We start from the raw sequence: 72,089 nt of genomic DNA on the forward strand, positions 1-72,089 counted from the left end.
TTTATTGTGATGTTTATAAATTATATCGCAAACTTTTTTCAGTTTAACTTATTTTTCATTTTATAAATTTAATGGAAGTAGAAGTTAAATTAAAGTGGATAGGTTGTTATTTTTAATCTCCGGAATGCTAGCAAAATTAAACTACATCTCATATAGAAAAGCATATATGTTAAAACAGAAATAGACTAAAAACACAAGCACAAGCACCTCATTTTGCGTTTGGTAAATTAAAAAGCTCAAGTGCTTGTGTTTGCAGCTTTTAAAAGTTAGAGGTGCTTTTGAAAGCACCTAACAAGGAGCTTTTCAAAGTTGACTTGTGCTTTTTAAAATTTAAAAGTCTAATATAACCTCATATGTTAACTAATTTTCAATTTTAATGCTTGCATTTATGTCTATTATAGTATTTTTAAATTTTAAAAGCTATTTTACCAAATGCAATTGTTGTTGCTTGTGTTTATTGAAAGCTATTTTTTAATTTAATTTACCAAACATAAATGCTACAATTTTTATAAAGCCATCTTTTAAAAGTTAGCTTTTATAAGATATTTTTGAAAAGTAAAAACTTTACCAAACTAAGCCTAAATTAGTTCGTTGTTCTTCATGCTAAGAAGAAAATGATGAGATTGAAACAAGGATAAACACTAGAGAATTCGATTACAATAAGCATGGATAACAGTATTCTAAATGTAACAAAATGTAATTTTTGTTAATTAGCATTGAAAGCGACATCTTTTCTGGCGTCTGATTCAACCACGGAGTACCTTCCCTTAGTGAACATAGTACCAGTCGTTTGTCCGCAAACACCGTCGGGTCTCAACATTACGCAGACCAAACCCACTCACTTGCCGGCTGTAGGAAATCACACAGATCTAGAATCGCCGCCAACCACAGGTGGTTACTACAGAGCTTCCTCAAAAAACTAGTAACTCCCACCCATTTATTTTTTATTTGCCCGATCAGTTCATATTGCATGCAAACTTTTGAGACTCACGGTGTGTCGATCAGCTCCCCGTCTTTTCTCTCAAAGTTACAAGCTGTCTAACATAGTCTTTTTCATTTTAAATGTGGAGTGAGTTGGTAATTTAACAAACTGCTAAAAGACAAAAATTTACAAGTAACTTGATCGTATATGGAGTTCTAAAACTCCAATACCGTACCATGGCACACGTGAAACGTTTCCTATATCATAATATTATTGGTAAATATTAATATTGGTGTCTTCTATTTATACTTTGTTATTTTATCTTCCTCGTTTATTTATTTTACAACAAAAAATCCTAATTTTACCCTCTCATATTTTCATCCCACACCCACAGCCACACCCACAGCCACACCCAGTCACCCACACCCTTCCTTTTCCCTCAGCAGCCACCGAAATCCCCCTCCCCTCACAACACCCTGATGCACAAACACACACACACGACGCCATACATACGCGCAGAAAGAAGAGAAGGAAAGGAAGAAGAGGACAACGCCGGCAGAGGGGCATCGTCGTCGCCGTCGTCGTCGTTGAGGGAAACTGAGGAAGAAGACGCGACCCAGTGACACGCGAGGAAGAGGGAAGAGCTGTCGCTGCCATCACGCCTTGCTGCTGCCAGCTCTGTCGCGTCTGTCGTCGCCATTGGTTGAGTTCGTCGCCGTCCTTGTCGCTGCTCTGGAAGGAAGAGAGCGCGCGAGAGATCAGAGAAGGAAGAGAGGATGACGGCGCTTTTCAGTGGGGGAGGAAGAACTGCGGCGAGGAAGGGGAGCAGGAGTCCGTCGCCGTCATTGCCGAGCTGCCGTCGACGTTCCACACCGCCGTTGAAGTCAGCCTCATCGCCGTGGAACCCGTCGGAAGCTGCTGCCGTCGTTGTTTGGGTCTGACCGAAGGAGAGGTGGTGACTGTGGTAGATGTTGGCGCTGCTGCTTGCGGCAACAAGCGTCGCCGCTGAAGCTCTCTGCCTTCGTTATGCTCTTTAGAAGTCATCATTGGAGCTGCAGTTGCACCATTCCTTGGTTCTTCTCTAAGTACAGTAAGTTGTTTTGTTCCAAAAATTCTTTTAGTCACTGTTCTGTTATATGTTGTTGAGGTTTTTCGGCGTAATTGCTATTGAGTTGAGTTTCTGTTCTTGCATGTCACGATTAGAGTTGCTATTATTGCTGCGAAAGCAGAATGGAGTTGTGGTTGCAGCTGTAGCTGTTGCAGGCCTGGAGAAAAAGGGGGTTTTGACGGGTTGTTTTTGTGAGTTTCGACGACTTGAGGTAGGGATTTTTTTCTTAAAACTCATTTTATTTTTAATTGTTACAAGTCAATATTAATGCAAAAAATGTATTTTTATGATTTCGTAAGTCTTATGGATTAAAATGAGCTATTTTGGATGAATGGAGTTGTTTGCTTGATGGATATATTAATTGTTTGAGAAGGTTGTATAATCTGGTTAATTGATTGATTTTGTTGAGCAGGTGATTCTTGAGTTGGTCTCTTGATTTACTGGAATTGATTGGCTGTTGAAATTTGTTATGTTGATTCCTTGATTTAGTGTTGGATTGAAATTGGTTTGATTTTGAAATGGTTTGACATCAAAAATGTTTGATATTTGGAAATTTGGATTGTGTTTTATTGGGAAATGATTTGGTTTTGAATCCATTGAAAATGGTTGAAAAATGGTTTGTGTAATACCCGGTCTAACCGAAATTAATTAAATAATAAGTTAAATAGGAGCGAATATGGTTGGAAGATTTGGCAATTGGAATTTGATAATTTAAATATGATATTTGGATTCAGTGAATTTTTCCGAGTCGGAAAACATAGTTTTCTGCGTAAAAGCGCGCAGTGGAATTTTGACCGGCAGTACCGGCTCAGATCTGTCTGGTACTACAGCTGAAAAAATTGATTATGAGTAAATGAGATTAAGAAATGAGGAATTATAATTAGGGAAGGTAGAAATATTTAAAGTACGATTTAGAGCGCTAATCTTAAAGGTTTTGGCCCAAAATTGGGACAACGGACAAAAATAAGTGAACCGAGCCTAAGTGGGCCCAAGACCCAACATATATAAACATTAGTTATGAGCATTTCAGCTCATTTTACCCTACAAAGAAGGGTTGGGGCGCTGAAATTGAGAAGAGAGAAGAGAAGAGAGAAAACCTAACTCTCTTTGATCTTCAAACCACCATAACTTGAGCTACGGAGCTCCGATTGACGAGCCGTTTGCGGCCACGCGTCGCTCTTCTCATCCTCTACAATTCTATCTAAGTTTTGTGGTGAGTATTCCATTCATCTCTGCCCAGTTTTCGAAATTCCCCACTGTTACACGTTTTTGGGTAGTTAGTGTTGAAATCTTGTGATTTTGGGTGTTTAGGGATACTCCAACATGGATTCTAAGTGGGTTCTATCCCTACTTCATATGGGCTGAGGTAAGAAGTGCTCAAACCCTTATGATTTGTCATTTTTATGAGCCCTAGGTTGATGTATGTATGTGATATTGGTTATGTTAGTGTATTTGGTGATGTTGGTGCACAATTGAGAGATTGGTATTGCTTGAGGAGCTTTGGTAAGGCTTGGAGCTAAGGTTGGTGAAGACTTTCAAAGAAGAGGCTCAATTGATTTGGCTACAAGAGGTACGGTTTAAGTTTCATTTAAGTACCATGTGTTGTGATGAGAATTCCTAGGCTAGATGCCCCTAGGATTAAGTTTGGATTGTGTAAATGGTTGGTGCTAATATGCATAGTTGGTATGTAATGTGAATTAATGATTGGGTTGAGAATTGTGTGGCCTTGTATGCTTGGTGTATTGAGAATTTGATGTATTGGGTAATGAGTATTGATTTGTGGTTTATGCATTTAAATTGTAAAAATTGGGCCGGAGGTCGTGAATTTTGGGCCGGAGGCCGGAAAGAGGTAAGAAAGGTAAGTGATGTGTGCATTGTATGATGACATAAGTGATTGGATGAATTTCCGGTAATGAATATATGAATGATTGGGTTGGTTATTGAATAATAAGGTTTGAGGAGTTGAAGTGTGGAATTTGGTAAATTTAGGTGAAATTATATAGATGAGGTATGTTTGGTTTTGGTTGAGACATATTATGTGGTCATATATGTGATTATGACTATTGATGCCTTGATGGTATGATGATGCATTAGAGATATGTATGTTGTGATATATGCTTGAGGAATGATTAAGGTTGATTTGTGGGTGAAACCACGTGATAGTGAGTATGATATTGATTATGTATAATGATGGTTGATTGGAAATAGTGTTGTTGAAATTTGGCATAAGGAAGAGTGTATGATATGTAAATGTGTTTGAGTTTGAGAAAGTGTCAATGTGTGAGTTGAGGAGGGTTGATGTTGATTTTAGTATATTTTGATTGATTTCAAAGAAAGGGATGAAATTGGCATGTTTTGGTTGATTTTGAAAAGAGTTGAAAATGGCTTGTTTTGAAAATGGCACCTTGTGGTTTTGTATGAAAACATGGTTTTTGGGCATATTTTGATGGGACATAACCTGGACTACAGACCTCCGTTTTCTACCAAATCTGTTTAGAAATGAAATTGGATCTGGGATGTCCATGCCGTTCGAAGAACGGGTGAAAAATGATTTAAAATGAGGAAGTTATGACCGTCGGAAGATTGGGGGTTGAATCTGTAAATTCTGCAGCTTTTAACTTAGAAAATTTTTAGCAGAACGACCCTACGCGCGTAGGCGCACTTGACGCGTGCGCGCCATTCTTCCAGAAAGCACCATCCACGCGTGCGCGTGGTATGCGCGGGCGCGTCGATGCGCTGCACCATATGCCCAGCTATTTTCCAGAGAGTTGTGCCAGAGTTGTGCCAGTTTTGTGCCTGGGCGCAAGAGCACCCACGCGTACGTGTGGTTGACGCTTGCGCGCTGTTTGGATATTTTTCAACCCGCGCGTTCGCGCGTATGACGCTTGCGCGTCGATGAGTTTTTGGCCATCTGCGCGTGCGCGTGGAGTGCGCGTACGCGTGGCCCTGTTTTCATGCCAAAGTTCATTTTTGAGTTTTTAAAGGCAAATCTCATACTTCTAAGCCTCCGATTTCACCCCTTATGTATTAAATCATTATGATATGCCTAGAAATGAGAAAGGAGCTAGGGGATGTGGTAACTTGCGAGTGAAGCAAGGGGAAAAGTTATGATCAATGATGATCAAAGATGATTATATGAGATATGGAGGGTGACGGTGGGAGTACCGTGTATGCCATGAGCCGAAGGGCTATATTTGTTGATAAATGGCCGGTTCTTGATTGAACCATGGGCCGGATGGCTGAGTTATTGCCGGGTTACAGCAAAGCCATTATTGTTTATGGCTGAGTATAAATGCATATATGATTAATGAATGAATGTGTTACACGGATAACAATGAAAAGGGTTGAAATGTGATGTGTGACCCCGGGTAGTAGGCAGTGGCGTTGTCCACTTGCTCCGGGTATGAGACGGGAAAGGATGTTTATGATAAATGAGTTTAATTATGGAGTTTTGAATACATGTATGTTTTGAGATCCTGGGTAGTAGCAAGGGTTGTGGTTCGTCCCGCTTGCTCCAGGTTAATGTTTGAGATTTGATAACAGTGATGATTGCTTCTAAACTGAACGAATGTATGTTTTGAGATCTTGGGTAGTAGCAAGGGTTGTGGTTCGTCCCACTTGCTCCAGGAGAGAGATTGAGACCCTGGGTAGTAGCAAGGGTTGTGGTTTGTCCCCCTTGCTCCAGGTCAGAGATTGTGACGCCTGGGTAGTAGCGGTAGTAGTGGTGATTCTACTCGCTCCAGGTTGAGCTTTTAGACACCCGCCTGGGTAGTAGCCGCAGTAGTGATTATTTCACTGGCTCTGGGTTGAGCGGGCAGTAGCAAGGGGGTTATAGCTCAAACCTACTTGCTCTGCAAGGGTGTTTCTGTCCAATGGTTAGCTACCAGGACATGTCGGGTTGGCTATATAACCGACAGATGATATCATCAGCCATAGGACATGCATTCATCATTTGCATATGTTTGAATTTTTTGGGTTTTCCATTTGTTTTGGATTTCTACATCATATATGCCATGTTACCTGACTATATGCTACTTGTTCTACTTGTACCATATTTGTGTAGTACTTGCCTGTATTGCTTGTGTTTGTACAACTGAGAGGCCCCTCATGCTGGTGTCGGTGGGTGTTGAGGGCTGTTCTTGATGAGATGAATTGATGATGTGATTGCATAATGATGATGATTATTGAATGAGATAACTGGAGCTCCCTGGGTAGACGCAGTGATGTGGTTTCACTAGCTCCAGGCGAGTGTATGATGTATTGATATAGAATTGCTGAGGCAGAACAACTGGTGATGGTTTTGTTTATAATTCTGAGTCTGATTCGTGGAAGAGTCAGCGAGTTGGGAAACATGTGAAACATGAATTAGATTTAGCACTCCCTTGTGACAGTTGCCTATTCATGGATTAGCGAGAACCTAGGATGAATAATTGGCGAAGAAGTTTAGGATGCTTAGTGAGTTTTCATTGCAGTACATTGAATTTATTTGGCACTTTTACCGTACTGGGAACCCATGGGCCCAGGGTTCTCATTCCGTATATATCTCTTATTTTTCAGATACAGGTCCAGGTGCTCAGAAGTGAGTTGTGGGTCGTCTGAGAGACGGCGAAGATCTTTATTTTTTCTACTTTGGGTTTTGCTTAGAATCTCTCCACCTTTGTTTCGAAAAGATTATATTATGTATTGAACTCTTTTGAATTGCCTATAGAGGCTCTCATGTTTCCTTCGGGAGAGATTAGGATATACTGTTATCAACTACTTTCATAATGTATCCTAGCCGGCCTAAACTTCGCGGGTCGCGACTAGTGGCTATTTACTTATGTTATATATATCTATCTATTATCTATCTCTTAATCTCCTCTACGCCTTGTCCGTATAACATTTTCGGCTCCGCGGTTTATCTTTTGTTGTCGAAACGTGAGTGATACGTCTTCGCAATTTTATTTCTACTCTTTTCAGGCTTCTCGATTAATACTCCTTTCGAAAGTACCTATATTTATTTATTAAAAATCCTCCTGAGAGTCGTACCACCGTAATATCATTGACTTATGACTCGAGCATAAGGATTTGCATATTAGGGTGTTACAGTTTGGATGGGACCCGAGAATGGTAAAGTCCGAGTTTAGAGTTGCTGCCAAAATTTTTATAAGCATTTAGTGAAATTTAATAATTGAGAATTTAATTATTTTGGGTTTTGATTAGTTATGAAAGGAAGTTGAAGTTGATTTAGAGTTGGCCTTTAGTGGCTTTAACCTAACCTGAATATATCAGAATTTATTGCAAATATGCTTTCGTAGGTGATTTTATATTTCAAGATCTTAAGTGCAATCTCAATACAAACTGTTTTTCATTGGATCTTGGTGGATCTGTCCATTTTCATACATATTAGGAAATTGTGTTGTACACATAGATCGAGTTTACCGACAAAAAAAATATTGAGATTATTCACCTTAATGCATCCATCAAATGTAATCACACTACAGAAAAAGGGTTAAAATGGCATGGAAATTAAGGCGGTTTTAAAGAACCGCCATATTATCGAGCCATTATGGCAATTTTTTCTGCTGCCATAATTGGCTTTAGATATTTTGGCGGTTCTGGTGATTATGGCGGTTTTGAACCGCTGTTTTCACACGCATATAAAAAGAGAAAAATTGCAATCCCTGGCTTATTCAACGCCGTTCTTCCTTCTAGCTAGGGCTTCTATCCTCTCTGAACATACAACACTCTCATTTCCTCAGTGTAAAGAAGCTCTCCGACAACGCCTTCTTCCTTCTAGGGCTTCTCCTCTCTCCGCCGGTTACGATCTCTCCAGGTACCTCTCCTTCTCAAGTTAAACTGAAACCGAAACCGAAATGCTGTTTTCGTACATAGAGAAGCCGAAATCGAAACTGATGCTATTTTATTTTGTTTTTTCTTTTGTGCTGTGGAGACGAAGATTCCGGCGAGAGGCAAGGCTCTGGTGGCTACTGACCTCAGCATTTCGATTCCAGAAGGCACCGATTCCTTTGTTTTTGTTTGGGTTAGGATTTCAAAATTGCTTTTGGTGCTGATTTTTGGGGTTTCTGTTTCTCTGCAGCTCTGTTAGGGATTTTTGGGTCTTCCGTTGAAGCATTGGATTGACGTTGGTGCGGGGGTGATTGACGACGATCTCAGGTCCTCTTTCGCTTACTTCTATTAAGGTGTTTCTCTCTCTCTCTCTCTGAACTCAGATCTTCTATTGCTTACTTCTATTAAGGTGTTTCTTTGATCTCCGATCTCAGATCTCAGATCTCAGAAAAACCTTGGAATAGAAGAAAAACCTTGCCATCGATGTGTTGTTAACTGGGATTAGACTCTTGCTTGCCGGTTGCGGCCTTGCCTTCAGTTACAGGGCAAGCAAGCAACTTGTGTGGATCACGCTCATGCAACACATGAAATTTAGCTAGTTTATTGAGTTTGAATTTTAAAAATGTTTGGCTAGTCGCTAGTGTGGAATTAACCGTGACTTTTACAAGTTGGACTGTGAGAGTTGTTTCTACCAGATTCCAAAAAATAGGACAGCTTTTTATTTTGCAAGTATACGTATTTTGATAAGCCATGGTTTTGTCTCTGCATTTGCTGCCTTCTACTCATACAAAACTTTATTTCCTCATAAGGTTTTTTTAAAATTAGTTCTTATGTTTTAGGTTAGATTTCTAAAGAATAAAATTCTTTCTTTTATCTAGAATTTTTAATTTTTTTAAATTTGAATTTATGTTTATTTGAGTTATTCTTATCTTCTTTGTTAATTTGATAATTTTGAATTTTGGTTTTATTTACTTGCATTGAGTTTTGTTTATATACCAAATATTTGATGAAATGCGTTTAGTTTATATAGAGTAATTTTTTTTGTCTTGATTTGAGGATAGGATATATCTAGGGAAGTCTTGAATCACATAATTGATCTTAACTAATTGTAATTGAGGTGGTTGAATCAATTGAATTGATATAGCTCTATCTGATTTTTTATAATACCAGTGGACGATGGGTTAGAACCTTGTTAATTGTGTTGAAAAACTTTAATAAACTTACTGTTGATTATTTTCAGTGACTTATTAGGACAACTTCATCTCAATTGTACGTTTATTGATAAGATTGAGTTTAATTGAATTTGCTAGATTAACATAACTCTATCCAACTTTCTATAATACTAATAGACGGTGGGGTAAGACCTTTTTAATCCAGTTGATGAAAAACTCCAATAGACTTATCATTGATTTTTTCGATTGACTTATTAAAATGATTTATTCTCTCGTTGATATAGTTAATTATACAGAGAGCTCACTGAACTTTTATTCATTATTATTGATTGATGTTTGTGTGCCTTGTAAGGCTGACATCTCATTATTCAAACTATTAGTTTATCCGCCTCTTTTGCCTAGTTAAATAGTTACTTTATTTAGCATATAATAATTATCTATAGTAGTAGAACTACAATTACAACCAAGTTGCTTGCATGTTCAATGGCTCAAATTGATTAATCATTTCAAAAAATGTTAGGAGATAATAGTTTTAGTGTAAAATAGAAGATAATTAGCTAATATTAATTCAAATGTAAAGTAAAAACAAAGAAAAAGTATTAGTCTAGTCATCCAAAATTTTTTTATGTGACTTACTCTTTTGTCCTTTTGCTATTACTTCTATTAATACGTGGACTGTGGTTCTGGAAAATGAAAACTTGGTAAGAGTTAGAGCAAAATTGATTATGGATGGTCGTGGTTTATATGTAAAAGAAGATTTTTTCTTTGAGAAAAAATTCACCACTTTTTTGTTATTTTGATGTGTGTATTGGACACTGGTTGAGCTGTTTCTTTGATTTTGGACTTGCTTCTTAGGCACTTAGAACCATTTTGTTTTGCAGTTTGGGAACTAGTTTATGAGGCAATAACTAAACTATGTTTGCTTTGTTTTGCTTACTTCTATTTAGTTCTCTTTATTTCTCAAGCAAAAGGAAGCAACTCAAATAGTGTAGAGGTGTTATTCAAGTTGTGTGTGTTTTTTCTTCTGAAGTTGATATGTTTTGCTACTCAATTTTGTCATGAGTTATTGAAATATGAGTGATTATGTTGCAGTTTGTGTAGTATGTTGCAGTTTATGTTATCCAACTATATTTAACTCAATTTTGTAGAATTCTGCACTCAAGATTCATATCTTCTTCATTATTAGATAACTTTCTTCTTCATATATTATTCAAAATTTGCACGAAAAGTTGCACCATTTGGAACACAACATGACATGTTACAGATGAGTGATGACTTCACAAATTTAAGAAAAAAAATTATTTTCTTTCCTATTATGAATTCATGATTGATGTAATTAATGTGTCCATGGAGTCTCGTTCTGAAGTTTGTAAAATATTTATGTTCTTTGAAAAAGCATTATTGTTTATTATTCTGCATATATAAGAGGAAGAGCTTAACAAAAGTGTTATGTTTCTATAGTGTTAGACTGTTAGTGTTATTTTTGTAAATGGCAAAAAAGAAAATAGACTGAACTAAACATGAAAATTATGATTTAAATTGTAGACCATATTTTATGAAGTTTTTCCTTGGCATATGAGTTATATAACTGATTAATTATTTGACACAATGTGTCTAATACTGAATGTTTGTACATAAAGTGATTCAATATTAATGCTGCTATATTAATTAAATATTACTTAGTATGTGATAGATTTAATTTATTCACAAATAAAACTTATAGCTAATTAAATAATTAAAGGCAACCATTTTGTTAGAATAATAACCTCTAACCAAGGGAATCTAATTCATAATTAAACAATGATTAAATGCATATGCTAATTTGACTTTATGAACATCTAGTAATGTTAAGAAGTCAAAAGCTGTTGTATGTGGTCCATATATCTAACCATAATCTATGAAATGGCATGTGCAATTGCAACTTCAGTTTGAAGAAACTGTGTCGCGGCACAAGCCGCAAAACAAATGAAAAAAAAGGATAAATAGTACCTGTGAGTTGTGATAAATAGTTCATATCTTCTTCATTATTAGGTAACTTTGTCATCACTCGACTTTTTCCTCTGCACTCAACTTTTCTGTTTGTTCTATTTTTCATTTTTTTGCAGGAGGACTTTGATGAATTCAGCGATGTTGATGAACTATACAGCTCATTGCCTTTAGATAAGGTGGAGACTCTTGAAGATCTTGTTACAATCCCCCCTGGCCTATCTAAGGTCACTTCCCTACCCCTCCTGCTCTCACTTCCCAGTTTTGGTAATTACTTACTCCCTTCCTTTTCCCTTTCACTTTCTATCCATTCATTCTTCTAATTATATGTGTGTTCAGAATAAAATTCAAGCAATGTTATATCTAATACTGATTAAACACCCTTAGTCATAAAAAGGTTATTAGTCTTTATATAAATTATTCTAAATATTTTTTTCTGTTATTTTTAAAACTTAGAAAAAGAAAATTTTAGTTAGTTAGTTAATATAATACGAGTTTTATACAAATTTTTTTTATAAATTATAATTTTTTTGTCTCTTGCTATCTTGTAGAAAAAAATTAATTTGCATATATACCACTACTTGAGAAGGAAAAGTTCACAAAGCCATTGTTACAGCCACAAAATTATCATTTGGAAGAGGTAATTACAATTTTTTTATAATTTCTTTTAAAATACTATTTAAGTATTTGTTTGATATCTAATTTGTACATACAAGAATTTCTTTTTATAGAGTGCCTGCTGATATATACTAGTTAGTTGCCTAGTTAATATGAGAGAGAGAGAGAAATTTTTAATGAATAGATTTTTTAAAATTTCTATTTGTAGTCCCTCTTAGTAATGTCAATCGATAAGTCATGGATTGAAAAACCACGAAACACGCATGAGTATAAAGATGGTCTAAACAAGTTTTTGGATTTCGCTTTTGAGCATCGATCTCTCGGGGGTCATCAGATTAAATGCCCTTGTCCGGTGTGTGGTTTTGGCAAGTGACAAACAAGAGAGAAAGTTTTTGAACATTTAATAGTCAAGCCATTTCCAGAAAACTACAAAGTTTGGTATTGGCATGGTGAAGAAGCAGTTGGAGTTGGGTCACAAGCTCATCAAACTAGTCATATTGTACAAGATGATTTGACATCTCAATATCCAATGGTAACAATGCTCAATGACGCGTTTGGAGTTACTGGACCTGACTTGAATGAAGATGGATATGGAGATGAAGACAACATAGAAGATGGAGATGAAGATGAAGACAATATAGAAGATGGAGATGGAGACAATGCAGAAAATGTAAAATTTTACAAGTTGTTGGAAGATGGTAGTGAACAATTGTATGAAGGGTGCACAAAGTATTCAAAACTGTCTTTCTTGATTAGTCTATATCACATAAAGTGCTTATACAGAATAAGCGACAAAGCATGACCGAAATTCTCAAGTTAATAAAAGATGCTTTTGGAAATGCGAAGATTTCAAATACATTCTATGAGGCGAAGAAAACCATAAACAAACTAGGGCTTAATTATACCAAGATACCTGCTTGCCCTAATGACTGCATGTTATATTGGGGGAGGATGAAGATTTGCAAGAATGCAAAAGATGCAAGACATCTAAATGGAGCGATGCTAAAAAGAAGAAACCGGCAAAGATCTTGCGATACTTTCCACTAAAACCGAGACTTCAACGATTATTCATGTGTTCTAAGACTGCTCAATCAATGCGATGGCATGCTTCGGCAGAAAAGAAAGATTCGAAGATGAGGCATCCGTGGGATTCTGAAGCTTGGAAGACATTTGATTTACTTCATGATAGGTTTGACGAAGATCCTCGAAATGTACGTCTTGGTCTTGCAGCGGATGGATTCAACCCCTTTGGAGCTATGCGCACAAACTATAGCGTTTGGCCAGTGGTGCTTATTCCATACAATCGACCTCCATGGGAGTGCATGAAGCCAGCATCACTAATCTTGTCAATGATTATTCCCGGAGAGAAAATGCCGGGGAACAACATAGACATATACTTACAACCTCTTATCAAAGAGTTAAAAGAGTTGTGGCATGATGGTGTTCAAACATTAGATAGGTTCAAGAATGAAATGTTTACATTGCGAGCAGCATTAATGTGGACAATTAGTGATTTTCTAGGCCTTGGTAACTTATCTGGGTGGAACGTACACAGTAAATATGCTTGTCCCACATGTAACTTCAACACTGATTCATATAGATTAAAGCATGGTGGAAAATGGTGTTTTTTGGGGCATCGCCGTTTCTTAGAAAGGGGTCATAAGTTTAAGCTAAGTCGTTGGTATGTGAAATTGTTACTCAGGTTGTGAATTGTTGTTCGAAATTGATTCCCTGGCAATGGCACCAAAAATGGATGCACAGAACCATAGTCTAAACATATCTTCACAACTTCGCATAACTAACCAGCAAGTGCACTGGGTCGTCCAAGTAATACCTTACGTGAGTAAGGGTCGAATCCCACGGAGATTGTTGGTATGAAGCAAGCTATGGTCACCTTGTAAATCTCAGTCAGGCGGATATAAAATAGTAATGGGGTTTTCGAAATTTAATAATAAAAGAAGGATAGAAATACTTATGTAAATCATTGGTGAGAATTTCAGATAAGCGTATGGAGATGCATTCGTTCCTCTGAACCTCTGCTTTCCTGCTGTCTTCATCCAATCAGTCTTACTCCTTTCCATGGCTGGCTTTATGCAAGGGCATCACCGTTGTCAGTGGCTACATCCCCTCCTCTTGTGAAAATGGTCCAAGATGCCCTGTCACGGCACGGCTAATCATCTGAGGTTCCCGATCATGCTGGAATAGGATTCACCCTCCTTTTGCGTCTGTCACTACGCCCAGCAATCGCGAGTTTGAAGCTCATCACAGTCATTCAATCATTGAATCCTACTCGGAATACCACAGACAAGGTTTAGACTTTCCGGATTCTCTTGAATGCCGCCATCATTCTAGCTTACACCACGAAGATTCCGATTAAGAGATCTAAGAGACACTCATTCAATCTAAGGTAGAACGGAGGTGGTTGTCAGGCATGCGTTCATAGGGAATGATGATGATTGTCACGTTCATCACATTCAGGTTGAAGTGCGAATGAATATCTTAGAAGCGAACTAAGATGAATTGAATAGAAAACAATAGTACTTTGCATTAATCTTTGAGGAACAGCAGAGCTTCACACCTTAATCTATGGAGTGTAGAAACTCTACCGTTAAAAATACATAAGTGAAAGGTCCAGGCATGGCTGAATGGCCAGCTCCCATGATCTAAGAACTAAGCGTCCAAAGATGTCTAATACAATAGTAAAAAGTCCTATTTATAAGAAACTAGCTACTAGGGTTTATAGAAGTAAGTAATTGATGCATAAATCCACTCCCGGGGCCCACTTGGTATGTGCTTGGGCTGAGCTTGAATGTTACACGTGCAGAGGCTCTTTCTGGAGTTGAACGCTAGGTTGTAACGTATTTCTGGCGTTCAACTCTGGTTTGTGACTTGTTTCTGGTGTTTAACTCCAGACAACAGCATAGAACTGGCGTTCAACACCCTTTTACGTCATATAAACTCGGCCAAAGTATAGACTATTATACATTTCTGGAAAGCCCTGGATGTCTTCTTTCCAACGCAATTCGAAGCGCGCCATTTTAAGTTTTGTAGCTCCAGAAAATCCACTTTGAGTACAGGGAGGTCAGAATCCAACAGCATTAGCAGTCCTTCTTCAACCTCTGAATCTGATTTTTGCTCAAGTCCCTCAATTTCAGCCAGAAAATACCTGAAATCACAGAAAAACACACAAACTCATAGTAAAGTCCAGAAATGTGAATTTAACATAAAAACTAATGAAAACATCCCTAAAAGTAACTAGATTCTACTAAAAACATACTAAAAATAATGCCAAAAAGTGTATAAATTATCCGCTCATCACAACACCAAACTTAAATTGTTGCTTATCCCCAAGTAACTGAAAATCAAATAGGATAAAAAGAAGAGAATATACTATAAATTCCAAACTATCAATGAAACATAGCTCCAATTAAATGAGCGGGACTTATAGCTTTTTACCTCTTGAATAGTTTTGGCATCTCACTTTATCCATTGAGGTTCAGAATGATTGGCATCTATAGGAACTCAGAGTTCAGATAGTGTTATTGATTCTCCTAGTTCAGTATGATGATTCTTGAACACAGCTATTTTATGAGTCTTGGCCGTGGCCCTAAGCACTTTGTTTTCTAGTATTACCACCGGATACATAAATGCCACAGACACATAATTGGGTGAACCTTTTCAGATTGTGACTCAGCTTTGCTAAAGTCCCCAATTAGAGGTGTCCAGGGTTCTTAAGCACACTCTTTTTTTGCTTTGGACCTTGACTTTAACCGCTCAGTCTCAAGTTTTCACTTGACACCTTCACGCCACAAGCACATGGTTAGGGACAGCTTGGTTTAGCCGCTTAGGCCAGGATTTTATTCCTTTAGGCCCTCCTATTCACTGATGCTCAAAGCCTTGGGATCCTTTTTATTTACCCTTGCCTTTTGGTTTTAAGGGTTATTGGCTTTTTGCTCTTGCCTTTTGGTTTTAAGAGCTTTTGGCTTTTGTGCTTGCTTTTTCTTTCTATTTTTTTTCGCCTATTTTTTTTCTTTTTTTTTTCTGCAAGCTTTGTTCTCTGCTGCTTTTTCTTGCTTCAGGAATCATTTTTATGATTTTTCAGATTATCAAATAAAATGTTTCCTAGTCATCATTCTTTCAAGAGCCAACATATTTAACATTCTTAAACAACAACTTCAAAAGACATATGCACTGTTCAAGCATACATTCAGAAAACAAGAAGCATTGTCACCACATCAATATAATTAAACTAAGTTCAAGGATAAATTCGAAACTCATGTACTTCTTGTTCTTTTGAATTAAAACATTTTTCATTTAAGAGAGGTGATGGATTCATAGGACATTCATAACTTTAAGACATAGTTACTAACTACTAATGATCATGTAATGAAGACACAAACATAGATAAGCACATAACATAGAAAACAAAAAACAGAAGAAATAAGAACAAGGAATGAATCCACCTTAGTGATGGTGGCGTTTCCTTCTTGAGGAACCAATGATGTCCTTGAGCTCTTCTATGTCTCTTCCTTGTCTTTGTTGCTCCTCCCTCATTGCTTTTTGATCTTCTCTTATTTCATGAAGGATGATGGAGTGCTCTTGATGTTCCACCCTTAATTGTCCCATGTTGGAACTTAATTCTCCTAGGGAGGTGTTGATTTGCTCCCAAAAATTCTGTGGAGGCAAGTGCATTTGAGGCATCTCCGGGATCTCATGGAGATGAGCTTCATGCACCTCTTGAGCTCCATGAATGGGCTCTCTTGCTTGCTCCATCTTTTTCTTAGTGATGGGCTTGTCCTCTTTAATGAGGATATCTCCCTCTATGTCAATCCCAGCCGAATTGCATAGGTGGCAAATGAGGTGAGGAAAGGCTAACCTTGCCATAGTGGAGGACTTGTCAGCCACCTTGTAGAGTTCTTGAGGTATAATCTCATGAGCTTCCACCTCTTCTCCAATCATGATGCTATGGATCATGATGGCCCGATCTATAGTAACTTCAGACCGGTTGCTAGTGGGAATGATTGAGCATTGAATGAACTCCAACCATCCTCTAGCTACAGGCTTAAGGTCCAGTCTTCTTAGTTGAACCGGTTTGCCTTTTGAGTCAATCTTCCATTGAGCTCCTTCTACACATATGTCCATGAGGACTTGGTCCAGCCTTTGATCAAAGTTGACTCTCCTTGTGTAGGGGCGTGCGTTCTCTTCCATGTTTGGCAAGTTGAACGCCAACCTCACATTTTCCGGACTAAAATCTAAGTATTTTCCCCGAACCATGGTGAGATAATTCTTTGGGTTCGGGTTCTTACTTTGATCATGGTTCCTAGTGATCCATGCATTAGCATAGAACTCTTGAACCATTAGGATGCCGACTTGTTGGATGGGGTTTGTTAGAACTTCCCAACCTCTTCTTTGAATTTCATGTCGGATCTCTGGATACTCATTTCTTTTGAGTTTGAAAGGGACCTCAGAAATCACCTTCTTCTTGGCCACAACATCATAGAAGTGGTCTTGATGGGCTTTGGAGATGAACCTTTCCATCTTCCATGACTCGGAGGTGGAAGCTTTTGTCTTCCCTTTCCCTTTTCTAGAGGATTCTTCGGTCTTAGGTGCCATCAATGGTAATGGAAAAACAAAAAGCTTATGCTTTTACCACACCAAACTTAGAATTTTGCTCGCCCTCGAGCAAGAGAAGAAAGAAAAGATGAAGAAGAAGAAGAAGAAAAGATGGAGAAGAGGGGGGATGTGTGTTTCGGCCAAGAAGAGAAGAGAGGGTTGTGTTGTGTGAAAATGAGGAAGAATGGAAGGCTTTATATAGGGAAGGGAGGGGAGGTGAAGGTTCGGCCATTTAGGGTGGGTTTGGGTGGGAAATTGATTTTGAATTTTGAAGGTAGGTGGAGTTTATGAGGTAGGTTTATGGGGAAGAGTGGATGGATGTGAGTGGTGGTGAGGTGATGGGGAAGAGAGATTGAGGTGATTGGTGAAGGATTTTGGGGAAGAGTGTTTATGGGATTGTGTGAAAGAGGGGTGAGAAGAAGTGAGTGGAGGTAGGTGGGGATCCTGTGGGGTCCACAGATCCTGAGGTGATCCTGTGGGGTCCACAGATCCTGAGGTGTTCAAGGATTTACAACCTTGCACCAAATTAGGCATGTAAAATGCCCTTGCACACAACTCTGGGTGTTCAGCGCCAGGTTGGTGCTTGTTCTGGGCGTTGAACGCCCATTTGTAGCCTATTTCTGGCGTTGAACGCCAGAACCATGCTTGTTCTGGGCGTTCAGCGCCAGCTCTCCTCCAGGGTGCATTTCTGGCGTTCAAACGCCCAGATGCTGCCCATTTCTGGCATTCAGCACCAGAACCATGCTCTGTTCTGGCGTTGAATGCCCAAAACATGCTTCTTACTGGCGTTTAAACGCCAGTAATGTCTTCCTCCAGGGTGTGATTTTTCTTCTGCTGTTTTTGATTCCATTTTCAATTTTTATATTTATTTTGTGACTCCACATGATCATGAACCTATAAAGACATATAACTAAGAAAAATATAGTTAGATAAATAAACATTGGGTTGCCTCCCAACAAGCGCTTCTTTAATGTCAATAGCTTGACAATGGGCTCTCATGGAGCCTCACAGATGTGCAGAGCTTTGTTGAGACCTCCCAACACCAAACTTAGAGTTTGGTTGTGGCCTCCCAACACCAAACTTAGAGTTTGACTGTGGGGGCTTTGTTTGACTCTGCTTTGAGAGAAGCTTTTTATGCTTCCTCTCCATGGATGCAGAGAGAGATCCTTGAGTTGTAAACACAAGGTTGTCCTCATTTAATTGAAGGATTAATTCTCCTCTGTCCACATCAATCACAGCTCTTGCTGTGGCTAGGAAAGGTCTTCCTAGGATGATGGATTCATCCTCTTCCTTTCCAGTATCCAGGACTATGAAATCAGCAGGGATGTAAAGGCATTCAACCTTTACTAACACGTCCTCTACTTGTCCATAAGCCTGTTTTCTTGAATTGTCTGCCATCTCTAATGAGATTTTAGCAGCTTGTACCCCATAGATTCCCAGTTTCTCTATTACAGAGAGGGGCATGAGGTTTATCCCTGAACCAAGGTCACACAGAGCCTTAAAGATCATGGTGCCTATAGTACAAGGTATTATGAACTTTCCAGGATCCTGTCTCTTCTGAGGCAATGTCAGTTGATCCAGATCACTTAGTTCATTGGTGAACAAGGGAGGTTCATCTTCCCAAGTCTCAATACCAAATAATTTGGCATTTAGCTTCATGATTGCACCAAGGAACTTGGCAGCTTGCTCTTCAGTAACATCCTTATTCTCTTCAGAAGAGGAATACTCATCAGAGCTCATGAATGGCATAAGGAGGTTCAATGGAATCTCTATGGTCTCTAGATGAGCCTCAGAGTCCTTTGGTTCCTCAGAGGGAAGCTCCTTATTGATCACTGGGCGTCCCAGGAGGTCTTCCTCCTTGGGATTCATGTCCTCTCCTTCCCTTACAGGTTCGGCCATGGTGCTTATGTCAATGGCCTTGCACTCTCCTTTTGGATTCTCTTCTGTATTGCTTGGGAGAGTACTAGGAGGGATTTTAGTGATCCTTTTACTCAGCTGGCCCACTTGTGCTTCCAAATTTCTAATGGAAGACCTTGTTTCATTCATGAAACTTAGAGTGGCCTTGGATAGATCAGAGACTAAGTTTGCTAAATTAGAGGTATTTTGTTCAGAGTTCTCTGTCTGTTGCTGAGTGGATGATGGAAAAGGTTTATTATTGTTAAACCTGTTTCTTCCACCATTATTAAAGCCTTGTTGAGGCCTTTGATCCTTCCATGAGAGATTTGGATGATTTCTCCATGATGGATTATAGGTGTTTCCATATGGTTCACCCATGTAATTTACCTCTGCTATTGCAGGGTTCTCAGGATCATAAGCTTCTTCTTCATAAGAAGCCTCTTGAGTACTGTTGGATGCAGCTTGCATTCCATTCAGACTCTGAGAAATCATATTGACTTGCTGAGTCAATATTTTGTTCTGAGCTAATATGGCATTCAGAGTATCAATTTCAAGAACTCCCTTCTTCATAGGCCTCCCATTACTCACAGGATTCCTCTCAGAAGTGTACATGAACTGGTTATTAGCAACCATGTCAATGAGTTCTTGAGCTTCTGCAGGTGTTTTCTTTAGGTGAATGGATCCACCTGCAGAAGTATCCAATGACATCTTTGATAGCTCAGATAAACCATCATAGAATATATCCAGGATGGTCCATTCTGAAAGCATGTCAGAAGGACACTTTTTGGTCAACTGTTTGTATCTTTCCCAAGCTTCATAGAGGGATTCACCTTCTTTCTGTCTGAAGGTTTGAACATCCACTCTAAGCTTGCTCAGCTTTTGAGGAGGAAAGAACTTGGCTAAGAAAGCCGTGACCAGCTTATCCCAAGAATTCAGGCTATCTCTGGGTTGAGAGTCCAACCACACTCTAGCTCTGTCTCTTACAGCAAAAGGGAAAAGCATGAGCCTGTAGACTTCAGGATCTACTCCATTGGTCTTAACAGTATCACATATCTGCAAGAATTCAGTTAAGAACTGAAAAGGATCTTCAGATGGAAGTCCATGAAATTTGCAGTTCTGCTGCATCAGAGAAACTAGCTGAGGTTTCAGCTCAAAGTTGTTTGCTCCAATGGCAGGAATGGAGATGCTTCTTCCATGTAAATTGGAATTAGGTGCAGTAAAGTCACCAAGCATCCTCCTTGCATTATTATTATTTTCGGCTGCCATCTCCTCTTCTTGTTCGAAATTTCCTGACAGGTGCTTGCTGGATAGTTGTAATTTAGCTTCTCTTAATTTTCTCTTCAGAGTCCTTTCAGGTTCTGGATCTGCTTCAATAAGAATGTTCTTGTCCTTGCTCCTGCTCATATGACAAAGAAGAGGGCACAGAAAAATAATAATAATAGGGATCCTTTTTACCACAGTATAGAGGTCCCTGTGTGAGTAGAAGAATAAATAAATAGAAGGAGATGAGAGAGAAGGGGAATTTTCGAAAACAATTTTTGAAAAAGGGTTAGTGATTTTCGAAAATGGTTTTTGAAAAAGGTTAGTAATTTTTTGAAAATTAAAAATTAAAAATTAAAATAATTGGTTAAATAAAAAAAAAGAAATTTTTGAAAAAGAGAGAAGATATTTTCGAAAATTAGAGAGAGAGTTAGTTAGTTAGGTAGTTTTGAAAAAGATAAGAAACAAACATAAAGTTAGTTAGTTAGTTGAAACAAATTTTGAAAAGATAAGAAGTTAAGAAGTTAGAAAATATATTTTAAAATCAAATTTTGAAAAAGATATGATTTTGAAAAATATATTTTGAAAAGATATGATTGGAATTAGTTTTGGAAAAGATTTGATTTTTAAAATCACAATTAATGACTTGATTCACAAGAAATCACAAGATATGATTCTAGAACTTAAAGTTTGAATCTTTCTTAACAAGCAAGTAACAAACTTGAATTTTTTGAATCAAAACATTAATTGTTATTGTTATTTTCAAAAATTTGATATAAAAATAAGAAAAAGATTTTTGAAAAATATTTTTGGAATTTTCGAAAATAACTAAGGAATTTGAAAAAAAAGATTTGATTTTTGAAAAAGATTGTGAAAAAGATAAGGTTTTTAAATTGAAAATTTGATTTGACTCATAAGAAACAACTTGATTTTTAAAAATTTTTGAAAAAGTCAACTCAATTTTCGAATTTGATGAGAGAAAAAGGGGAAGATATTTTTTTTTATTTTTGAATTTTTAATGATGAGAGAGAAAAATTAAAACATCATTTTCATGTTTTTCTCTTTTATTTTATTTTTTTGAATCAAAACAAGGAATGCATGCAAGAACACTATGAATATCAAGATGAACACCAAGAACACTATGAAGATCATGATGAACATCAAGAACATATTTTTGAAAATTTTTATATGCAAAGAAAACATGCAAGACACCAAACTTGGAAATCTTTAATGCTTAGGCACTAAGAATTCAAGAATGCATATGAGAAACACCATACAACACAAAACAAAAAATCATCAAGATCAAACAAGAAGACTTACCAAGAACAACTTGAAGATCATGAAGAACACTATGAATGCATGAATTTTTTTCGAAAAATGCAAGATGAACATGCAATTGACACCAAACTTATAACATGACTCAAGACTCAAACAAGAAACACACAAAAAAGATTTTATTTTTATTTTTATGATTTCCAAATGTGTTTGTATTTTTTCGAAAATTATTTGAAAAACAAAAATAAGGATTCCAAAATTTTTTTATATGAATTCCAGGAATCTTATGCTCTAAAGCTCCAATCAAAGGGTCAGGCATGGCTTAATAGCCAGCCAAGCTTTAGTATGTAAATCAGGAATAGCAGCAGGTGGATTAGCAACAACTAGCTTGCTCTTGATAATAAATTGGAAGCCTCAGTCTAAATGAATTTAGACATGGCTTTACAACCAGCCAGGCTTCACATGCTTCATGAAACACTAGAATTCATTCTTAAAAATTCTGAAGAAAAATATATTTTTGAAAACATTTTTTTTTTAAATTTTTTTTCGAAAACAAAGGAGAAATTTTTGAAAGATTTTTTAAAAAATTTTTGAAAATAAAACAAAAAGAAAATTACCCAATCTGAGCATCAAGATGAACCGTCAGTTGTCCAAACTCGAACAATCCCCGGCAACGGCGCCAAAAACTTGGTATGTGAAATTGTTACTCAGGTTGTGAATTGTTGTTCGAAATTGATTCCCTGGCAATGGCACCAAAAACGGATGCACAGAACCATGGTCTAAACATATCTTCACAACTTCGCATAACTAACCAGCAAGTGCACTGGGTCGTCCAAGTAATACCTTACGTGAGTAAGGGTCGAATCCCACGGAGATTGTTGGTATGAAGCAAGCTATGGTCACCTTGTAAATCTCAGTCAGGCGGATATAAAATAGTAATGGGGTTTTCGAAATTTAATAATAAAAGAAGGATAGAAATACTTATGTAAATCATTGGTGAGAATTTCAGATAAGCGTATGGAGATGCATTCGTTCCTCTGAACCTCTGCTTTCCTGCTGTCTTCATCCAATCAGTCTTACTCCTTTCCATGGCTGGCTTTATGCAAGGGCATCACCGTTGTCAGTGGCTACATCCCATCCTCTTGTGAAAATGGTCCAAGATGCCCTGTCACGGCACGACTAATCATCTGAGGTTCCCGATCATGCTGGAATAGGATTCACCCTCCTTTTACGTCTGTCACTACGCCCAGCAATCGTGAGTTTGAAGCTCGTCACAGTTATTCAATCATTGAATCCTACTCGGAATACCACAGACAAGGTTTAGACTTTTCGGATTCTCTTGAATGCCGCCATCATTCTAGCTTACACCACGAAGATTCTGATTAAGAGATCTAAGAGACACTCATTCAATCTAAGGTAGAACGGAGGTGGTTGTCAGGCACGCGTTCATAGGGAATGATGATGATTGTCACGTTCATCACATTCAGGTTGAAGTGCGAATGAATATCTTAGAAGCGAACTAAGATGAATTGAATAGAAAACAGTAGTACTTTGCATTAATCTTTGAGGAACAGCAGAGCTTCACACCTTAATCTATGGAGTGTAGAAACTCTACCGTTAAAAATACATAAGTGAAAGGTCCAGGCATGGCCGAATGGCCAGCTCCCATGATCTAAGAACTAAGCGTCCAAAGATGTCTAATACAATAGTAAAAAGTCCTATTTATAATAAACTAGCTACTAGGGTTTACAGAAGTAAGTAATTGATGCATAAATCCACTCCCGGGGCCCACTTGGTGTGTGCTTGGGCTGAGCTTGAATGTTACACATGCAGAGGCTCTTTCTGGAGTTGAACGCCAGGTTGTAACGTATTTCTGGCGTTCAACTCTGGTTTGTGACTTGTTTCTGGCGTTTAACTCCAGACAGCAGCGTAGAACTGGCGTTCAACGCCCTTTTACATCGTCTAAACTCGGCCAAAGTATGGACTATTATACATTGCTAGAAAGCCCTGGATGTCTACTTTCCATCGCAATTGGAAGTGCACCATTTTGAGTTCTGTAGCTCCTGAAAATCTACTTTGAGTGCAGGGAGGTCAGAATCCAACAGCATCAGCAGTCCTTCTTCAACCTCTGAATCTGATTTTTGCTCAACTACCTCAATTTCAGCCAGAAAATACCTGAAATCACAGAAAAACACACAAACTCATAGTAAAGTCCAGAAATGTGAATTTAACATAAAAACTAATGAAAACATCCCTAAAAGTAACTAGATTCTACTAAAAACATACTAAAAACAATGCCAAAAAGCGTATAAATTATCCGCTCATCAGTCGTGCAAAATTTAATGGAAAAATTGAGTTGAGGGATCCCCCAGCAGTACTAACAGGGTCAGAAATATTGGAACAACTTGAAGGCATCAATGTTTCATTTGGGAAGGAACTACAGGCAAGTAAAGGTAAGAGGACTCGACGAAAAGTTGTTGAAGAAGATGATGAATCGGGGATGTGGAGGAAGAAAAGCATATTTTTTGATCTTCCTTATTGGGAGTCTAACTTATTGCGCCACAATCTAGATGTCATGCACATTGAAAAGAATGTTTGCGACAATGTGTTATACACTTTGCTCAATAAGACTGGAAGGTCAAAGGATAATCTCAAAGCTCGTAAGGATCTCAAAGAAATGGGTATAAGGAAAGATTTATGGCCAGATGAAAATGGGAGATATCATCAATCTTTGTTCACAATGTCAAATTCCATGAAAGATGTATTCTTGCATACTATAAAGAATATTAGAGTACCAGATGGTCTCTCGAGTAATATTTCACGGTGTGTTAATCTGAAGCAAAGAAAGCTCTCTGGATTGAAGAGCCATGATTGCCACATCCTTATGCAGCAACTATTACCCATTGCCATACGTAATGTGCTACCAGATAAAGTTACTGCAGTGCTAATAGAGTTGTCTTCATTCTTTCAACAGTTGTGCTCTAAAAGCTTAAGTCTTACAGAACTTGAGAAGCTCCAACCTTGAATAATCCTTACCCTTTGTCATTTAGAAATGTTGTTCCCTCCTTCTTTCTTTACAATCATGGTTCATTTAACCTGTCATCTAGTTGATGAAGAAAAACTTGGAGGACCAGTACACTATAGGTGGATGTATCCTATCGAGAGGTAAATATCTCTTTTCAATCATTGTTCATTTAACCTATCACTTAGTTATATCTTACTTACTAAAGCCAATTATACAAACTAGGTATTTAGGACATTTGAAGTCCTATGTACGAAACAAAGCTAAATCAGAGGGTTTTATAGCTGAGGGATATGTGGCTGAAGAAGCTCTTACATTTTGCTCTCGATACTTAGAAGGGATTGAGACAAGATTTAATAGGCCACCACGTGTTGATGATCGTCCGGATGGTAATTACAATACACATGTTGATTCACTTTTTCCACAAATGGGTAACTCTAAGGGAGCTTTCACAGTATTTGAGTTGCCACCTATGGAAAAAAAACAAGCACATCGCTATGTGGTTCTAAATTGTCCATATGTCAAACCGTTCATTGAGTAAGTACTTAAGGATTTGCATACATGTTTTTTATTTACTTGAAAATAGTTGTTTAGTTAGAGTTAAACTTTCATATCTGACAGTGACTTCAAAGATTTTGTACAAAGACGATCTAAGGGTAGAAGGCCTTCAAATGTAGAGATAGAAAAAAGAGTCAACAAAGATTTTGTTACTTGGTTTCCTACGCAGGTAAATAGAAAAGTGATCTCTTTTGCTAATATTGAGCAGTAGTTGTGGATATAATAACTAATATGTTGTTCTATCATAATAGCTTATGAACCCAGACGTTATGAATACTGTGCATGAGGATTTGAGATACTTAGCAAGGGGTCCATCACGATATGTCAAGAGGTTTTCTACATTTAGTATCAATGGGTTCTCCTTTCAAACTACCAATCGAGACAATGGGTTAAAAACCCAGAATAGTGGAGTTTTCTTAATGTCTTCAACTCCTTGTGTTGCTAGCGCTAGTGATGCTAATGTTAGGAATGCTGATTTGTCATATTATGGCAAATTAGAAGATATTATAGAACTAAACTACAATGGCCGATTTTGGGTTACTTTATTCAAATGTAAATGGGCTGACACCACTAGAGAATGGGGCTGTAGAAAGGATAGTTGGGGTTTTACTTCTGTTAATTTTTCACGAGTAATACACAGTGATGACCGAGAGGAGGATGATCCATATATTGAAGCCTCACAAGCTCGAATGGTGTATTTTGTCAATGATGAAGTGAATAAAGATTGGAGTGTTGTCGTGCATTTGAAGCCAAGAGACTCATATGATATGGGGGAAAATGAAGATGATGAAGCATGCGAGAATGAGCCATGGTTAGAGCAAAACTTGGATTCTTTATTTGAAAATGGTGATAATCTATCATTGTTAAGAGATGAGGTAGATGATGAACTACTAGATGATGACATTGGAGAAGACAAACACATGTCAGAATAGCTTGTAGGTTAAATTAATTTATGGTATGAAATTATTTTATCTATACATTATAGTAGTGCCTACTGATATATACTAGTTACTAGGTCTTCAAATTTAACTTGCAGATATGTAACTTCCTGAATTTCTTGATCTATTATGCAGATATGCCAAAGCAAAAGAGGTACAAGAATCTACTTAAAGCAGCAGCAGCTGCAAATTCTTCACAAGACAAGTCAATTGCAGCTGCAAATTCCTCCTGAGACAAGTCGGCAGCTTTAAATGCATCACATGTCAAGTCTGCAGCAGCTGCAAATTCCTCCCGAGAGACATCGACAGCTGCAAATTCCTCCCGAGACAAGTCGGCAGCAGCTGTAAATTCCTCCTGAGACAAGTCAGCAGCTTCAAATTCCTCCTGGGATAAGTCAGCAGCTTCAAGTTCCTCCTGAGACAAGTCGACAGCAGCTGCAAGTTCCTCACGAGACAAGTTGGCAGCAGCTGCAAGTTCATCCCGAGACAAGTCGGCAGCTTCAAATTCTTCTGAGCATCCATCCGAACCTAAATGTAAACGTGGACATGAATCTAAACATTATTAGACTGTTGATGCCATAGGTATGTATAGATGATCTATTATGTTATTATTATCAAATATATTGTCTTGAAGCTCAAAAAGCAAGAAGCATTCAGAACCTAAAATAAAGAACAAACACATTATTGGTTTAGAGAATACTAGTGTGTGAAATTATTATATATTAATTAAGCAGCCATGATTCCTTCAGAATTTTGTCCGACTAAGTTATCTACCAGCAATACCCAAAAAATTAAAGCAGATTAACATTAACTAAACTGTATTTTAGGGCTTTAATTTTCTGCATATCTAATCTATCTCAAATAATAATTAGATGAATGATATATACATGATTGAAGTTAGTAGGCTTCTATTTTTTGATCAAGTCTTTCTACTTTTCTTAAATTTTAGACGGAAGAGACGGGAAAAGAAGTTAGTAGGGTTCAAATGTGGGACATCACTCACAAGAAAATAGATGGAAGTTATGTTAATGAAAAAGCTAAAGAAATAGCGGTAAGACTAAAGTGTAATAAGTAACTTGTTTGTATTTCTTTTTCTTTCTTTTTTATAAGATAATACTATTTTTTATTCTTTCTTTTTTTTATACATGTAGGAGAAGATTGAAGCACATAGCAGTCAACAACCGATGGAATTAACTCTTAATTCTCCTCTTGATGCTCTTGGAGTAGTTTTTGGGAAAGAGCACCCTGGTCGTGTTCGAGGTTTAGGTATGGGAGTTGTTCCAACAATTGCTTTCAAGAACAACACTACAAGGATTAGTCAAATGAATTTAGGTTCTTCAAATGATGTTGGAACATCATCTACTTGTGGTCCAAATGTGCAAGAAGAGTTGGATACCATTAAAGTGCAATTGCAAGCGCTAGTCTCCTATATTGCTTCTAAGGAATGAGGTAAAATTCCAATACAATTGGCTGGAATGTTCCCTACTCAACAAGTTTTACATGTACAAATACAATTATCCTCTTTTTTTTCCTTTTGATGTGAAATAATTGTAAACAGTGGAGAGGATGCTACTAATGCAGGAAACAGTGGATTAATCTCTGCTTGATTAGTAGTGTTGCTGAGTTTGTTATAGCATTCAAGCTCTTGTGTATTTGTTGACAATCCATGTTGAAAGAAGTCATTATTGTAGTCTGATTGAGATAATAATAGACCAGTAGGGTTTGATTGTGATCCATATTCTTCACTTTTCAAGCCAAAAGGTTCTACAGTTTGAAGGATGTTTGACCCGTTAAGATAAGAATTATTGAAGCTGGGGTTTCCTAAGGGGAAATTAGGGTTATTCCCCATGTTAAAAAATGTGTTGCCGTTCATGATTTGCAACAGATTTTGCAACAGTTGTAGTTGGACTAATTGAGAAGTAGCATCTCCTTGTAGAGCAATATTAGGGTTTCTCCCCCAAGTAGTAGTGTTCATATTCATCATAGAATTCCCTCTTTTTTTTTTCCTTTTGATGTGAAATAATTGTAAACTGTTCATGAATACTTTTGATCTCCAAAACAAGTTAAGATTCGGTCATGGTCACTGTTGGCTATTTGAATGTACTTTTGAGTGAAATAATTGTAAACTGTTCATGAATACAGATTTTGACTTCCCGTTCTGATTTTCTTCTAAATTATAATTGTTTAACAAAAAGTGAAAAAAAAAAGATTTATCAATGTTTATGGTATATAGGCATAAGTAGGAAGCAACTAATGGTAATAGGTGAGCATGAGCATGTGTTATTGCTGGTTGTTGACTAAGGGTTGTTATTGCTGTTATTGCTTTGTTTGGAAATGATTCTATACATCAGTGAATAGAAAGATCTTAAGACTTCATTCTTTGTCGCTGCTATGGTTAACAAGCACATGGGAAAGCTAATTAACAACTAGCACTAGTAGTATTATTAGTAACATTTTATATGTATTTTTTAGATGAATTCAAATTCATAATTATCCACTTATTATTAATATATGCCTTTTTCTTGTATTTCTTGTGCTCATAATAATTATATTTTTGTTGTAGGGATTGGATCAGGAGAGTGAGATTTCATCACCAAAAGAGTTAGGAAGTAGGTCTTCTGGAGCAAGTAACAAGGAAGCATGACCTTGCTTGATATGTTAAGACATATATTAAGGATTATATGTTAAGACAATTATAAGTCATAATTAGTCAATGCTTGTTAAGGATTATTTTGATACTTTGTTTTTTGGATTATGACATTTCAATTATGACTTTTGGATCATGTATGAATTAAAAATCATCTTATGATGTTTGATTTATGGTTATACCTTTTGATTATTATGGGACTTTTAAGTGAGTTTCGAAAATATCACTTTAAATTAGTGGTTTCAATCTTATTTTAAAAAGTATAAAATTGTCATCATAATTAGGTACAAACGGCGGTTAGAAACCCCCGTTTTAAATGAAAACGATGCCATTATACGCTGGTAGAAACGGCGGTTAAAAACTGCCATTTTAAACGAAAATGATGCCATTATATTTTGGTAAAAACGGCGGTTAGAAACTGCTATTTTAAACACAAAAGATGCCATTATAACATGGTAAAAATGGCGGTTATCATGGCAAAAACGGCGGTTTCTAACCACCATTTTAAACGGAAGAGATGCCACAACATCCTGGTAAAAACGGCGGCTGTTCAAAAACCGCCATTTTAAGCGAAAATAATGGCGGATACAAACCGCCATTTTAACCCTCAAAAACCGCCATAATAACCAGAATGGCGCCCAGAATAACGGCGTTTCTTGGAGGCGCCAGTTTTGGTCATAATGGCGGTTATAACCGCCGTAATTACCCAAAATAACCGCCGTTTTAACATTTTTTTGTAGTGTCAGTTTATAGCATTCATATAATAGCCAAATGTTCTTGTTCTGTGGGGTGTTTAGGACTCATAAAATCTGCAAAGAGAAACCGTTGACATAAAAAACAATGAGAAATGTTATAGGGTTAGCAAAATTTATTGTTTTTGGTTGTTATTTTTAATTATCAATTTAATTTTTTAGTCTAGTAATTCAATAATATACTTTTAGTCCATATTTTGAAATATTTATGGCTAAATGTTGGCTAAAAATAATAAATTTTACTGGTTCTTTAGTATTTCTTCAAAACAATATTATTTAAAATTGAGTAAATTATCATTTCTATCACAATATTCAAGAAAATGTAAGATGAATTTATTTATAAATGAACACAATTAGTTTTGTATCTACAAAAGTTAATTGGTCTATGCGTGATAGAATTAAGATATTAATTTTCTTTATTGGTAATTTGTCAATTTTTTGAAGTTTTCATGAGTAGGAATGTAAGTTTATTCATTTTTTATTGGTACAAAGATAATTGTTTTTGTTGACTGGTACAAAGATAATTTTATTTATTCATAAGTAAATTTATTAACATTTTGAATTTTTATAAAAAAAATAAAAAGTTTATTCTTAAATTATATTGAAATAAGTATGGGTAAATTTAGAATGCATTTGAATGGATTACATGTATTTATTCTGTAGCGATGCAGATAAGAGAAATTTGGTACGTTGAAAAAGTACAAATCTATAATTTGATCTAATTTACATCTAGGGGTAGTAATGGGATGGGTATGTGGTGGGTTTTTGTCCTGTTCGACCTCGTCCTACCCTATAATAACCCGTATAAAATCTGTTCTACTATACTCCTGGGTTGTAAAAAATTGAACCCTTAACTTGTTTCCGTAGGTACCTGCTTCCGTGGGTACCTACTCTACTCCTATAATTATTAAAATTCAACAAATAAAATTAAATTTTAAAATTTATATGACCATCATCACATGCATAACATGAATTAAAGTACAAATTTAAAAATAATATAATATTATTAATTATTTTACATAAATTACATATATTATATATTAAAATTATATATATACCAGAACGAATAGAGGTGTGAATCACCTAAACCTGACCGCCCCACCCCACTCCGCCCAAGACCCTGACCGACCAAAAACCTGCCCTACATCGGGTGAGTACTTACCTGCCTAGGTGAGTAAGGACGGAGTGGGTACCTGCGAATTCGGGTAGTGTTGCCACTACTATTGACATGGTAAAATTTTGTATTGGGTTAGAACTTGAGTGTTTATCTATGATGCTATTTGGTAAAAAGGTAATATGTTTTAAAATAGTATAATTTGGTAATTAGTTTTAGAAATAGTGACAAATAATAAACAGTCATTATTTTACAACTTTTTTACTTTCATATTTTGCATCTTAAAAATTGTTAACTTAAAGTAACTAAATACTAGCTTTTTTACCTTAATATTTTCTGTAACTGCGTATAATAATAAATCCATCTCCAACCAAGAGATCGATCTAAAAACTTCTTTTGAGGAATGAGCAAAACCTGGTCATTTCTCTAGAGAACAATAACTAAGGGATCCAAGGATTTGGAACCTATATGCTGATACTCATGATTTCGATAGCTATACTAGTGTTTTAGAGAAGATTTTCTGATTGTGTTTTGTGGAACTCTAAGATAGCGTGACTCAGTGTTACTCGATTGGAAAAGGATGATGGAATTATAAAATGACAAAATAAAAAATTAATTATCAAATTTTTAACTTCTATGATGCGTCATTTTATTTGTTCACCTTACTAATTTGATTTATTTGATTAGGGTTTGTAGAGAATGGAGAAGAAAAAGGATTAGAATATAGGTTAGACTTGTAAGGCAGTTAATTAGTTTGAGTTTGACCCATAGCTTGTTATAAACTTATTTTCAAGTACTACATCTAGTTTGTTGTTGAATTTGACATGGGCTAAAATTTAAAAGGTCTCACAATTAGAGGTGGCAAACGGGCCGAAGTCTGTCAAGCCGGGCTAGAGTTTTGAAAAATCCACCTAACTCGCACTGGCTAACCCACGGGCTTTGGTATGCTTCGGTGGGGTGGGACGGGCTAGTCCAGTGAGCCCACCATTTTGTTTTTCTTTAAGGCCTAAAACAAAAATATCCAAATCCATACCAACTACCCATCTCGGAACAAATAATCCTATCCATAAATACAATTCACTCCCTTCAGTCTCCCCTCTCACCCCTAACCCTACTCACAAGCTCACAATTCACAAGTTTGATTTGGAATGTTTGCATTTTACTTAAGTTTTGACTTGGATAATGTTTGATTGATTAGAAATTTGGATAATGTTTAATTCGATGCTTTGGGCAATGCTTATTTTGATTTGTACAATACTTGTTTGATTATTTTGTTCAAAATGCTTGGTTGACAATTACATTTATAAGAAATTGAGAATTATATGAATTTAGAAATCATAGGTTTATTAAAATGTTTGTGAATTGAATTTTTATTCCAATGTTTAATGGCTTAGTAATTTTTTTCAAAAAAAAAAAAGCGAAGTGAGAAAATAAACAAGTTTAGCCCGTCGGCCCGCCAATCCGTTGTTAGGCAGATTGGGGTAGAGATTTGGAACTGCCTTGTTAGGCAGGGCGGGGCGGGGCGGGCTAGCCCGCTTGCCACCCCTAGATACCATTATATTGATAGAAAAAGATCTTTTTTTCAATGAAAAAAAAAAGATTTTTTTTATTTTTTAGCCTATTTGACAAATTTCTAATAGTAAAAGTAAAAGTAATAAAAAAATATTTTTTTTGAGAAGTTACAATTTATATTTTTTAAAAAGATTTTTTTTTAAAAAAGATGGTTTTTTCCAAAATTCTGAAAACCGGACTGATCATCAAACCATTTTAGTTACTGATTTACTGGTCCAACCGGTTCAAACGTGGTTCAATCGAAAAAATCGTTTTATAATAAAATAATAACTAAAATATAGATAAACACAGTTTTAACAAAAATTTCAGCATAATTTCAAATTTTTGTAAAGGTTAACCGGTGAAGTAAGTCAACTAAATCAGTACAGTTTTATACAACAATAATTAACCCCATTTTCCTTTTCCAAAATCCCATGGGTTATCAATACTCAATAGTTTTCATCATAAATACCTCATTTTGTAAACGTGCCTTCTGTTTCAGTTCTTCAATGAATATATATGACGAAGAATATGTAATAAAAATAACTGAATAAAATAATATAAAGCATAAAATCCTCAATGAACTATGTGTAAACCAAATTTGTCAATACTTCATTTTGTGCTAATGTTATAACTATTTGCATTTCAACATGTTTCTGTTACACAATATATGAATTTTTTGGAGTTATCCAGTGTTAAATAGGATAATTTTATACAGGGTTAACTCTTTCCTTGTTTTTGTACGTGCATTGATATCTTGATGTTTCTCTGTTCTCACAATTTCACTATCAGATCAGCCCTATGCTTCTTCCTCATGATCCTTCATGTCATGTTGTCTATCTCTCATTGGTCCATGGCTGCTGGTTCATTTTCTTGGAATGTATCAGCCTTGTTCTTCTGTTGCCACCAATCATCTGTCACTGTGGTCGCAAAAAAACAGCAAATTGGGAACCACAAATTGGTATGTGCCACGCAAAGAGATGGGCCATAACTATGTAAAGACTAAAGAACTACCCTTTATGCCAATTGACATTTTTCCTCTCATGTTACTTGAACAGATAATCTTGCGGTGTAAAGGCCTGGATGGCTATAGAGACCGTCCTTCTTTTGCAAAAAAATCTGACATTATTTTTCATGATATGAATGTTGATGATTGCCTGCCCAAAATGTCTACTTTGTCTGCAGAGATGTTATACTATGCAGAGAGTGGCTTCATTCCTCAAGCGCACACTATATCGGAGCAACTTGTTAACAGTTCTTTTGTACCATCAATTAAATTCATCTCAAAATTGTTTGATGGTTATGAAAAGCACAGGAATTTCAACGGCATGCTTGAGATTCTACATTATGTCAGTTGGAGAAATTTTGGCATATTACCTCATGTTTACTCTTTGGCTATCTCATGCTTTGGAAGAGGAGGACAGCTCGAGTTGATGGAAGAAACCGTAAAGGAAATGGTTTCAAGGGGTTTCTGTATCAGTTCCAAGACTGGTAATGCTTTCCTTTTGTATTACTGTATTTTTGGTTCTTTGAAAGAGATGGAGAATGCATATGCACGCGTTAAGAGATCTGGATTTATGATAAACGAGGAAGCAATCAGGGCCATGGCCTCTGTATATACAAGGGAGAGAAAATTCTATCATTTGGGTGAGTTCCTAAGAGATGTGGGTCTAGGCAGGAAAAATGTGGGGAACCTTTTATGGAATCTTATGCTACTTTCTTATGCTGCCAATTTTAAAATGAAAAGCTTGCAGCGAGAATTTCTCAGAATGGTGGAAGCTGGGTTCCGGCCTGACGTTACAACCTTTAATATTCGTGCTCTGGCCTTTTCAAGGATGTCTTTGTTCTGGGACCTTCACCTCAGCATCGAACATATGGTAGATGCGAAAGTGATCCCTGATCTGGTGATATATGGCTGTGTAGTTGATGCATACTTGGATAAAAAGCTTGGAAAAAACCTGTACTTTGCTTTAAACAAGTTGAACTTGGATCATTCTCCGCAATTATTAACTGATCCACTTGTGTTTGAGGCTTTTGGTAAAGGGGACTTTCATACGAGTGCAGAAGCATTTTTTGAGTTCAAGACGCACAGACAGTGGACTTACAGGGTTCTAGTACAAAAATATCTTAAAAGATATTACCGGAGAGACCAGATATTTTGGAACTATTAATTACTTGGCAGATGTTTTATACTGTACAATGTCTGGCTAGGATGTTAGTTAGAATAACAAAGCTGAGTTGCAGGCTTGCAGTTTCGGCCTGTGTTTCTCTTATGACGAGCTAAGTCTTACTTGTAAATAACATGTAGTTAACTTGAAATAAGCTTTCACTAATCAAGGATTCACTTGAGTCGATGTTTAGTTAAAACAATATGATAGTATAATTGAGGGCATGATAACATTAAATCACTTTTACAAACCTTAATAAGGGATTAATAACTTCTATTATGTGTGAGCTCTTTTATTTTAATTTAAAAGTGATTAAACTCTTACTTTCTCATATTACTAACTTCTTCACTGTAGAGAGTCTTGATCCTATTTTGTAGGTTTACAAATAACATTTTTCTTTTTATTTATCTTTTACTTTTCTCTTTATTATCTTTTCTCGAAATTTGATATCTAAGACCTATTTTGGATTCATATACCATTGTTGAATGGCTGTAGTAGAAAGAAGATAAAAAATAAAAGGAAAAAAATAAATTAACAACATCAGTAAATTTTGAACGGTCAAAAGGATGTAGAAGACTTCAATTATGTTCTTGCCAAATATACCCATAGTAGAAGGAAAAAGGGAAGATCAATTTGTGTTTACTGTTTAGTTTTCTCCTGTTGGAACTTCCTTCTGTGAAGAATTTTGTGATGGATTTATAGATTTTTAAAGAAAAAGTATAAAATAATTAAGTAATTCTTTGAGAAAATTTTGTATTGATTTACAAGTTTCTTAAAGAAAAAGTATTAAGTCCTTGAAGAATTGCAATGTTAGACATATATAATTCATCTTTTTGTCAGGAATCTATAAATTCATCATTGCAATTCCTCAAGAACTTTTTTTTTCTTATGAGATCTATAAGTCTTATAAAAAATTTTCAAGGATGCATTTGTTATTTTTTTTTCTTAGGGGCTTATAAGTCATAAGATCATTTTAGAATCCTTGGGGCACTTGCTTATTTTGTTAATCTAAATAATACCTCTATACATACATGCATCCCTAGAGTATATAGTTGGCAGTACTTGATCACATAATTCTTTTTCTTCTTCCATTTTATTAAATTAATTATGTCAAGAATCCCGCTGGAGTATTTGTACAATGTGTACAATGAGTTATTTATTTGGCCTAATATGGGTTAAAAAATGAACATCCAGAATAAAATACTACTAATTTTTCAAACACAATACACCCATACTATCCAGAATAACCATTCGGGTACCAGGGATAATAAACATCTGATATCCTACTAAATCGAAGATTTCTATATCTCCATTATACACATTGTATAGATACTCCATTGGCTCCCTATACTTCCTCTTGTGTCAACGCTGCATTATTGACATGAAAAATTAAATGGTGATCAAGTTGTTGAATCATAATTAATTATAAAAATATTTGATCATATAGTGTTTAAAATATGCCAAAGAGAAGTCTCCTCTATTCCAAAGCATACGTTAGTCAGAGGCGGTTAATGCTGGGAATAGGATATATATCAAATCTTGGTCAAAATAATTTACTTATTATTATATATTATAATTATTTAGAGTTGAATGTGAAGTACTTTATTATATGTTTAGTTCTGCTTCCTTATTAACTACTCGTACATATAACTGTACAATGTCATTATTTGAATATAAAGTGTGTTTTACTGAGACATGTTTAATAGGATTGAGCTATGCTGCATGGCGCATGCTGTTGTGATGTAGAAAAAATGTACGAAAGACAAAGTTACCCAATGGTTATAACTATCCACGATGTGTCACTTATGATAATCAGAAGCAATAGTAATAATTTTCCATCCCATTGATTGTTTTTGGAGATAAGGATCAATTGGTTTTATGATTTTCACTTGATAATAATTTTGGATGCTTTAATTTGAACATACTTAGGTTGGTTCTTGAGTTTTATAATTGTTAATTAAGTTGATTTTCCTATCATCAATTTAGTTAACTACTTATTTGTTTAGTTAACAAAACGGAAATGCAAAAGAAACAAAAAAACACTATTAAAACGTATCTTATTTAGCATTTACAATAATTAATAAACTATTTTTTATTAATATTTTTTTGTTACTAAATATTTTCATTAACAAAGTCACTATGAGAGTTTAATAGCTCTCATAACACTAAAGGTGTTAAATTCAATTTGATACTTAATTTTATCGCTTATTGTTTAACGAACCGAAATTTATAGATAGGAAGAGACAAAAGCAAGTCTCACTTAGTGTAATTTCAGCTAAATAGACCAAATTGAGCTTTTATCTCATTGTTTTTGGTAAAAAAATTGTAATTTTCAAATTGAATAAAAATCAAATAATAAGTATATGTCAAGACAGTACAATAGTTTAATGTTCATAAATATTTTTTTTTAATAAAAATTCATATGCAGCTGATCCAAAATACAATATCTGTTTATATATGTCTTGTTAATGATACTTTAGAATTCCAAAATACAATTGATTCACATTGATTTTGCCATACCTATAATGAAATGGATTTTCCAGTGCACAAGATAACTGGAATTTAGAACAGAACCATGGAAGCAAATCCAAGAAACACAGATGCCAAAATGAATCCCCTACCAGTGTCAACACCATGTTGTGAGTTTGAATGTTGATTACTAGGCTTACCAAGGAAATATAACTGTTGGATCTGCACTGCATTGTCTTAACATTTGGAAGCACCCATGTTTTAGAGCTGTCCATTACCATGATCCCGAAACTAGAGCCTTCATAAAGTGCTGCCCCAAACTCGTCTCCGATCGTCCCGTTGTTAGAAAGGTCCATGAACACAATCTTGATGTTGCCATCTTTGAATGTTGTCTCTGTGAAGTTCAGAATCCTTATAGCATCTCACCATCGCTGGAATGAATCTTTGAACACATTGGCAATTTTGGGTTGTACATTGTACCTTCAAATTAAATTCGCAAATACTTGTTAGCTGTTTACTGTTTGTTCGATAAATAAAATTTTACTATTTATATAATTATTTTGATAAAATAATTATAAATAATATAAAATTTAAATTGAATTGAGAATAATTATGAATAATAAATTTTACATTTACTTTCAAACATTATCCATGAGATAAAATTCTATAAATATTAAAAGTATGACACTATAAATACAACTTTGACTAAGTAGACAATAGAAATTATAAACAATGTAAATAATGAATTATATCTTAAGTTCACTAAATATGAATAAATATAATTAATTCAAAATTTAAATTTTAAAATTAACAACTTTTTTTTAATTTTTTATTTACATTGTTCACTGTTCAAAAAAAAGTTTTTTTCTCTATACCTTCTCTTATAAATGATAAGAGTAACTCCAATAGTTATCCAAATAATATTTATTTACCTTGGGTCGAACCCATACGTGAGGATCTTGGTGCTGTTAGCGAACAACAGAGTCCCTTGAGGCCATGAGAAGTTCACAGGGAGGTCATAAGTAACGTTCATACCCGGCAAACCGCAGCGCGGCAGCAATATCTGCTGATACGTATCATTGTCTATGTCTCCGGTAGTGTCCAAATTGAAGAACCGTTGGTAATCCTTAATAGTTGATACCATGTTTTCATCCATGAGATCAGTGAAGTTTCCAGAAGAACTATTGTTTTGGATGTAGCCATAGGTGTAGAGATACTCTTTCACCAAATGGAGGCCTTCGATTTTCTGTGGAGAGTAAGGAACACTGCTTTGATGTTAGGTTGTGATGAAGCTACTTGAAGGTCCTTTAAACCCTTATTAAGTGCTGAAACCTGAGGAGTTGGTGGAATTGGAACCGCCGCTTTAACTGTTAGTAATGGAGGAAGGAAAACCAGAAGGATAAGGAGAAAGATGACATTCTGTTAATTTCTGTAAGGAACAAAATAATGATATGTGGCTAATTAATACTATTCGATGGGTGCGTGGTAGGCTGCATGATGCGATGATGTGAATGGAAGAAATCCACATGCAAGACACCCACAACATATATATATATATATATATATATATATATATATATATACACTGATTCAATGGTTAATCCTCTCGTTTTTTTTTTGGTGAAAAAGATTAAGAGGTTGGGTAGTTTGTAAAAAAAAAAAGTGAAATTGCAAAATAAAATTTTATTGAAAATTCTTGTAATTTTAAAAAAATATTTTAATCTAATTGAATGATTTGGGGCACTTTACTATATAGATTGAAGTTATATTGAGAGAAAATATAAATTCTTTTTATAGTTATTTTTTATTATTTTATTAATATTCAAAATGTGGATCTTAATTTTTTTCAATTTTTCTTTCATCCCATAAAAATAAAGATCTATAAATTTACATCTTTATGACCTCTTTCCCAATTCTTGTTTATTTGTTTTATCCAGCAACTCGAGCCCCAGTAGCCACCAGCTGAAGGTGGAGCCTCTTAGATCTTTGTCTCTCGGATTATGTGCATGCATAGAGGACCGTGTAACATTTAAGTGTGGGGGAGGATCCGCAATCTTGGGGAGTAAATTTCTCTTTCTAAACACTTTGCACTATTTTTTAGTTTTTAATAATTAGGTTTTTGTCAATATTTGTTAGTATATATATATATATATATATATATATATATATATATATATTAGCTTTCTTATAGTTTTATTGTAGTAAATATTTGCATTTGTATGTTGCCTAATATAGAAAATAAGTTTGGTGAAAACAACAAAGAATTTTCAAAAAATCTCTTTTAGGACGCTTTATTGATTTGATTTGAAAAATTGTTTTTCAACTTGTTTGAAGTATTTTTATGGAACATAGAAAAGAGGTAGAACAAAACACCAAGTGAGATTTGAGTTTTAACTGTGTGGTTGCACATTTTCAACCACAAATTTTGTTTTTGTGTGCTATACTCCTTTATGATTGTGATCTTAGATTTGTTTGAGTCTTTATGTCCTATATTTGGTATTTTGAATGCATTTAGTATGATTGTGGCCATTTTCGAAATTAAACTCACTAAACCATATGGCCAACCCTTACATCTATCTTTGTAACCCCGCTTTTGAGCCTTTTTATCCCCTTTTTGTTCTAATATTAAGCACATTATTTGTCCTAAGCGAAAAATCATTAATGTCCATGAATTGTATTTTTGATTAGCTTGGATTGAGTAGTATGTGTTATTCAAATGTGGGGGAAGATTTGTGGGAAAAACATTGGTAATAAGTATTTTGAGTATTCATTGAGAAAATTTGAAAAAAAAAATGGATAAACACTCATGCATTCAGTACTTAAAACATGTGCATTTCTTTTTAGTGATAAAAGAAAAGAAAAATTTTGGTGTATATATCTTTTGAAAAAAAAAAGAAAAAAAAAGAGAGAGAAAAGAAAAGAAAAGAAAAGAAAAGGAATGAATGATAATAATAATAATGTAAATAAAGAATGCATATGTGTGTGAATTAGAAAGAAGATGCATGAGTGAATGTGAGAAAAGAAATGAATGGGAAGTTAGGTTATTTTTCTTTGATATAAATAGGTTAATACAGGATTAGGAGGGATACTTGAGCTAATCAAAAATCTAATTTACTAAGTCCACTTAACCATATTAATCCTATCCTTACTCTAGCCCCATTACAATCCTCCAAAGACCTCATGATATTTGCATTTATGCATCAAATATTTGTTGATTGTTAGATGACTAGCAAATCTTAGAAAACATGATTAAAGGAGAATTGAGTGATTAAGCCCTAAATACTGAGCGATTAGAGTGTATACTCAACCAGTGAGGGGTTCAATTACTTAATTCTATGATTCCATCTATTGTCCTGTGTTTCCTTGCAAGTTATTGAAATTAATTTTTGAAAATTTCAAATCAAATCTTTGGACATCGATCATATTGCATTGATCCCTTGCCAAATTTTTCCTAATGATCTACTTTGGATTGATTGGAGTTCTATTGTTTGTTTTTGCCAAATTTCAATAGGGAACCATAGTATAGATATAAGTAGTTAACATTTAGCATAGTTGCATGCATGTAGGTAGTTGCATTGAATAAGTTGCTTGCCTTTTTAGCCTTTTCCTTTGATTGTGATTAGCATGAGGACATGCTATTGTTTAAGTGTGGGGGAATTGATGAATCCATATTTGATGATAAATTTTGGATTGAATTGAGTGGATTTCATCATATAAACCCACATTTATTCATATAAATAGCATGCTTTTGTGTTTTCTCTCTAAATTATGTCTAATTGTGAAAACATGCTATTTTGTGGTTAATTTGATCAATTTTATTCCACTTTCATTCTATACGATGCCTTGATGCTTTTGATGAGTGATTTCAGGTGTAATAGGTATGAATGACTTGATAAGGGTAGAAGAGAAGCATGCAATTGGGAGAAAACATGAAGAAAACAAAGGAGAAGCACACAGTCAAGTGTGCGTGCGCACAACCTTCTGTGCGTACGCACAAGAGGAAATCAGCATGTGTGTGTAACACCCTAATTAGCCTAAGCTTTACCTCGCGTCGTAAAGGAAAAGTTAATCAGAGATTACGACAATCCTAAGCTCACACGTATAATATATAGAAAGAATTATTATAATCTAGAAGCCCGATAAAGGATATAGCTCAAAAACAGGATTTTAAAAGCGCGAACGTACTAGCGAAGCTACTAACTTAAAGCACAAGATATGGACAAGATATAGCAATGATATTAGTATAATATCATAGGAATCTAGCCACGGCTCGCGGAGTTTAAGCTGGCTAGCCATATACAAACCATACATGAAACCAGACAGTAAAAATAGCTTATACAAGTTTTGTTCTCTCAATACAAGCCTCTAGGCAAAACAAAATACAAAAGTGAGAGATGTATAGTAAAATAAATCAAAAAGACTCAAAAGGTATCCGGATCCTCCGCTTCTGTCACCATCCAAGCAACTCATCGAGGTGGGTTGCGACCTGCATCTGAAAAACACAACAGAAATATGGTATGAGAACCAGAGGTTCTCAGTATGGTAACAGTGCCCAGTGATGTAGGAAATAAGACCCCGGGACACCAAAGACAATCCTAGACTTCATATCCATCACAAGATTCATCTTAGGCATACTAAAACAATGAAGCATAATTATATAAATCTTAACATAAATAAACAGGGTACTCTATCTTAGGGAATTTCTATTCTAACCAAACACTGCTGTCCCACAGCCTTCACCAACCTATCCTCCATGCAATCCCATTGCCATCCCCTTCCGAACCTCCTCAATCCCAGTAGAAAACACAATTAATTACAATGCAAGTAAAACACAAGTAGAAGCATATAAGGCAAGTAATTCAAGTAAGCAAATAGGCATGTTTTTCAATTAGGCATACAATTACAAGTCGGCAAAACAAACAAATAGATAGAAAATGCACATGATGAATGGCTGTTCTATTGGCTGTGATATCATATTGTCGGTTCAACTGCCAACCCGACACATCTCCATGGAGATGTCGCCATTTAGAATCATTATTGGGAACCCCAGAGATATAGCGCTCGGATCACTGTCATGGGTTTTGTGCCTGCACACTCTGATGATCCGAAGGGATGCGAGCGTGATACTCTTGCCTCAGACAACACATCTCAATGCAAGCGGGACGAACCACCGCCCTTACGCCGCTGCCGCTACCTCGACAGGCGAGATCCAAGCGCCGTCCCTGCCGGGTGCATAGTATCTCATAATCTCAGTACAAATCAGTACTTCAGTGGTTTCTTCAGAAAACATTTTCAGTATACATGGATCCATCATCTCATTTAGAGTAATCGACTCATCTCAACCACTGTAAATTAACATTTAAGTTCTGAACTCAATAGTTCCTCATTTCTCATCTCATATATCAATCATCATTCACATACCATCAAACCATCCTCAATACACCCGAGACCTAATCCTCTGTTTTCTAATTTTTCATAAAAATCATTGACTAAAACCCTTAGATTATTTCCCAGGTTCTCATACCCAAAATTAAGCCCAAAAGTCTTAAAATGGTGTTATAGAAGCTTACAATCTTGTTGGGAAGGTGAAATAGTTGAAAACAAAGTTAAATTGAAAAAACAGGGCGTGTGCGTCCGCACAGGGGTGTGCGTGCGCACGCCCAGGAAGATTTTTAAAAGTGTGCGTATGCACAGGGGTGTGTGTACACACAGGTACCAAAATTCATAAGTCTGTTCACTCGCACAAGCTGTGCTAGCACCCCCAACAAACAGACCTTCCCAACGTGTGCGGACGCACAGGCCTGTGCGTGCGCACAAGTTAAAATTTTCGCAGGGTTGTGCATGCGCACAAGGCTGTGTGTGCGCACATACCAGAAATCATAAAATTCTACAACTTTGCAGAACTTCAGATTTTTACACCAATCTTTGAATGATCATAACTCCCTCTACAAAAACCCAAATTTTACAAACTTTATATCGATTTGAAAGGTTTTTAAATAGCTTTAATTTCAAATAATTTTCAATCAATTTTGAAAACCGAGGCATAAGTTATGATCAGACAAAGTTCACCAAAAAATAACTTTTACCCAAACTCACAAAAATCTCAATTTACCAACCTTCATAACCCAAACCAACCAAAACTACATTAACTCTATCCCATATCAGATTTTACCATTTGCCATACTTCAACTTAACATTCCAACATATATAACCATCACTTCACAATATCAAGTACATAATAATACCCTTACTAACCATCATTTTCATCATTTATCAATATTAATCTCCAATATCATAGTATCAACATCAATATAGCCATTTATCAATCATTCCAAATATCAATTATCATGCATTATCATTGCAACACTTTCACCAACATAACCAAGACTCATCAATTCATCATAATTTATTATACCTCATCATTCAACAACCATTTTAATTCAAACCTATCCTATGGGCTACTAGTCTAAGTGTCCATGAATATTATATACTATATAGAGGAAACCAAAACCATACCTTGGCCGATTCCCAATATGTCTTTAACCCCAAATGAGCACAACAGTGACCACCAACAAGTTTTCTAACACAATCCAAGCCACCAACAAGTTCCAATAGCTCCCAAACTTACAATAATCAAACTATATATGCATAAACCATCACAAATCAACCTAGGGTTCCATTTAAACATAATCTCACAAGGGTTTAATGTCTCTTAACTTTTCCAACAGTTTTGGTAGCCAAAATCCAATGCTAAGCAATGATTAGAGTGAACCTAAACATCCAAAATCACAAAAACTCACTTAATCAAAAGCCCTAAAAACTCGAAATTTTGAAGAGAAGAACTGAGAAGGATTTGAGCTTTTCTTACCAGTTTCTAGGATGGGTTTTGTAGAGCTCTTCACAAGAAACGTGTAGCCGCAAACGGTGTGGCGATCGGAGCTCTATAGCTCAAGATATGAGTTTAGGAAGTTGAAGATGAATAGTACTTCTTCTTCATCTTCCTTCTTTTCTTTGTTGCTGAGTGTGTGTGTGTTTAATTTGTGTTGTTGTGCTGCATGGGTTCATTAAATAAACCTTTATATATGTTGGGCTTGGGCCTAACTTGGGCCCGGTCCAACTCGTTAGCGTTTTTAGTCCGTTTGGCCTAACTTCGGCCAAACCTTTAAAATTAACGCCTGATTTTCGACTTCTATTATTTTTCTAAGGTTTTTGACTGTTTTCACTTTTTCTCTCGCAGTACCAGGCAGACTTGAATCGGTTCAACCGGTTCAACTGCTGGTTTGCGGTTTTTCGCAGAAAGCACATTTTCTGACTCAGAAAGACCTACTGAGTCCAAAAATTACATTTAAATCCTCAAATTCTCACTCTAACTTTTTGGAACCTAATTTGGGTAATATTAATCACCTAATTAGGCAGTTAATTAGTCGCGGTTCTTATATTCTCCCCTCCTAATAAGATTTTTGCCCTCGAAAATTCGAATCACGCGACACATCCCCAACGAAGCGTTCTACCGTGTCGACATTCCCCTCACATTCTGCTGCGTCACTCTGATTATCGTCACCAAGGATTCCGAAATTTTTCCTTAAAACAAATATCGATTTTTGTAACATCTTTCCAAATCATTGAAAACAGTTTATTCCAAACCAGTTCACTGTTGAACTTTCTCAAAGGAGTCAAAATCATTTACCCGGAAGTTGATGACTTCAAATCATAATTTTCTTAAATAAAAACTTTTCAAATTAAACCCCTATTGATTATGATAAATTGGAAACCATTTTCACAATTGAACAAAATCAGAGAACTCACTTTTCTTTAAACCATATTTCTTAAATCAAGAGTTCCAACCAACTTTCAAAATCGAATTCACTGAAACAAAAGTTCCAAACCAGACTTGGAAATCATTTTAAACCTTAAAACCGCAAAATCACAGTTAAAACCGCAAAAGTGTCAGTTGGTACTTTCATTGCCGCTAATGCTGAATCACACCCTTCATCCCTACAGGGAGCCGATAAGATTTCTAGTGATGCCTGATACCCATTCCGGCACGTCCACTCGATTTATCGTCATTAAGAATCTGAGTTACTGATGAGCGGATAATTTATACGCTTTTTGGCATTGTTTTTAGTATGTTTTTAGTATGTTTTAGTTAGTTTTTATTATGTTTTTATTAGTTTTTATTTAAAAATCACTTTTCTGGACTTTACTATGAGTTTGTGTGTTTTTCTATGATTTCAGGTATTTTCCGGCTGAAATTGAGGGACCTGAGTGAAAATCTGATTCAGAGGCTGAAAAAGGACTGCAAATGCTGTTGGATTCTGACCTCCCTGCACTCGAAGTGGATTTTATGGAGCTACAGAAGCCTAATTGGCGTGCTCTCAATTGCGTTGAAATGTAGACATCCTGGGATTTCTAGAAATATATAATAGTCTATACTTTGCCCAAGATTTGATGGGCCAAACAGGCGTTCCAAGTCAGCTCAAGAATTCTAGCGTTTAACGCCAGAACTGGCACAAAAGCTAGAGTTAAACGCCCAAACTGGCACAAAAGCTGGCGTTTAACTCCAAGAAAGGTCTCTACATGTGAAAGCTTCAATGCTCAGTCCAAGCACACACCAAGTGGGCCCAAAAGAAGATTTCTGCATTAATTACCTATTTCTGTAACCCTAGGCTACTAGTTTTCTATAAATAGGACCTTTTGCTATTGTATTTTCATCTTTTGATCATCTTTTGAATCATGTTTTGATGATTGAACCCTCTTTGGGAGGCTAGCCATTCGGCCATGCCTAGACCTTTTGTTCTTATGTATTTTCAACGGTGGAGTTTCTACACACCATAGATTAAGGTGTGGAGCTCTGCTGTTCTTCATGAATTAATGCAAAGTACTATTGTTTTCCTATTCAACTCAAGTCTATTTCTTCTCCAAGATATTCATTCGCACCCAAGAACATGATGAATGCGATGATTATGTGACACTCATCACCATTCTCACCTATGAACGCGTGACTGACAACCACTTCCATTCTACATGCAAACAAGCTTGAATGTGTATCTCTTGGGTTTTTAATCTAAGATTAGAACCTTCGTGGTATAGGCTAGAATTATTGGCGGCCATTCCTGAGATCCGGAATGTCTAAACCTTGTCTGTGGTATTCTGAGTAGGATCTGGAAAGGGATGACTGTGACGAGCTTCAAACTCGCGAGTGTTGGGCGTGTGACAGACGCAAAAGGATCAATGGATCCTATTCCAACATGATCGAGAACCGACAGATGATTAGCCGTGCGGTGACAGCGTGCATAGCGGTGATGCCCAACATAAATCTTGCCATGGAAAGGAGTATGAATGATTGGAAGAAGGCAATAGGAAAGCAGAGGTTCAAGAGGAACAAAGCATCTTCATACGCTTATCTGAAATTCCTACCAATGAATTACATAAGTATCTCTATCTTTATCTTATTTTATGTTTTATTCATCTTTTAATTATCAATCCTCCATAACCATTTAAATCTGCCTGACTGAGATTTACAAGATGACCATAGCTTGCTTCAAGCCGACAATCTCCGTGGGATCGACCCTTACTCACGTAAGGTTTATTACTTGGACGACCCAGTGCACTTGCTGGTTAGTTGTGCGGAATTGTGACAAAGTGTGATTCACGTTTGAGAGCTCCAAGTCCTTTGGCACCATTGTTAATAATCACAATTTCGTGCACCAAGTTTTTGGTGCTGTTGCCGGGGATTGTTCGAGTTTGGACAACTAACGGTTCATCTTGTTGCTTAGATTAGGTAATTTTACTTTTTATTTTCGAAAAAAAATTTAAAAAAGTAATACAAAAAAAATTTCTATTTTGTTCTTCAGAGTTTTTAAGAATGAATTCTAGAGTTTCATGATGATCTGTTGAAGTCTGGCTGGCTGTGAAGCCATGTCTAATCTTATTGGACCGAGGTTTCAACTTATCATCACAAGAGCTTGTTGATTTCTATCAATCTTGCTGTTGAAAGCAATGATCTGCTAAAGCTTGGCTGGCCATTGGCCATGTCTAGTGTTTTGGACCGGAGCTTTCATTGAAAGCTTGGCTGGCTAGTAAGCCATGTCTAATTCCTGGACCGGAGTCTTAGACTAACATTGCAATGATTCCTGGAATTCTTACTAAAAATTTTGAATCCCTTTATTCTCTTTTCCACTCAATTTTCGAAAAATCACAAAAAAAAATTTATAAAACCATAAAAATAAAAAATATTTTATGTTTCTTGCTTGAGTCTAGTATCAATTTTTAAGTTTGGTGTCAATTGCATGTCTTTATTCTTCTTGCATTTTTCGAATACATGCATTATGTTCTTCATTAATCTTCAAGTTGTTCTTGATGATTTCAGTGCTCTGATCTTTAATTTCTCTTATTTTGTGTATTTTTTTGTTTCTTATATGAATTTTCAAATTGTTATAGTCCTTAGTACACAAACTTCTAAGTTTGGTGTCTTACATGCATTGTTTATTTGATCTTAGTTGCATTTTTATTGTTTCTCATCATTAAAAAAATTCAAAAAAATTTTAAAATTATGTCTTTTCAAGTCAATAATACAGACAATTGAAGACTCAGAATATTCAGTAGAGGAATCAAACAGAAAAAGCTGGGCGTTCAAAATGCCCAGTGAAGAAGGAAAACTGGCGTTTAAACGCCAGCCAGGGTACCTGGCTGGGCGTTAAACGCCCAAAAAGGTAGGATTTTGGGCGTTAAATGCCAGAATGGATGCCATTCTGGGTGTTTAACGCCAGGAGGACACTAGAGGGAAGATTTTGTTTTTAATTCAAATCTTTTTCAAGTTTTCATGATTTTTCAAAATCAAATCTTTTTCAAATCATATCTTTTCAATCATATCTTTTCAAAATCAATTTCTTTTCAATTTTTTTATTTATTACTATTTTCGAAAATCCTTGCTACAATTAGTGATTTAATTCAAAATTTTTAAGTTGTTACTTGCCTATTAAGAAAGGATCAAAAGTTTTAATTCTAGAATCATATCTTCTAATTTCTTGCTAGTCAAGTAATCAACTTTAAGTTTAAAACTTTCTCTTTTTAATTTGATCATATCTTCTCAATCATATCTTTTCAATCACATCTTTTTCAAAATTAATTTTCAAGCATATCTTTTTTATTTCTAATTTCAAAAATCTTTTTCAAAATCACTTAATTTCTTTCCCAATCTTAATTTTTGAAAATCTCAATCAAATTTTCAAATTTCTTTTTATTATTTTAAAAATCTTTTACTTTAATTTCGAAAACTCTTCCCCTCTTCTCACATCCTTCTATTTAAGGGTCTAACACTCCTCCTCAAGGTGCAATTCGAACTCTATCCCTCTTGACAAGTTCGAATTCTCTTCTATCTATCTCCTCCTTCTATTCTTATTTTTCTCTGACACCTCAAGGAATCTCTATACTGTGACATAGAGGATTCCATACTTTTTTGTTCTCTTCTCTTTCATATGAGCAGGAGCAAGGACAAAAGCATTATTGTTGAGGCTGATCTTGAACCTAAAAGGACCTTGAAGCGAAAGCTAAGAGAAGCTAAAACACAACTCTCTCTAGAGGGCCTAACAGAGCTCTTCAAGGAGGAAGAAGCCATGGCAGCCGAAAACAACAATGCCAACAATGCAAGGAAAGTGCTTTGTGACTTTACTGCACCTACTCCCGACTTCTTTGGGAGAAGCATCTCAATCCCTGCTATTGGAGCAAACAACTTTGAGCTTAAGCCTCAATTAGTTTCTCTAATGCAACAGAATTGCAAGTTTCATGGACTTCCATTGGAAGATCCTCATCAGTTCTTAGCTGAATTCTTACAAATCTGTGACACTGTCAAGACCAATGGGGTTGATCCTTAGGTCTACAGACTTATGCTTTTTCCCTTTGCTGTAAGAGATAGAGCTAGAACATGGTTGGATTCACAACCCAAAAAAAGCCTAAACTCTTGGGAAAAGCTAGTCAATGCCTTCTTGGCAAAGTTCTTTCCACCTCAAAAATTGAGTAAGCTTAGAGTGGAAGTCCAAACCTTCAGACAAAAGGAAGGTGAATCCCTCTATGAAGCTTGGGAAAGATACAAGCAATTGATCAGAAGGTGCCCTTCTGACATGCTTTCAAAATGGAGTATCATAGGTATATTCTATGATGGTCTGTCTGAACTATCCAAGATGTCATTGGATAGCTCTGTTGGAGGATCTCTTCATTTGAAGAAGACGCCTACAGAAGCTCAGGAACTCATTGAAATGGTTGAAAATAACCAATTCATGTACATTTCTGAAAGGAATCCTGTGAATAATGGGACAAATCAGAAGAAAGGAGTTCTTGAGATTGATACTCTGAATGCCATATTGGCTCAGAACAAAATATTGACTAAGCAAGTCAATATGATTTCTCAGAGTCTGTCTGGAATACAAGCTGCATCAGTTAGTTCTAAGGAAGCTTCCTCTGAAGAAGAAGCTTATGACCCTGAGAACCCTGCAATGGAAGAGGTGAATTACATGGGAAAATCCTATAGAAACACCTATAATCCTTCATGGAGAAATCATCCAAATATCTCATGGAAGGATCAACAGAGACCTCAACAAGGTTTCAACAACAGTAATGGTGGAAGAAACAGGTTTAGCAATAGCAAGCCTTTTTCATCATCTTTTCAGCAACAGACAGAGGATTCTAAGCAGAGCCACTCTGACTTAGCAACTGTAGTCTCTGATCTAATTAAAACCACTCAAAGTTTCATGGCTGAAACAAGGTCCTCCATTAGAAATTTGGAGGCACAAGTAGGTCAGCTGAGTAAGAAAGTTACTGAACTCCCTCCTAGTACTCTTCCAAGCAATACAGAAGAGAATCCAAAAGGAGAGTGAAAGGCCATCAACATGACCCACACGGCCGAACTTGGAGAGGAGGAAGAGGCAGTGATCTCCACTGAGGAAGACCTCACTGGACGTCCACTGGCCTCCAAGGAGTTCCCTCATGAGGAACCATGGGAATCTGAGGCTCACACTGAGACTATAGAGATTCTATTGAATTTACTTCTATCATTCATGAGCTCTGATGAGTATTCTTCCTCTGAAGAGGATGAAGATGTTACTAAAGAGCAAGTTACTAAGTATCTTGGAGCAATCATGAAGCTAAATGCCAAGTTATTTGGTAATGAGACTTGGGAGGATGAACCCCCCTTGCTCATCAAAGAACTGGATGACTTGACTAGGCAGAGATTACCTCTGAAGAGACAAGATCTTGGAAAGTTCTCAATACCTTGTTCCATAGGCACCATGACCTTTGAGAATGCTCTGTGTGACCTAGAGTCAAGCATAAACCTCATGCCTCTCTCTGTAATGGAGAAGCTAGGGATCATTAAGGTACAAGCTGCAAGAATCTCACTGGAGATGGCAGACAATTCAAAGAAATAGGCTTATGGACTTGTAGAGGATGTCTTGGTAAAGGTTGAAGACCATTACATCCCTGCTGATTTCATAATCCTAGAGACTGAGAAGTGTGTGGATGAATCCATCATCCTTGGCAGACCCTTCCTAGCCACAGCAAAAGCTGTGATTGATGTTGACAGAGGAGAATTGATCATTCAAGAGAATGAAGACTCCCTTGTGTTTAAAGCTCAAGGATATCCCTCTGAAGCCATGGAGAAGAAACATGAAAAGCTTCTCTCAATACAGAGTCAAACAGAGCCCCCACAGTCAAACTCTAAGTTTGGTGTTGGGAGGCCACAACCAAACTTTAAGTTTGGTGTTGAACATCAAACTCTAAGTTTGGTGTTGGGAGGTTCCAACATTGCTCTGAACATCTGTGAGGTTCCATGAGAGCCCACTGTCAAGCTATTGACATTAAAGAAGCGCTTGTTGGGAGGCAACCCAATCTTTAATTATCTATGTTAAATTTCTATTTTCTTTTGTTAATTTATGTTTTCTGTAGGTTGATGATCATGTGAAGTCACAAAAACAATTGAAAAAGCAAAAATAGAATGAAAAACAGAATTAAAAACAGAACACCCTGGAGGAGAAACTTACTGGCGTTTAAACGCCAGTAAGGGTAGCAGAATGGGCGTTAAACGCCCAGTCTGGCACCATTCTGGGCGTTTAACGCCAGAAATAGGCACCAGACTGGCGTTTAATGCCAGGAATGGGCAAGAAGCTGGCGTTAAATGCCAGAAATGGGCAGCAGCCTGGCGTTTAATGCCAGAATTGGCAGAAAGGGACATTTTTGCACGCCACTTGGTGCAGGGATGAGATATCCTTGACACCTCAGGATCTGTGGATCCCACAGGATCCCCACCCACCCACCTCTCTCTCTCTCTCTTCTTCACCCATTCACCAATCACCTCAATATCTCTTCCCCAAAAACCCCTCACCTATCAAATCCCACCATTCTCTTCACCACTCACATCCATCCTTCATAAAACCCCACCTACCTCACCATTCAAATTCAAACCACTTTCCCTCCCAAACCCACCCATAATGGCCGAACCATACCCCCCCTCTCCACTCCTATATAAGCCCATCTTCACTCCTTCATTTTCATACAACATACACACTACTTCTCCCCCTTGGCCGAAATACTAAGCCCCCTCCATCTCCTCTATTTCTTCTTCTTCTACTCTCTTCTTTCTTCTTTTGCTCGAGGACGAGCAAACCTTCTAAGTTTAGTGTGGTAAAAGCTAAAGCTTTTTTGTTTTTCCATAACCATTAATGGCACCAAAGGCCAGAGAAACCTCTAGAAAGAGGAAAGGGAAGGCAAAAGCTTCCACCTCCGAGTCATGGGAGATGGAGAGATTCCTCTCAAGGGTGCATCAAGACCACTTCTATGAAGTTGTGGCCAAGAAGAAGGTGATCCCCGAGGTCCCTTTTAAGCTCAAAAAGAATGAGTATCCGAAGATCCGACATGAGATCCGAAGAAGAGGTTGGGAAATTCTCACCAACCCTATTCAACAAGTCGGGATCTTAATGGTTCAAGAGTTCTATGCCAATGCATGGATCACCAAGAACCATGATCAAAGTGTGAACCCGGACCCTAAGAATTTGCTTACAATGGTCCAAGGGAAATACTTAGACTTTAGTCCAGAAAATGTAAGGTTGGCATTCAACTTGCCTATGATGCAAGGAGATGCACACCCATACACTAGAAGGGTCAACTTTGATCAAAGGTTGGACCAAGTCCTCATGGACATCTGTGAAGAGGGCGCCCAATGAAAAGAGATGCAAGAGGGAAGCCGGTTCAACTAAGAAGGCATGACCTCAAGCCCGTGGCTAGGGGATGGTTGGAGTTCATCCAACGCTCAATCATTCCCACTAGCAACCGGTCTGAAGTTACTATAGACCGAGCCATCATGATCCATAGCATCATGATTGGAGAGGAAGTAGAAGTTCATGAGGTTATATCCCAAGAACTCTACAAGGTGGCGGATAAGTCTTCTACTTTGGCAAGGTTAGCCTTCCCTCACCTCATTTGTCACCTCTGTAATTCAGTTGGAATTGACATAGAGGGAGACATCCTCATGGATGAGGACAAGCCCATCACTAAGAAAAGGATAGAGCAAACAAGAGATCCCACTCATGGACAAGAGCATGAGAAAATTCCTCATCATGAAATCCCTGAGATGCCTCAAGGGATGCATTTTCCTCCACAAAACTATTGGGAGCAAATCAACACCTCCCTAGGAGAATTAAGTTTCAATATGGGACAACTAAAGGTGGAGCACCAAGAGCATTCTATCCTCCTCCATGAAATTAGAGAAGACCAAAGAACCATGAGAGAGGAGCAACAAAGGCAAGGAAGAGACATTGAGGAGCTCAAGCACTCTATAAGATCTTCAAGAGGAAGAACAAGCCGCCATCACTAAGGTGGACCCGTTCTTTAATTTCCTTGTTCTTTATTTTCTGTTTTTTGAATTTTTATGCTTTATGTTTATTTATGTTTGTGTCTTTATTACATGATCACTAGTGTCTAAGTGTCTATGCCTTAAAGCTATGAAAATAAATCCATCACCTTTCTTAAATGGAAAATGTTTTTAATTGAAAAGGAAAAAGAAGTACATGAATTTCAAATTTTAAAACAGTTTAATTATTTTGATGTGGTGGCAATACTATTATTTTTCTGAATGAATGCTTGAACAGTGCATATTTTTGAATTTGTTGTTTATGAATGTTAAAATTGTTGGTTCTTGAAAGAATGATGGAAAAGGAGAAATGTTATTTGATAATCTGAAAAATCATAAAAATGATTCTTGAAGCAAGAAAAAGCAGTGAATAAAAAAGGCTTGCAAAAAAAAATAAATGCGAAAAAAAAAGAGAGAAAGAAAAAGCAAGCAGAAAAAAGCCAATAGCCCTTTAAACCAAAAGGCAAGGGTAAAATAAAAAGGATCCAAGGCTTTGAGCATCAGTGGATAGGAGGGCCCACAGGAATAAAATCCTGGCCTAAGCGGCTAAACCAAGCTGTCCCTAACCATGTGCTTGTGGTGTGAAGGTGTCAAGTGAAAACTTGAGACTGAGCGGTTAAAATCGTGGTCCAAAAGCAAAAAGAGTGTGCTTAAGAGCTCTGGACACCTCTCACTGGGGACTTTAGCAAAGTTGAGTCACAATCTGAAAAGGTTCACCAGTCATGTGTCTGTGGCATTTATGTATCCGGTGGTAATACTAGAAAACAAAATGCTTAGGGTCACGGCCAAGACTCATAAAGTAGATGTGTTCAAGAATCAACATACTTAACTAGGAGAATCAATAACATTATCTGAATTCTGAGTTCCTATAGATGCCAATCATTCTGAACTTCAAAGGATAAAGTGAGATGCCAAAACTGTTCAGAAGCAAAAAGCTAAAAGCCCCGCTCATCTAATTAATACTGATCTTCATATATGTTTTTGGAATTCATTGTATATTCTATTCTTTTTATCCTATATGATTTTCAGTTGCTTGGGGACAAGCAACAATTTAAGTTTGGTGTTGTGATGAGCGGATAATTTATACGCTTTTTGGCATTGTTTTTAGTATGTTTTTAGTATGTTTTAGTTAGTTTTTATTATGTTTTTCTTAGTTTTTATTTAAAAATCACTTTTCTGGACTTTACCATGAGTTTGTGTATTTTTCTGTGATTTCAGGTATTTTCTGGCTGAAATTGAGGGACCTGAGCGAAAATATGATTCAGAGGCTGAAAAAGGACTGCAGAAGTTGTTGGATTCTGACCTCCTTGCACTCGAAGTGGATTTTTTGGAGCTACAGAAGCCCAATTGGCGCGCTCTCAATTGCGTTGGAAAGTAGACATCCTGGGTTTTCCAGAAATATAATAGTTCATACTTTTCCCAAGATTTGATGGCCCAAACAGGCGTTCCAAGTCAGCTCAAGAATTCTGGCGTTTAACGCTAGAACTGGCACAAAAGCTGGAGTTAAACGCCCAAACTGGCACAAAAGCTGGCGTTTAACTCCAAGAAAAGTCTCTACATGTGAAAGCTTCAATGCTCAGCCCAAGCACACACCAAGTGGGCCCGGAAGAAGATTTCTGCATTAATTACCTATTTCTGTAATCCTAGGCTACTATTTTTCTATAAATAGGACCTTTTGCCATTGTATTTTCATCTTTTGATAATCTTTTGAATCATGTTTTGATGATTGAACCCTCTTTGGGAGGCTGGCCATTCGGCCATGCCTAGACCTTTTGTTCTTATGTATTTTCAACGGTGGAGTTTCTACACACCATAGATTAAGGTGTGGAGCTCTGCTGTTCTTCATGAATTAATGCAAAGTACTATTATTTTTCTATTCAACTCAAGTCTATTTCTTCTCCAAGATATTCATTCGCACCCAAGAACATGATGAATGCGATGATTATGTGACACTCATCACCATTCTCACCTATGAACGCGTGACTGACAACCACTTCCGTTCTACATGTAAACAAGCTTGAATGTGTATCTCTTGGGTTTCTAATCTAAGATTAGAACCTTCGTGGCATAGGCTAGAATTATTGGCGGCCATTCCTGAGATCCGAAACATCTAAACCTTGTCTGTGGTATTCTGAGTAGGATCTGGAAAGGGATGACTGTGACGAGCTTCAAACTCGCGAGTGTTGGGCGTGTGACAGACGCAAAAGGATCAATGGATCCTATTCCAATATGATCGAGAATCGACAGATGATTAGCCGTGCGGTGACAGCGTGCGTAGAACATTTTCACTGAGAGGACGGGAAGTAGCCATTGACAACGGTGATGCCCAACATAAAGCTTGCCATGGAAAGGAGTATGAATGATTGGAAGAAGGCAATAGGAAAGCAGAGGTTCAAGAGGAACAAAGCATCTTCATACGCTTATCTGAAATTCCTACCAATGAATTACATAAGTATCTCTATCTTTATCTTATTTTATGTTTTATTCATCTTTTAATTATCAATCCTCCATAACCATTTGAATCCGCCTGACTGAGATTTACAAGATGACCATAGCTTGCTTCAAGCCGACAATCTCCGTGGGATCGACCCTTACTCACGTAAGGTTTATTACTTGGACGACCCAGTACACTTGCTGGTTAGTTGTGCGGAATTGTGACAAAGTGTGATTCACGTTTGAGAGCTCCAAGTTCTTTGGCGCCATTGTTGATGATCACAATTTCGTGCACCAGTTACTCAGCTACATGCATCTAAGCCTCCTTCTCCATCGGTCCCTCTAACAAAAAATCTAAGCTCTTACAATCCTAACGATGATTTTTCTAAAGGATTAAACTAAGCAACCCCAGATCCAGACAATACAGAATACTTCAAAGCATACGCTTACCTCTCGTCAGAGAATCTGACCCTGTCGTACTACGTGCACACAAGGTAAATACACGGCCTGACTGTTGATTCTGACCCTCATCTCGATTCCTTCCGTGGTGACAATACTTGGATATATGTCCAGGCTTCCCACAAGTATAGCATCGAACATCTCCTTTTTCCAGGTGAAGCTGGGCCTTGTTGTTTCTTCTGAAGTTTCGTTGACCTTGACGATGCTGAGTGGCACGTCCATCCCTTTTTAGGATCCGGCCTCTTGGTGGAAAATGCTTTCCACGACCTCTGCTACTGGTAACCCTGTGATTATCTCTCGTCAAAGTCATCTTCTTAATGTAGTCCTCCACGAATCTTACCTCGTTCACCAATTCTGAGAATCTTTTAATCTCAATTGGAGCCACAACGCGCATGATATCTTCCCTCAGCCCTACTTGGTAATTTTCACACTTCCAACCCTCATAGGACTCAGGGGCTCCTTGACATATCCTTGAGAACCTACAAAGCTCTTCAAACTTACTCGTATACTCGGCCACAGGCATTGAACCTTGTTTCAGCTGCATAAACTCTAACTCTCTGGCCTCCCTTACCGACTCAGGAAAATACTTCTTGTAGAAAGCAGTCCAAAACAGCTCCCATGGAATATCCATATTCTGTAGTTATAGGAATCGACACTCCTCTTGCCACCAATGCCGAGCTTCTCTCGCTAATTGATAAGCCGCATATTTCACGAACTGATTATTTGGGACATGTTGAGTCTGTACTCCACAGCTTTGACCCAGTCGTCTGCTTCAATAGGGTTTGTTGATCCATTGAAACTTGGTGGGTCAACTCTCAGAAAAGTAGCTAGAGTCCTCGGAACACCATCTAAGTCGTCCTCCACACCTTCTCCATTTTCGCTTTCAGCTGATTGCCTTGTTCGCCGCAAGGCATGAGTAGCCATTGCAATGCCCGCTTGAATCGTGTTAGCTAAGTTAATCATCGCCGTCATTAATTCAGTGTGATTATCTATCGACGGGTTACTTTCATTCTCTCTTCGAGTACGAGTACGACCTCGTCTGCGAGTAGCCATTCAGGGTCCTGTCTACACCAAACAATCGATATCAAGGTGATTAGTCTCAATATCAAAAGCCTAGCGCTTCAATTATCCCAAACAGGTACTCACAAACAAGTATGCTATGCAATATCAAGTAGATAACCTAATAGCATCAAAGAAAAAGACACACAGAGTATGCAATGAAGCACAATCGGTCCATCCCTCAGGCTCACGAGGACAAACCACTCTGATACCACTAAAAGTAACACCCAAATTAGCCTAAGCTTTACCTCGCGTCGTAAAGGAAAGGTTAATCAGAGATTACGACAGTCCTAAGCTCACACGTATAATATATAGAAAGAATTATTATAATCTAGAAGCCCGATGAAGGATATAGCTCAAAAACAGGATTTTAAAAGCGCAAACGTACTAGCGAAGCTACTAACTTAAAGCACAAGATATGGACAAGATATAGCAATGATATTAGTATAATATCATAGGAATCTAGCCACGGCTCGCGGAGTTTAAGCTGGCTAGCCATATACAAACCATACATGAAACCAGACAGTAAAAATAGCTTATACAAGTTTTGTTCTCTCAATACAAGCCTCTAGGCAAAACAAAATACAAAAGTGAGAGATGTATAGTAAAATAAATAAAAAAGACTCAAAAGATATCCGGATCCTTCGCTTCTGTCACCATCCAAGCAACTCACCGAGGTGGGTTGCGACCTGCATCTGAAAAACACAACAGAAATATGATATGAGAACCAGAGGTTCTCAGTATGGTAACAGTGCCCAGTGATGTAGGAAATAAGACCCCGGGACGCCAAAGGTAATCCTAGACTTCATATCTATCACAAGATTCATCTTAGGCATACTAAAACAATGAAGCATAATTATATAAATCTTAACATAAATAAACAGGGTACTCTATCTTAGGGAATTTCTATTCTAACCAAACACCGCTGTTCCATAGCCTTCACCAACCTATCCTCCATGCGATCCCATCGCCACCGCCTTCCGAACCTCTTCAATCCCAGTAGAAAACACAATTAATTACAATGCAAGAAAAACACAAGTAGAAGCATATAAGGCAAGTAATTCAAGTAAGCAAATAGGCATGTTATTCAATTAGGCATACAATTACAAGTTGGCAAAGCAAACAAATAGATTGAAAATGCACATGATGAATGCTTGTCCTATTGGCTGTGATATCACATTGTCGGTTCAACTTCCAACCCAACACATCTCCATGGAGATGTCACCCTTCGGAATCATTATTGGGAACCCCCGAGATATAGTGCTCGGATTACTGTCTAGGGTTTTGTGCCTACACACTCTGATGATCCGAAGGGATGCGAGTGGGATACTCTTGCCTCAGACCTCACATCTCAACGCAAGCGGGACGAACCACCGCCCTTACGCCGCCGCCGCTACCTCGACAGGCGGGATCCAACCGTCATCCCTGCCAGGCACATAGCGTCTCATAATCTCAGTACAAATCAGTACTTCAATGGTTTTTTTAGAAAACATTTTCAGTATACATGGATCCATCATCTCATTCAGAGTCCTCGACTCATCTCAACCATCGTAAATTCAGATTTAAGTTCCGAACTCAATAGTTCCTCATTTCTCATCTCATATATCAATCATCCTTCACATACCATCAAACCATCCTCAGTATACCCGAGTCCTAATCCTCCGTTTTCTATTTTTTCATGAAAATCATCGACTAAAATCCTTAGATTATTTCCCATGTTCTCATACCCAAAATTAAGCCCAAAAGTCTTAAAATGGTGTTATAGAAGCTTACAATCTTGTTGGGAAGGTGAAATAGTTGAAAACAAAGCTAAATTTGAAAAACAGGGCATGTGCATCCGCACAGGGGTGTGCGTGTGCACACCCAGGAAGATTTTTAAAAGTGTGCGTATGCACAGGGGCGTGCGTACGCACAGGTACCAAAATTCACAAGTTTGTTCACTCGCACAAGCTGTGCTAGCGCCCCCAAAAGATAGACCTTCCCAACGTGTGCGGATGCACAGGTCTGTGTGTGCGCACAGGTTAAAATTTTCGCAGGGTTGTGCGTGCGCACATACCAGAAATCATAGAATTCTGCAACTTTGCAGAATTTCAGATTTTTACACCAATCTTTGAATGATCATAACTCCCTCTACAAAAATCCAAATTTTACAAACTTTATATCGGTTTGAAGGGTTTTTAATGAGCTTTAATTTCAAACAATTTTCAACCAATTTTAAAAATCGAGGCATAAATTATGATCAGACAAAGTTCACCAAAAACTAACTTTTACCCAAACTCACAAAAATCTCAATTTAACAACCTTCATAACCCAAACCAACCAAAACTACATTAACTCTATCCCATATCAGATTTTACCATTTGCCATACTTCAACTTACCATTCCAACATATATAACCATCACTTCACAATATCAAGTATATAATAATACCCTTACTAACCATCATTTTCATCATTTATCAATATCAATCTCCAATATCATACTATCAACATCAATATAGCCATTTATCAATCATTCCAAATCATCAATTATCATGCATTATCATTGCAACACTTTCACCAACATAACCAAGACTCATCAATTCATCATAATTTATTATACCTCATCATTCAACAACCATTTTAATTCAAGCCTATCCTATGGGCCACTAGCCTAAGTGTCCATGAATATTATATACTACATAGAGAAAACAGAAACCATACTTTGGCCGATTCCCAATATGTCTTTAACCCCAAATGAGCACAACAATGACCACCAACAAGCTTTCCAACACAATCCAAGCCGCCAACAAGTTCCAATAGCTCCCAAACTTACAATAATCAAACTATATATGCATAAACCATCACAAATCAACCTAGGGTTCTATTTAAACATAATCTCACAAGAGTTTAATGTCTCTTACCTTTTCCAACAGTTTTGGTAGCCAAAATCCAATGCCAAGCAAGGATTAGAATGAACCTAAACATCCAAAATCACACCCACTTAAACAAAAGCCCTAAAAACTCGAAATTTTGAAGAGAAGAACTGAGAGGAATTCGAGATTTTCTTACCAGTTTCTTGGGTGAGTTTTGTAGAGCTCTTCACAAGGAACGCGTGGACGTAAACAGTGCGGCAATCGGAGCTCTATAGCTCAAGATATGAGCTTAGGAAGTTGAAGATGAATAGTACTTCTTCTTCCTTTTCCTTCTTTTCTTTGTTGCTGAGTGTGTGTGTGTTTAATTTGTGTTTTTGTGCTGCATGGGTTCATTAAATGAACCTTTATATATGTTGGGCTTGGGCCCAACTTGGGCCCGGTCTAACCCGTTAGCGTTTTTAGCCCGTTTGGCCCAACTTCGGGCCAAATCTTTAAAATTACCGCCCGGTTTTCGACTTCAATTATTTTTCTAAGGTTTTTGACTATTTTCACTTTTTCTCTCACAGTACCTGGTAGACTTGAACCGGTTCAATCGGTTCGACTGTCGGTTCATGGTTTTTTGCAGAAAGCACATTTTCTGACTCAGAAAGACCTACTGAGTCCAAAAATCACTTTTACCTTAAATTCTCACTCTAACTTTTTGAAACCTAATTTGGGCAGTATTAATTTCCTAATTAGGCGGTTAATTAGTCACAGTTCTTACAGTGTGCGTGTGTGCGTACGCACAAGTCTCAACGGGTGACTTCATTAAAAAGTCACGTAGCTCGCATTTTGGTAGGCTTCTTATCCCATTTATAAAGGTGCTGAAGCATATATGAAGGAGCAAGAAACACAATACAATACCATACATTATACAATACACCATAGAATACACTTAGATAGTTTTAGATAGTTTTTAGGGTAGTTTCAGGTTAGTTTTTCTCTCAATTTTTCTTAGGTTTAATTAGGGTTTATACTACAAGTTTTCATTTTCCAATTTTGATCTTGTATCCTAGCTTGTTTCTATTGTAAGTATTTCTTAATTTTCTCTTTTATTGCACTACTTGTTCTACACTTTCTTCTATTTTAATTTCCATTATCAATACATATATAGTAAATGAATTTAATGTTTGGTGGTTATTTTATGTTTGTTGAGTTGCCATTGTTGATCTTGATCATTTATTGTTCATAGTTTCAAGTATTTTTACAATTTTCCATGTTTTGTGAATATGCCTACTATGTGTTTGATGAATTTCCAATTTTGATTATATAGTGAATTTTCACTCCTTGACTTGGGAAAATGAATTTATGGAATATTAGAGTCATAATGTTCGACATTTAGTGATAATTCTTGGGTTGTTAGTTGTTATTGTTTCACTAACGCTAGCTTTTTACTAAGGTAATTAGTAAATTAGCTAGGATTTGTGGATTAATAACAATTATGCTCACTTGACTTACTCTTCGATTTTAAGGGTTGACTAGGTGAGATTAATCCATCATAATTATCATAGTTGTGGTTATGGCAAGGAAGGTATTCCTAAACTCATTCCAAGTCAAGGTTTCATTTATGTTTTGAATCACTTTTCAATCACTTTAAAGCATTACTTGTCCATATTACATAGATAGTTGTTTTATTCCTTTATTAATTTATTAATTGCAATTTTGATTGTTCTTTTATTTCTTAATTGCTTGCTTTAATCATCGAAAACCCCCTTGCTTTTCACAACCAAAATTGTGTGCTTATTGTCACTAGTTCTTAGGGAGAACAACCCGAGGTTTAATTACTCTCGGTTATTTTTATTTGAATTTAAACTTTGATATTGGGATTCTATTGCCAGTTTGGACTATGCTATCAACGAAGAAGTTCTTTTTTCTAGAGTGAAATTCTAAACCGGCACAAATCTCAATCTATCAATATGCATAAACATATATAAATGGTAGAGGAGTGTGATTGCATCCATGTATCTATACACTTATTTTATGCTTTTATTTTCTTAATTTGATAACTAATAATATGATTATGAGATTGTAACTTGTAGATGAATGGTGGAGGTGGTTTGGTGGTTCTACTCTATATTTACAAAATATGGCAGTTTATGTTTGGTTGTTGACAAACTTAGATGTTGGCATTATATATTTGGTTTTTTTTTTTATTTATTATTTGACTTTTGAGTTTGTATTTGAATGAGATTATAATATTGTAGTTTATGTAGTACTTTTTATTTGGATGATATTTTAAAATTTATATCAGACTATAATTATATTTGTGTGTTTATTTATATTTTATTATAAAATAGTTTTTTCGGTTGAACTATGGTTGAAACGGTTGAACTAATAAACCAATAAACCAGTAACTAGAGTAGTTCGATGATCAATTCGGTTCTCAGAACCTTGCTAAACAGGGAAACAAACCTTTTTCGAAGTTTGAAAGGTTGACTTGGGATGTTGAAGCCTCACCTTTTGATTCATCTGGGGAACAGGAAAAGATGTGGATCTAATCGTTAGTATATAAGGATTGGAACCCATATAGTGGATAGTATAAAGTTAAAATCTTACTTTCAGTCAGATAAAAAAGCCAACATTTGATGATAGATGGATGAATAATCAATACAAACACTGCTATTAACTTAGCTAGTAAAACAACGCACTCACATATACAAAAAATACAATTCTATTATTATTGGCCTCTTTAATATGTCCTACCATGTACAAACTAGTTTTAAGAATAAGCATAGGTAAGAAGGTCAACAATGTCTATAGCAGAAAAAGAGTTAAATAAATACTAACTCGTGAATAGATTAAATTGATTTATGTCCTATTCAAACCATTCATGTCTAGAATTTCTCTATTTTTACACTAAATCTTTGTTTAGGAAGCCTTAAGCAAGAACTAAAACATATTTCTATATATCCATGAACACCACGTCTATTATACCAGTATATCACTTTGGTTTCTCATCTAAAACCACAACTATCATGCATTCACGTATGTTTTGATGTCTTATTATCTAAAGCTAGAAGCCAGCAATAGCAAATATGCTTTAATAGCATTAACTTCATAAAACCTGAACTCTCAAATCTTGAGATAATACAGTTTTACAAGTTTTTGTTTACTCTGGATTCAATATTATTACTAGATCTGCAAGTAATAAGTATGTACATAAGCTAAGAAGGAAGAAAATAAATAAATAAATCGGTTAACTACCAATTTAGTACCTCAGCCGCTAACAAAAAAGGTTGTTATCGATAAAACAACTATTAAAATAATTTAAAAATGTAAAAGTGATTGCATATTCTAATGTCTGAACAACGCTCTGCTAGGGTTTCTACTCAAGAGGACGACCTAGTACAGAGAAGTACAAAGAAAGTGAAAACTCGAGAGAGGTTGATCTCAATCAACCGTCCAACTGTATGGAGATTGTTCCAGTTGAGGCAAAGGCTATACTAACTTCAAAAAAATTATATAAGGATACTCTCTTAATTGGTCCTGGGCTTGAAGGCGACCATGATAACTCTTTCAACATGGATGGTGACAATCCTAACTCTGAGGACAAATGGTACAAAGATGATGAGGAGGGGGTGAATGTCGAAAAACCATTTGACCCTTGTCCCACGATTCCAGTGTCGAAAGAGGAATTTGAAGAGTGGTGTAAGCCATGGAAAAATGCTCTCATGGTCAAAGTTCTGGGAAAACGTGTGACTTTTGCGTTCATAGAGCAACGTCTCTGCAGAAATTGGGAGAATAAAAGTAAGATTCATGTTATTGATATGAATCATGATTATTCTTTGGTTCATTTTGCAGATGAGGAGGATTACACACATGCACTTATGGAAGGGCCCTGGATGATCGCCGGCCACTATTTCATTATTCAGAGATGGAGACCTTTCTTTTTATCAGGCTCCACAGAAGTTAGGAAAATCGCTGCCTGGATCCGCATCCCGAATCTTCCGCTTGAACTTTACAACCACCGCTTTCTTTGGAGGGTAGAATCGGCCATTGGTCATATGCTAATGGTTGATCAAACCACCTCAATCCACTCGAGGGGAAATTCCACCCGTATATGTGTTGAGATTGACCTGGCTAAACAACTTGTGTCCCGAATCTCGGTTTTTGGAAGTAAACTCCATCTTGAGTATGAAGGTCTGTATCAAATTTGTTTCGCTTGTGGCAAATATGGTCATAGATCAGAGCAATGCACGGAGAACTTTGCATCCAGTGACAATCCTATAGAAGATGCTTGCGCCGGAGATACTCCTCCAGTGGAGGTACTGGTTGAGAATGCTGGTGACCAGAATGGAAAGATTGCGGTTCCACAAAATCAGCACAATCATAGTAACGGTCATACCAACCCTGATTTCGGGCCTTAAATGCTGGTTAAAAGATACGCTAATAGAAAGAAAGCTCAATTAGGACAGAAAAAATCTCATGCTAATTAGGAGCGGTTTACTAATTATAATTCTGAAGAAGAAGAGCCTCCAAAAGGGAAAGATTCTAGATCAGGATCTCGCTTTGCTGTTTTGCATGGGAAAAGTTTAGAGAACGTACAGGGAGTATGGAAAATTTGGAAAAGGACCAAGAGGCTACAGGACTTATTGGGCCGCAACAACCCCAAGCCCAATAGGCGACGGGTAAGACCCAAGCTCTAAAACGGGTCCCTAAACCGGGAGCTAGGAAGAACCTGCAGAACTTGAAGAAAATCGTGCCTCCTCTAAAGGCCTTACCTGAACCGGGTGGGAAACTAAATCACAATAAAAATAAGGTGAAGAACTCAGAGAATGCTCTAGTTAACCCTAAAAGGTTGGAAGCACCGTCAAGAGCCATGAAAGGTAAAGACAAGGATCCCGAGCTTGAAGGTATGGAGCTTGTTGTCAAGGAATATATGAAGAGGATTGAGAGAGACTAATGGGAAGCCTTCGATACCTTGAAAGAAGCCCATATGAATCTAGATCAGCATGTGGTCCGTGATAACATTTTGTCCAAATCGGAGAAGAACCCACAGCCGCCAGGTGCACGATTGGGGGTTGCTGAGCCCAGGGGTAACCAATTGAAACAATCTGATGTCACTATAGTGGAAGCTGGTGGCAGGGGCAGCAAGGAGGAATTGTCCTCCAGGGACCAGGTGGGTCCAGAACTATGGGCTCTTGCCCGTAAGTGATGCTGGCCGATGGTTGCTCCTTCTCCCTTGTCCTTTGATGATGAACATCATTAGTTGGAACTGTAGGGGCACTGGAAGCAAAGTCTTCCCTTTGATTATCCGGGATCTTCTCCAGGAGTATGGGGCTAATCTATTTTTTCTTTTAGAAACTCACATTAGTGGTACCCGAGGCAAACAGAATAGGGGCAAGATGGGATTTGATAAGTCTTTTGTTGTGGATGCTGTGAGTCATGCTGGAGGCATTTGGTGTTTATGGGACTCCTCTGTCTCGAGGGTAGATGTCCTGGAGCATGATAGACAGTTTATTCACCTCAGAGTCTTTGTCTCAGGTAATAGCTCAACCCCTTGGCTCATTACTGTGGTTTACGGTAGCCTCCAAAGGGTGACCAGAAGAGCTTTATGGAACTCCATTAAATCGTATGCTAGTAATATCAATCTCCCTTGGTGTCTTTGTGGTGACTTTAATGCAATGCTACATAATCACGAAAAGCGTGGAGGGTCGATAAATAATCATCAAAGTGCCTACAAGGAGTTTTAAGAATGTGTCTCAACCTGTGGCCTAATTGATTTGGGTTATTCTGGTTGGCTGTTCACTTGGAAGAGAGGTAATCTTGTGGAAAGGCTGGACAGGGGCTGAGCAACTTGGATTGGCAAATTGCTTTCCTTGAGGCTTGTGTTAAACACCTGCCCATGCTCAAATCAGACCACTCTTCTATCTGTTTGTAACTCTCTAATGTTATGATGCAGAATAGAGGAAGATGGCCCTTTCGATTTCTTGCAACCTGGATCACCCACCCAGATTTTAGGAATATTGTTGATGCCTCATGGAATGTTCAGGTGTCCTGGCCTGAGGGTATTTCAAATTTCACTACAAGAAAATGGAACATTTGTAACAAAAAAATTGTATCAAATTTAAAATTGTTACAAAAAATAGTATTTTGTAATAATAATTTGTGATTGTTACAAAAGAATAATATTTTGTAACAACATTACAAGTTGTTACAAAACATGATAATATTTTGTAACAACTTGTTTTATTTTGTTACAAATTATGTTAGTTTTTGTAACGAGATGGTGTTTTGTTACAAAATATTGTAATATTTTGTAACAAAAAAGAAGTCGTTGCAAAAATTTAAAATATTTTGTAACAAAATATTTTTTTTGTTTCAAATCTTTCAATTGTTTTGTAACAAAAAATTAATTTGTCACAAAATTCAACATTGTTTGTAACAAGTTGCTTAATTTGTCACAAAAAAATTATTTCAAAATGTTAAACACTTTGAAAGTAAAAAAATTGTTTGTATAATTCTTTTTAGAATAATTTTATTTTGTTTCAAAAATTAAAATATTTTACATATTGTTTATATTTATTAATTTTTAAAATTGTAAATATTAATTTTATATTCTTTTAAAAAATTAATATATAATTTTTATTAATAATCAAATTTTTAATGTTAACTAAAAATTAATTCGTGAAAGTTTAAAAAATTTAATTAAACTATAAATATAAAATCAATAATTAAGTATAAAAGAAAAAAAAACTAAGATACACAAATATAATTTAAGTAATTAAGATTCTTGTGTAATTTTTTATAATTGATTATTTCATATAATTTAAAATTAAAATTTAGTAATGGAAGCATTATATAATTTAATCTAAATAATTTTTGTTATGAATAAATTATAGTTTATTTGATTAAATTGAGCTCTAAGAGATTAATTTATTTGGAATGATTAAATTAATTTTTATAAATTCTTTAATTTTAAGTTAATTAATGGTTAGGTATAATTTTTATTATAATTAGTTGTTTTATATAAATTAAAATTAAAATTTTAGTAATAAAAAATAATAAAAAATTATATCAATAATCTAAATAATTGATATTTTTGAATTTAAAATTATATTTTATAAAATGTGATTGATACGTTTATTTTATAATTTAAATTAAAAATAATTATTTAAACTCATTGATATATTAATGAATAAAATTTTATGTATTTTAAAAATAATATTTACGTATTAAATTTAAATTTTAAATTATTATTTTATTTTAAATATTTTATAAAATTATTATATTATATTATATATATATTTTATCCTAAACTTAAAATTCCTAAATTAAAACTTAAATTCTAACCTAATTTCATAAAACACAAACGCATATCAGAAAGGAAAGAAAGAAAGGGGGTGCTGGGGGGCTCCGGGGGGGGGGAGGGGGGAGAACCGAGTCAGAAAATAAGGGGTGGACCGAATCAGAAAATGAGAGAAGACGCGAAGGAAGATGGAGGGGGAAGAGGGAGACGGCGCGGTGGGCGTCACTGCCACCAGAGCTGCCGTCGAATCACCACGAGGGAGAAGGAGAGAGAAGCAGAACCGCGAAGAGAGAGAGAGAGATCGACGGAGACGTTCACACCGTTCGTCCTCGTCGTTGCCATGCGTTTTTGCCGTCGCCGCTAGTTTCGCTACCGTTGAGCTCGAAGGAGAAAGGGAGAGCGACGCTGACAAAGAGATTGACGGAAGCCAGTGAAGCGCGTGAGACAAGGGAAGCCGATTCTGTCACCGCCGCCGCACCCAGTTGCCGTCGTTCGAGCTCGCCGTCACTGGAGATGAACCGGTGTCGTGTCCTTGCGGCCAGAGCCACCAGCGCCACTACTACTACTCAAATTCCGCTTCTCTTCCATTAGGGTTTGCTATCTCAGCAGCCTTTTTGAAGCTAGACTTAGTTAGAGATAAGGTCATTTTGGCATATTTTCAGAAGTTTTGATCGCATGTGGGGCTTCTGCATTTTATGCTTACAGGTAATAAATATTGCGTTATGTATTTATGTTGTCACTCCCCTCTACGTTAATTGTTTTTCCCTTTAATATAATGCAAAATAAGATCTACTTCTGAATAGCTAATATTTGATTAGGCAATGATTATTGTTGCATGGAATGGATCCGGGAATCCAAGTACAATTTTTAATGGTGATGTCTTCAAGAAGGTGCTGAGTGTGTTTATAACAGCAGCCATATTGAAACTTGGACAAGGTAGGGGATAGCAAATTTTACCTGAAGATATACTATTGTCTAGTGTAATTCTATAGCTAATTCTATCATTGTTGCATGTGTTTCTGTAAAAATTGCAATCTACCTTGCTTATGGTTTTTCCTTTTTCTTTATCCTGGTTCTGTTTTTCACTTGGGCAGTGATGAGCGGATAATTTATACGCTTTTTGGCACTGTTTTTAGTATGTTTTTAGTATATTTTAGTTAGTTTTTATTATATTTTTATTAGTTTTTATTTAAAATTTGCTTTTCTATACTTTACTATGAGTTTGTATATTTTTCTGTGATTTCAAGTATTTTCTGGCTGAAATTGAGGGACCTGAGCAAAAATCTGATTCAGAGGCTGAAAAAGGACTGCAGATGCTGTTAGATTCTGACCTTTCTGCACTCGAAGTAGATTTTCTGGAGCTACAAAAACCCAATTGGCACGTTCTCAATTTCGTTGGAAAGTAGACATTCTGGGCTTTCCAGCAATATATAATAGTCCATACTTTACCCAAGATTTGATGACCCAAACCGGCGTTCCAAGTCAGCTTAAGAATTATGGCGTTTAACGCCAGAACTGGCATAAAAGCTGGAGTTAAACGTCCAAACTGGCACAAAAGCTGGCGTTTAACTCCAAGAAAAGTCTCTAGACATGAAAGCTTCAATGCTCAGCCCAAGCACACATCAAGTGGGCACCAGAAGTGGATTTTTACACTAAACACCCTAGCTTACTCATTTTCTGTAACCCTAGGTCACTAGTTTACTATAAAAACTACTTTTAGTGATTCATCTTGTACCTCATGACACTTTACACGTTTCATATTGTATCTTCTATGGCATGAGTCTCTAAACCCCATTGTTGGGGGTGAGGAGCTCTGCTGTTCTTCATGAATTAATGCAATTACTACTGTTTTCCATTCTATCACGCTTGCTTCTATTCTAAGATATTCATTCGCACTTCAACCTGATGAATGTCATAATCCGTGACAATCATCATCATTCTCACTTATAAACACGTGCCTGACAACCACCTCCATTCTACATGCAATCAAGCTTGAATGTGTATCTCTTGGGTTTCTAATCTAAGATTGGAACCTTCGTGGTATAGGCTAGAATTATTGGCGGCCATTCCTGAGATCCGGAACGTCTAAACCTTGTCTGTGGTATTCTGAGTAGGATCTGAAAAGGGATGACTGTGACGAGTTTCAAACTCGTGAGTGTTGGGCGTAGTGACAGACGCAAAAGGATCAATGGATCCTATTCCGACATGATCGAGAACCGACAGATGATTAGCCGTGCGGTGACAGCGCATTTGGAACATTTTGACTGAGAGGATGGGAAGTAGCAATTTACAACGGTGATGCCCAACATAAAGCTTGCCATGGAAGGGGCCTTGCGTGCATGAAGAAGAAGACAGTAGGAAAGCAGAGATTCAAAAGACAAAGCATCTCCAAAACCTCAACCTATTCTTCATTACTGCATAACAAGTATTTATTTCATGTTCTTTTACTTTTTACAATTAAATCCGAGAATTATTGATATCCTAACTAAGAGTTACAAGATAACCATAGCTTGCTTCAAGCCGACAATCTCTGTGGGATCGACCCTTACTCATGTAAGGTATTACTTGGACGACCCAGTGCACTTGCTGGTTAGTTGTGCGGAATTGCAACAATGTGATTGTGATTTCGTGCACCAAGTTTTTGGCGCCGTTGCCGGAAATTGTTCGAGTTTGGACAACTGAAGGTTTATCTTGTTGCTTAGATTAGGAATATTTTATTTTTGTTGGTTTAGAGTCTTTTATTTGAGTTTAGTTTCATATTTTAAGTTTGGTGTCAATTGCATGCTTTTACTTTCTTTTAATTTTTCGAATTTGCATACTCTTAGTTGTTTTTTTATCTTTAAAAATTCTAAGTTTGGTGTCTCCTTTGTGTTTTCCTTTAATTTTTCGAAAATTTGTGTTTGATTTTCTAAAAATTTTAAGTTTGGTGTGTTTTTGTGCTTTTATTTATTTAAAAATTTTTCAAAAATTTGTTATTGGTGTTCATCTTGACATTCAAAGTTTTCTTGTTTGTTCTCTTTGTTTTGATCTAAAATTTCTAAGTTTCATGTCATTTTGTTATTTTTCTCTTTCCTCATTAAAATTCAAAAATCAAAAAAATATCTTTTCCTTATTTTACTCATAAATTTCGAAATGTTGAATTAAATTAGTCAAAGATTTTCAAAATCATATCTTTTTTAGTCAAGTCAAAATTCTAATTTTAAAAATTGATCTTTTCAAATCTTTTTTAAAAATCAAATCTTTTTAATTTCTTCAATCATATCTTTTCAATCATATCTTTTTTTTTATAAATTGCAATCATATCTTCTCAATCATATCTTTTTCAAAATAATTTTCAATCATATCTTTCTGATTGCCAATTCCAAAATCTTTTTAATTAATTAATTAATTTAGTTTTCAATTTGCTTTTATTTTATTTTCTTCTAATTTTCGAAAGATTTATTTTATCTCCCATTTATTTTGTTTTATTTTCGGTTACTTTTAATTAAAAAAATTTAAAAATATAATTTATTTGCAATTCATATCAATTTCCTTTTCTCCATATGGACATAAGTGGAAATGAACAGTCCAGAAGGACTCTGGGGTCATATGCTAACCCCATTACAGCTGCATATGGGAGTAGCATCTGTATACCTCCCATTAAAGCAAGCAGTTTTGAGCTAAACCCTCAGCTCATTATCATGGTGCAGCAAAATTGCCAGTATTCCGGTCTTCCACAGGAAGAACCTACTGAGTTTCTGGCACAGTTCTTACAAATTGCTGACACAGCACGTGATAAAGAAGTGGATCAGGATGTCTACAGATTATTACTATTTCCATTTGCTATAAAAGATCAAGCTAAGAGGTGGTTAAATAACCAACCCACAGCCAGCATAAAAACATGGAGACAGTTATCAGACAAATTCCTGAATCAAGTTTACCCTCCAAAAAAGATGACACAGCTAAGGCTGGACATCCAAGGCTTTAAACAAGAGGATCATGAATCCCTTTATAATGCCTGGGAGAGGTACAAAGGGATGCTAAGAAAATGCCCCTCTGAAATATTTTTAGAGTGGGTAAAGTTAGACATCTTCTACTATGGGCTTACAGAAAGAGCTCAAATGTCTCTAGATCACTCGGCTGGTGGATCTATACACATGAGAAAAACAATTGAAGAGGCTCAAGAACTCATAGATACAATTGCTAGAAATCAATATCTGTACTCAAACAGTGAGTCCTCCATAAAAGAAGAGGCTATGGTAGCAACTACTGATCATAATCCCCAAGAACAGATTATTGAACTAAATCAGCAATTACTTCTAATGACAAAACAATTAGCAGAATTCAAGGAGATGCTCCAAGATACTAAAAATACTAACAAGAATATAGAAGCACCATTAAATCAGACAAGACAGCAACTATCTAAACAGATAACAGAAGAATGCCAAGCTATTCAACTAAGGATCGGAAAGACATTGAATAATTCAGCTCAAAATAGTAAAAAGCCAAGAAAGGAACAACTGACAGAGGATGACCAAACCATTGCCCAAAATCCCTCTGAGGATAGCAAGAGCCCAGAGAGGAATAATTCTGGCGTTCAAATGCCAGAAAAGGGAGAAAAGTTGGCGTTAAACGCCCATTCCTTGCCCAGTTCTGGCGTTCAAACGCCAAAAAAGGGTGGGAAGCTGGCGTTAAATGCCCATTCCTTACCCAGTTCTAGCGTTCAAACGCCAATGAGGGATCAGACACCTGCAAGTGCTGATAGTAACCACTCTAAGAAGGCTTCTCCAACCACTTCTGTAGGGAATAAACCTACAGCAACTAAGGTTGAAGAATATAAAGCCAAGATGCCTTATCCTCAGAAACTCTGTCAAGCGGAACAGGATAAACAATTTGCCCACTTTGTAGACTATCTCAGGACTCTTGAAATAAAGATCCCGTTTGCAGAGGCACTTGAGCAAATACCCTCTTATGCTAAGTTCATGAAAGAGATCTTAAGTCATAAGAAGGATTGGAGAGAAACTGAAAGAGTGTTTCTCATTGAAGAATGCAGTGCAGTCATTCTGAAAAGCTTACCAGAAAAGCTTCAAGATCCAGGAAGCTTTATGATACCATGCACATTAGAGGGTGCTTGTACCAAGACAGCTCTATGTGACCTTGGAGCAAGTATCAACCTAATACCTGCATCCACTATTAGAAAGCTTGGGTTGACTGAAGAAGT

General features: G+C 36.5%; 3 protein-coding genes and 2 non-coding genes across 6 annotated transcripts; 3 read left to right on the forward strand and 2 right to left on the reverse strand.

Annotated features, from left to right (window-relative positions):
- The first annotated feature begins 11,145 nt into the window (after positions 1 to 11,145).
- LOC114925270 (uncharacterized) lies at positions 11,146 to 29,037 on the forward strand. 2 transcript variants are annotated; one of them, XM_072219120.1, is made up of 6 exons: positions 11,146 to 11,284; positions 11,569 to 11,657; positions 26,333 to 26,779; positions 27,147 to 27,248; positions 27,349 to 27,646; positions 28,761 to 29,037. In XM_072219120.1, the coding sequence occupies exons 4-5, from the start codon at positions 27,183 to 27,185 to the stop codon at positions 27,643 to 27,645; spliced, it is 363 nt and encodes a 120-aa protein (XP_072075221.1). In that variant the 5' UTR covers positions 11,146 to 11,284; positions 11,569 to 11,657; positions 26,333 to 26,779; positions 27,147 to 27,182; the 3' UTR covers position 27,646; positions 28,761 to 29,037. The 2 variants fall into 2 exon arrangements, with proteins under 2 accessions (XP_072075221.1, XP_072075220.1); XM_072219119.1 differs by lacking the exon at positions 26,333 to 26,779.
- On the forward strand, positions 19,907 to 20,014 carry LOC112752943 (small nucleolar RNA R71). Its single transcript, XR_003177351.1, has one exon. It is a non-coding gene; the product is annotated as a small nucleolar RNA R71 (small nucleolar RNA).
- Positions 29,038 to 33,037: 4,000 nt separating the features above from the next.
- Positions 33,038 to 34,463, forward strand: LOC112746993 (pentatricopeptide repeat-containing protein At3g42630-like). Its single transcript, XM_025795082.2, has one exon. The coding sequence runs from the start codon at positions 33,086 to 33,088 to the stop codon at positions 34,430 to 34,432; it is 1,347 nt and encodes a 448-aa protein (XP_025650867.2). The 5' UTR covers positions 33,038 to 33,085; the 3' UTR covers positions 34,433 to 34,463.
- Positions 34,464 to 36,894: 2,431 nt separating this feature from the next.
- LOC140179198 (metalloendoproteinase 1-like) lies at positions 36,895 to 38,042 on the reverse strand. The gene is made up of 3 exons (XM_072217863.1): positions 37,831 to 38,042; positions 37,099 to 37,309; positions 36,895 to 36,984 (listed from the first exon to the last, which is right to left on the reverse strand). Exons 1-3 carry the CDS (start codon positions 38,040 to 38,042, stop codon positions 36,895 to 36,897), a joined length of 513 nt encoding a protein of 170 aa, XP_072073964.1.
- Positions 38,043 to 48,915: 10,873 nt separating this feature from the next.
- Positions 48,916 to 49,023, reverse strand: LOC112753028 (small nucleolar RNA R71). The gene has a single exon (XR_003177430.1). It is a non-coding gene; the product is annotated as a small nucleolar RNA R71 (small nucleolar RNA).
- Between the last annotated feature and the right edge of the window lie 23,066 nt (positions 49,024 to 72,089).

Source organism: Arachis hypogaea, chromosome 15 (assembly GCF_003086295.3).
Source record: "Arachis hypogaea cultivar Tifrunner chromosome 15, arahy.Tifrunner.gnm2.J5K5, whole genome shotgun sequence".
In the NCBI taxonomy this organism is placed as follows: domain Eukaryota; kingdom Viridiplantae; phylum Streptophyta; class Magnoliopsida; order Fabales; family Fabaceae; genus Arachis; species Arachis hypogaea.

Excerpts from the sequence above, each read along its gene's own strand:
- LOC140179198 (XM_072217863.1), bottom strand. The coding sequence starts at position 38,042 with ATGGTATCAACTATTAAGGATTACCAACGGTTCTTCAATTTGGACACT. Across the intron at positions 37,310-37,830 it reads ACGTATGGGTTCGACCCAAG|GATTCTGAACTTCACAGAGA; the intron begins GTAAATAAATAT and ends AGATGCTATAAG. Across the intron at positions 36,985-37,098 it reads CCAACAGTTATATTTCCTTG|TTATCTTGTGCACTGGAAAA; the intron begins GTAAGCCTAGTA and ends TCTAAATTCCAG.
- LOC112746993 (XM_025795082.2), top strand. The coding sequence starts at position 33,086 with ATGTCATGTTGTCTATCTCTCATTGGTCCATGGCTGCTGGTTCATTTT.
- LOC114925270 (XM_072219120.1), top strand. The coding sequence starts at position 27,183 with ATGTGGGACATCACTCACAAGAAAATAGATGGAAGTTATGTTAATGAA. Across the intron at positions 27,249-27,348 it reads AAAAAGCTAAAGAAATAGCG|GAGAAGATTGAAGCACATAG; the intron begins GTAAGACTAAAG and ends TTATACATGTAG.